Here is a 72,089-nt window from a genome sequence, read left to right on the forward strand (position 1 = left end):
GTGAACAGAAAACGCTTCAATGGATAGTTTTTGTATTATGGTTGTTCCTTGTTCACGAAATCTTTTGCTTAATATTGGTAAAAATGACTGCAACAAAATTATGACCAACTTAACATTTCACGTAAAAGCTGCAAAGTCTCTATAATAAATACATATCCCGCATGCCTACTTAGCTAGCTAAATCTGTGTCTGAAACACTGCCAACAACCACAACCTTACTCTTGGCGGGTTTTCGCCTGGGCTTGCGACTACGTCTAAACACATCTGCCAGACGAGCAACACTACTTACAAAAAACCATCGTTCTATTACAAAGATTAAAATTGTTACACTAATCAAACATCCGGCCAAAACGAACACCGTTGGCAACGCTCCATTCAGAGTAGCAATATTGGTTAGAATAATATTTGTGGATTGATCCATTACAATGGCTGGGGTGCGATTAAAGTTTTTCCCGTTAAGCTCCTCATTTTCAGCATGATTCCAAATACCTGTCGCCACTACACTCTTAAAACCTCTAACAACCCGAGATTGAAATGGAAACTGGAATGAAATGCCACTCGGATAAACTTGAATCTCTTGGTCACTAACGAAGAATTTTGTGCGTGGGTATTTTCTCGCTAGAAAATTATATTCCATTTCAAGCTCAGAAGATTTCGCTATGAACACTGTCTTCCCACATTGCACTACTTCTCGCTCAATTATTCCTTGGAGCGAAATGTAGTCAGTGATATAACTGAAACCACTAGGATAGAAGTAAATCTCAGCATCAAATAAATTTAAGTCCTTGAATATTTCTGTCTTCGGGTTAAAGTTGAAAGATAAAATATAATCTTGTGCCAACTTGACCAAAACAGACAAAAATTCTGGTATAGTCTGCCTGTACTGGTGGTGTTGTATCTTGGATAACAGCTTGTAACACGTATTTTGACCATGAAGGCGATCAAAGTGATTAGGTCCGGAACTATGGTCGATCATCCACATGGAATTGGCCTTTTTCCACAATTCTACGCGAATGAAGTCCTGATATTGCTGTTCTTCAGAATCGGACAAACCCATTGTATCGGCAGACTTAAATTGATTGTTTTTAAATTTATTTTGGCAGACCAAATCCTCGAAATTCTCTGGATGGGATAGTTGGCGTGGCGAATTTAATTCTGAGATCATAATGCCGTTATAACCGTTTGTAAGAATCACGGACATGATGCTCCAAATTCCTATCAAGATTCGGAAAAATGTTGCCCTCTCAATTTTGCTAGACAAGAATCCCGTTTCTTCGAAAAGCGAGGCCAGTACGAACAACCAAGCAGAGAATGGTTGCTTCTCTTCTGGGCGATGAAAATTGTGAACTAAAGTCATTATTGCAATAATTGTGCAAATCGATATGCCTAAAACTACCCACAATTCTGTCTGGTATGGTGAGAGGTAGAAATCGAACGAAATGTAGGGTTCGGCGTGACACGTTAAAAACTTATATCCCTCGACATGTGTGAAAATTAGTTCCACATTCTTACCCCAATGATCTAACATACCTAAACCTGGCGGACTTGCGGAATTAAATATAATCTGGACGTGTCTATGGCATCGACAGTCGAATGCATCTCTGTGTGATAGAGTTACATTAGTTTTGGATAGGATATCCATGGCTAACTGAAAAGGAGAATTTTTTGAGACCAATTCCAACCCAACAATGTTTCCCGTGGTGACCTTTACGTCGTGCTTTAGATTGTCGATAACGCACCATTCTTCCCACTGCAATTCCAGTTTTTTGACTGTAGAAAGATAATTTTCTACGTTTAAGTATTTTTGCGGCAGACATCTCATTCTTTCTCCGGACGACCAAAGTTCATGATAGGCCCTAACTAATGGTGAAAAACACATCTCAAAATTTTTTCCTGCTTGCTCTACAACGACAAGCACCTGATAGTACAACGTTGTAAATATGTGCATAGGCAAATTTCGCAGGAAGTCGGGCTTGGGCCCGGTTGTGACAAGGGTAATAACTGCGTTTGTATTACGAATGACTTCATATGTATTACCCTCATGCGAAAACAGTGTATAGTAGAAGTGAAAATTTATAGCAAAGTCAAGCCAGTGATTGATTTGATTTTTGACTGAATTTTTGTCTTCAGCGCTAAACAAAATAAACACTAATTGGCACCTAGCTACCCGGCAATTTAAGATATTAAGTGCTGGGAGATTATCTAGATTCATCCCTTCCTGTAGTAATACCCAGTCATATCTTGGCATAGAGATTGTTGTGAACACTAAATTCAATTCGCGCAAGGAAAATTGATTGTGGTAATTCTTGGAATGTATAATTTCCACGTCACAATCACTTATATTTGATAGTAAATCCGGGAATAATGCCAATGGCAATGGATCTGCCCTAACATAGTGCATGCTGTATGCGAAAAAAATGAATAAACTGAAGGTGTAAAATGGCAGAGTCTTGGAATTCATTGTAAATATGTACTCTAAGCGTCCAGACCTATTTTATGTTTGAAGCACACAACGTGAAAATAATATCGAATCTGAATTAATTAGTGTGTTTAACTCATTTTGAAAAAGTGGTCACAATTGTCTAAGTTAAATAAATACATCCTGCAATTTCTACAAGGAACAATTTTTGCAATATTCGAAGTCCATAGTTCAATTGCGCCTTAGTTATGTAGATAATGTCAGCATTCACCAGTTTTTGTATTTAAAAGGGTTGAAACAAATAAATTATAAAATTAGGTATTATTAAGTTAACTTATGGTATAGTTCTTAAACTTTGAGCAGCACATAACTGACCCTTACATGCAGCCAAGCACTTCTCAAGGATTCGGAGAATACTTGAGAGAATACCATCGATGACTTTGGAGAATACCATTACATTACTGTAATGACGCCCGATGTAGTTTTGCACACGCTCTGCTTTGCCCTTGATATGTACTTTGGTTTCATTACTTACCAACCAATACTAATGATTTATAGGTACATATATTTGATTAAATTTTAAGGTAAAAGCTCCACAAAACCAGGGCCGTAGCGAAGATTCGTTTAAAATAGTGCCCCGTTGTACAAACATTTGTCATTCAATGTAGTGTACGGAATGAAGACAAAAAGGAGACGCCTTTTTCACATGCGAAGCTTATTGCAGGCTGCATGAATTATTATCTTACACACCGTAAATTTGTAGTGCTTTGATAATTTTAATAAGAGACAGCCCGCCACGAGATTTGTATTAAAGGAAGTCTGGTAAATATTTAAAAAATTTAATCATAATCCACACCGAACGAGTAGCTCCATAATTTTATTTGTAGGGTCGTTACGGCACTTGAACTTTTACATATGTATGTAAGCAGAGCCGTACCGCGAAATTGTCAGGCCTGGTATGAGCTTAAGTGCCGGGCCCTTTCATAAGTTCAATATTTTCGATACTATGTTATCGCTTTCGCCCCAGAATACTAGGGCATTATGGAACGAAGCAGATAATATTCTACGAGTATTCAGAGCACATTATTTTTCATGGGAAAATGGTGACATTTACTTGCGCTCTTAACTCAGCCATATTTTTGAAAACATTGGCGGGACGGAGAAAAATCAATTACATGAACCTAAGTTGCACAAATATTCGAATATGACATACTTTTCGCTACTTCCCAACGCTTCCCAAACCCTTTGCGATTAAATACTTTTCTATCCATTTTAAAAATTTGAAAAAGTGCCAGACTCATTTGGAATTGGCGAAGATGCAGGTCCCAAAACTCAATTCCTTTTAGTTCTTAGAACACTTATTGTATTATTTCTTGAATTCAGGTACATATTCAAAAACATACAGTATGGTGAAAAGCCAACGGTTTAGCTGAAAATACTTTTAGAATTGTACCAAGCGGTAAGAATAAAAAATAAATAATTGTCAGCATTTGGGCCTGAAGCAGTCAGACTATCAATTCGATGACGCCAGCGGTCTAACTCCGATTTTAACAAAACCACGATAATTATGGAACTTCAGACAAGTACTTAATAGAAAACGTGTTTCAGGATTTTTCATAATGCTCAGTTTAAACGAAATTATAAAGGGATCCGTGAGAGACAATTTCCATTTTGACCGTGACATTTTCTCGCGAGGGAGAAAAATACAGATTCTGGCTTACGAATTCCATCATAAATAATTTCGTTTTAAAATGCGTGGGCATAAACTGGTTTAATCGGATTTTGACGCGACCACCTTTAAATTACTCACACATTGAAACAACCCGACCCGTAATTTACGTTTTCCTGAATGTTCGTGTTTTCGGGTGTGACAGAATTTTTCAATACATTTTCAGCTCATTCAGGATTTTTCAAAGTTGTTAAGCTTGAATTTAACGCTATTTTAAAAGTGGAAGAACGTAGTTGCTCAAAATTGCTTCCATAAATTTACAAAAACTGTCTTTCCAAAAACTTTTAACGTTCAAAATTTGTATACAATTTCGGGATTTTGAAAATATGCTCCAGACCAGAAAATCCGAAAAACTCAAAGTTTTTTTAAATGTAGAATTTTTTTGAACTCAATATAATTCTGTGCAAAAATGTTATTTCATTTTTTAAATAGGGTCAAAATTTAAAAAGTTTCATCACTTTGAAAAATCCAAATTTGGCTGAAAATGAAGTCAGCCTATTTCCTTGTGTGGGCAATAGAGGTGAGCTGGATCGTCATTTTTTGAGATCCAATCCGTCCAAATCCATTTCACCCAAAAAATTTGTAACTTACATAATGTAAGAGATGATAATGTAGTTAATTTTTAAAAGTGCTGATTCAGTATTACTCCTATGGTACAAATTAATACGTATTCTTAGTACCTATGTATGCATCCAAATAAAAAGTATGTTTTCATTTCAACCCATCACGTGAAAACAACCGATGAAATATGAACAAGAAGTTTGGAAAACTCTTAATAAACCGTAGTCACGTTACAAGTAGCTCACCCTGTCATAATGCAACTGAATTAATTGAAATGAATTAAATGAGCAAAATAGATCATAACTCTTATATATTCTTGCCACCAATGGTGCAATATAAACTGAAAAATATATATTAATTTAGAAAATGGACCTGGTCCATTTTAATTAGCCAGTACCGTACCAACCGTGGTATATGGTGGTACGAAATACCAGGCCCGGGGCCTGCAAGGGCCCGGGCCAGGTCGCTACCTTTACACTAGATATAATGGACTTTTTTGAGTATTGAAGATTTTACAAAAAAAATATTCCACGCAAATAAATTTGCTTACATCTAACACTAAACTGCTAGATCTTATTTGTTGTTCATGTTCAATTATTTTTGTATGAATTTCATTGGCTTCCACTTTTGTATGAATTTAGAGCTAACGTATCTACAATTTTTAATTTTAATATTTGGCTTTCGAATTTTAATTAAATGTTAAATCATGATTTTAGCTGAAACTTCATTCAGAAATTAAGCTAAAAAAGAAATTAGGTTCAAGAAAACCTAAAAGTATGGGTCGACTTATTTCTGAGCTTGAGCAATTTAAAACTTGTGACTTGTAGGGTAAAAATCGGAGAGGATCACTTCATGGCTACCAATTTTTAGTTACAATTTCGACATATGCAATGCTACACATTATACTTATTTTGTGAGATTGTGGGGAATTCTGTGTATGAAAAGAGTTACTATCTACATTATTACCTAATTTCTTGAAACCGAAAACATGCGAACTTTGCAAAAATTCAACGTGAATAAAGCAAAGATGCTTTTTGGCAACTCAAATGTTCCTTGATAAGGGGCAAATTTAACTTAACCCAGGGACAAACTTAGGTAAATATGAACTTAGGACCCTTAACTTACAATACGATGGCGCCAGCGGTCTCACTCCGATTTTAACAAAACCACGACAAGTATGGAGCCTTTGACAAATAATAGAAAACGTGTTTCAGGACTTTTCATAATGCTCAGTTTAAACAAAATTATAAGTTTTGTATTGTATTGCTTTATTTCACCACTCTTTCGGGCCAAGCGGCCCATAGAGTACGACAAGAAAATTTTACATCATTTAACAGTAAAACGGTTACATCAAACTTCAATTTTTCGAAAACAACAGATATTACGACCTTGGATTCATGGAAATGACTAACCAATTCGACAGGTTTTAGCATTCTGTTCAAGTTACATAGCAAGATGATTACCAGTACAGTTTACATGACAAGTTTCATACAGTAAACGAAATTATAAAGGAATCCGTGAGAGAGAATTTCCATTTTGACCGTGACATTTTCTCGCGAGGGAGAAAATACAGATTCTGGCTTACGAATTCTATCATAATTTCGTTTTAAAATGCGTGGGCATGAACTGGTTTCCTCGGATTTTGACGGGACCAATCTTAAATTGCTCACTAGAGGTGACCTGGATATCCATTTTTTTGGATAATGCATGGCCCGATCCAATCCAACTGGATTTGGATGGATTGGATCCGAAAAATTTTGGGCCAAATGGATTTCGATGAATTGGATAAATTTCGTCACCATAAAGAATATCAGGAAGTGTTCTTTTTAACACTCCGATCTCATCCTAACACTAAATGGCCCATACTTTTGTTGCATGGCACACACTGTGACACATATACAGTCCAATCAGATTTATCCCGAACACTAACCATGAGTTTATATATATAATTCTTTGGATAATCCATGCCCTGATCCGATCAAACTGGATTTGGATGGATTGGATCTGAAATTTTTTGGGCCAAATGGATTTGGATAGATTGGATCTGAAATTTTTTGGGCCAAATGGATTTGGATGGATTGGATCCGAAATTTTTTGGGTGAAATGGATTTGGACGGATTGGATCTCAAAAAATGACGATCCAGCTCACCTCTATTGCCCACACAAGGAAATAGGCTGACTTCATTTTCAGCCAAATTTGGATTTTTCAAAGTGATGAAACTTTTTAAATTTTGACCCTATTTAAAAAATGAAATAACATTTTTGCACAGAATTATATTGAGTTCAAAAAAATTCTACATTTAAAAAAACTTTGAGTTTTTCGGATTTTCTGGTCTGGAGCATATTTTCAAAATCCCGAAATTGTATACAAATTTTGAACGTTAAAAGTTTTTGGAAAGACAGTTTTTGTAAATTTATGGAAGCAATTTTGAGCAACTACGTTCTTCCACTTTTAAAATAGCGTTAAATTCAAGCTTAACAACTTTGAAAAATCCTGAATGAGCTGAAAATGTATTGAAAAATTCTGTCACACCCGAAAACACGAACATTCAGGAAAACGTAAATTACGGGTCGGGTTGTTTCAATGTGTGAGTAATTTAAAGGTGGTCGCGTCAAAATCCGATTAAACCAGTTTATGCCCACGCATTTTAAAACGAAATTATTTATGATGGAATTCGTAAGCCAGAATCTGTATTTTTCTCCCTCGCGAGAAAATGTCACGGTCAAAATGGAAATTGTCTCTCACGGATCCCTTTATAATTTCGTTTAAACTGAGCATTATGAAAAATCCTGAAACACGTTTTCTATTAAGTACTTGTCTGAAGTTCCATAATTATCGTGGTTTTGTTAAAATCGGAGTTAGACCGCTGGCGTCATCGAATTGATAGTCTGACTGCTTCAGGCCCAAATGCTGACAATTATTTATTTTTTATTCTTACCGCTTGGTACAATTCTAAAAGTATTTTCAGCTAAACCGTTGGCTTTTCACCATACTGTATGTTTTTGAATATGTACCTGAATTCAAGAAATAATACAATAAGTGTTCTAAGAACTAAAAGGAATTGAGTTTTGGGACCTGCATCTTCGCCAATTCCAAATGAGTCTGGCACTTTTTCAAATTTTTAAAATGGATAGAAAAGTATTTAATCGCAAAGGGTTTGGGAAGCGTTGGGAAGTAGCGAAAAGTATGTCATATTCGAATATTTGTGCAACTTAGGTTCATGTAATTGATTTTTCTCCGTCCCGCCAATGTTTTCAAAAATATGGCTGAGTTAAGAGCGCAAGTAAATGTCACCATTTTCCCATGAAAAATAATGTGCTCTGAATACTCGTAGAATATTATCTGCTTCGTTCCATAATGCCCTAGTATTCTGGGGCGAAAGCGATAACATAGTATCGAAAATATTGAACTTATGAAAGGGCCCGGCACTTAAGCTCATACCAGGCCTGACAATTTCGCGGTACGGCTCTGCTTACATACATATGTAAAAGTTCAAGTGCCGTAACGACCCTACAAATAAAATTATGGAGCTACTCGTTCGGTGTGGATTATGATTAAATTTTTTAAATATTTACCAGACTTCCTTTAATACAAATCTCGTGGCGGGCTGTCTCTTATTAAAATTATCAAAGCACTACAAATTTACGGTGTGTAAGATAATAATTCATGCAGCCTGCAATAAGCTTCGCATGTGAAAAAGGCGTCTCCTTTTTGTCTTCATTCCGTACACTACATTGAATGACAAATGTTTGTACAACGGGGCACTATTTTAAACGAATCTTCGCTACGGCCCTGGTTTTGTGGAGCTTTTACCTTAAAATTTAATCAAATATATGTACCTATAAATCATTAGTATTGGTTGGTAAGTAATGAAACCAAAGTACATATCAAGGGCAAAGCAGAGCGTGTGCAAAACTACATCGGGCGTCATTACAGTAATGTAATGGTATTCTCCAAAGTCATCGATGGTATTCTCTCAAGTATTCTCCGAATCCTTGAGAAGTGCTTGGCTGCATGTAAGGGTCAGTTATGTGCTGCTCAAAGTTTAAGAACTATACCATAAGTTAACTTAATAATACCTAATTTTATAATTTATTTGTTTCAACCCTTTTAAATACAAAAACTGGTGAATGCTGACATTATCTACATAACTAAGGCGCAATTGAACTATGGACTTCGAATATTGCAAAAATTGTTCCTTGTAGAAATTGCAGGATGTATTTATTTAACTTAGACAATTGTGACCACTTTTTCAAAATGAGTTAAACACACTAATTAATTCAGATTCGATATTATTTTCACGTTGTGTGCTTCAAACATAAAATAGGTCTGGACGCTTAGAGTACATATTTACAATGAATTCCAAGACTCTGCCATTTTACACCTTCAGTTTATTCATTTTTTTCGCATACAGCATGCACTATGTTAGGGCAGATCCATTGCCATTGGCATTATTCCCGGATTTACTATCAAATATAAGTGATTGTGACGTGGAAATTATACATTCCAAGAATTACCACAATCAATTTTCCTTGCGCGAATTGAATTTAGTGTTCACAACAATCTCTATGCCAAGATATGACTGGGTATTACTACAGGAAGGGATGAATCTAGATAATCTCCCAGCACTTAATATCTTAAATTGCCGGGTAGCTAGGTGCCAATTAGTGTTTATTTTGTTTAGCGCTGAAGACAAAAATTCAGTCAAAAATCAAATCAATCACTGGCTTGACTTTGCTATAAATTTTCACTTCTACTATACACTGTTTTCGCATGAGGGTAATACATATGAAGTCATTCGTAATACAAACGCAGTTATTACCCTTGTCACAACCGGGCCCAAGCCCGACTTCCTGCGAAATTTGCCTATGCACATATTTACAACGTTGTACTATCAGGTGCTTGTCGTTGTAGAGCAAGCAGGAAAAAATTTTGAGATGTGTTTTTCACCATTAGTTAGGGCCTATCATGAACTTTGGTCGTCCGGAGAAAGAATGAGATGTCTGCCGCAAAAATACTTAAACGTAGAAAATTATCTTTCTACAGTCAAAAAACTGGAATTGCAGTGGGAAGAATGGTGCGTTATCGACAATCTAAAGCACGACGTAAAGGTCACCACGGGAAACATTGTTGGGTTGGAATTGGTCTCAAAAAATTCTCCTTTTCAGTTAGCCATGGATATCCTATCCAAAACTAATGTAACTCTATCACACAGAGATGCATTCGACTGTCGATGCCATAGACACGTCCAGATTATATTTAATTCCGCAAGTCCGCCAGGTTTAGGTATGTTAGATCATTGGGGTAAGAATGTGGAACTAATTTTCACACATGTCGAGGGATATAAGTTTTTAACGTGTCACGCCGAACCCTACATTTCGTTCGATTTCTACCTCTCACCATACCAGACAGAATTGTGGGTAGTTTTAGGCATATCGATTTGCACAATTATTGCAATAATGACTTTAGTTCACAATTTTCATCGCCCAGAAGAGAAGCAACCATTCTCTGCTTGGTTGTTCGTACTGGCCTCGCTTTTCGAAGAAACGGGATTCTTGTCTAGCAAAATTGAGAGGGCAACATTTTTCCGAATCTTGATAGGAATTTGGAGCATCATGTCCGTGATTCTTACAAACGGTTATAACGGCATTATGATCTCAGAATTAAATTGTAATTAGCATCAAAATAGATGTAATAATGCTTTTGATTTAACTTTGGACCAAAGGTACTGAATAGCCGCAAGTAAAAAAATATATATTTTAGCGTCAATAGTGCTGAATTAGCCCACAAAATATGTTGAAAATTGTCACACATTTTCGCACCATTGATGCAAAATAATCGAAGTGAATAGATATATCAAAACCAGATAATTATGCACCTGTGGTGTATAATAAGGCGACAAAAGAAATATCCAATTTTGACAGAATTTTGATTAGTTATTTGCATCAAAGGTGCAGAATAAGCAGACAAAGGAGATACGTAGTTGCGATACAAATTAGTACCAACAGTGGAAAATAAGCGATGAAAATAGATACATAACTTTAACCTAATATCGACTCTTAGCTCGCTCCCCAAAAAATGCGGTGTCAAGATTGTTACTGCCAGTTATTCTGTACTTTTGGTTCGTTTGAGCATGGATTGTCCCTATTGTTTTGTACCATACAAACAAACAACCAAGATACGTGATTTTAGTAGAACTATGCATCAATGGTGGAAAGTAAGCGGAAAAAAATTGTTAGCCAATTTTGACATAGATTATTGCATACCAATTGTGCTACTAATTTGGGTTAAAATGGTTTTGGGACTTATTAATTAGCATCAATTGATGCAAAAAACTCGTTAACAGACGGACGGACAGACGGACAAGAGGAATTCAATAGCTCTCATGCTACGCAGGGCGAGCTAATAAATAAATCAAAATTATGGGTACATTCTAATACAGAAATCCTACAGCTACAAAATATTTTTCATACTTAAATGCATAGTTTTGGTAATTGTGTACATATGTATTACGAACAATTATGCATCGGGTGAACATGTGTAAGATGCGCTCGACTAGCAGACGAAATTTTAGTTAGCGTTATTATGAAGAGATTATGAAGTATTTAAATCATTTATGTAAAATTAATTCGACAAACAGACTAGACTTTTGTATGATTTGTTCAGTGATGAATAAATTGCTTCATTCTTGCTTCTATGCTTGTTTTGCTTTTAAACCTTGATGTCTCAATTTACCCCGTAATCTAGACATCTCCATGCGTGTTTGGTAAAATTAAGCTTGTATTGTTTCAAAAATTCAATAATATTTAGATTCTCGAAGATAGGTTTAGAATTTTTTTTCCTCTGAGAAAATAGAAATAGACTTAATATTAACGCATCTTTCCTTACTGTCGTAATAATATTATACATTTATGTACGTCAATTAAGGTTCAAAACACCCTAGTATCCCGCAGCCTAACTTCTATATTAAAAGTAGTGAAATCGTATTATCTACCGCATGCATACCACGCGCCAGCTCATTATTTTTGGTCGCTGTAAAAAACGTAAAACTCCTAAAGCTTACCGGAATTTCGATGGGTTTGATCGGTTTCGCCATTTTTAAATGCAACCGCCTCTCCCTGCTCGTCTCAATTTTATTCAATACACGCCAATCGGTAAGAATATCAAGTGCGTTTTTCGAATCATGATGAATCCCAGAAATCATTCCCCACCCAAATTTAATTACCATTGCGGAACTGAAGTATACAACCCATCCAAACAGAATCAAAATTCCCGGCAATTTCCGGTTCAGCCTGATTAACACGTAACTTTGCGAAGTCAAGATCACGTTGCATCCCATCACACCGAACAGATTGGTATTTCTAACTATCGGTAAGGCCACAATGTAACATACACTCTCAATAATTTAGAAGGAAAATTATTACCAGTTTTACTACCCTGACAAGGTAACAACCTCTGTCTCTCATTAGGTAATAAATTTGTCACCAAAATTGTCAACATTGGAGGTGACAAACAGTATATCCTATCCAGAAATAATTTATTTCCTTCGTGGAAATAATTTCGTCTCCAAAATCATTTCCTATAGGTGACAATTTGTCACCTTAAAGCCAAGCGCAAACTTTAGTCACTAAAGTTTAGTGGCAGTTAAGTTTTCTCTCACAAACGTTTCGCTCTCGCACCTGGCAGAATAACGAAAATTGTTCGAGTTTTTGCATCTTACCAGAAGAAAAATTACTTATTAGAGGTTAAAATTATGGATTACTCTACATTTCAGGTAAATAATTTTAATTCATAGTTCATATGATGCTTATGCTGTAATTTTATTGTTTTTTGTCCTATAAATATTTACACTAAAACAAGTTTTTTCTAGATCCGGATGCGCAAATTTTGTTCTAAGATGAATACGGCGCAGATTGAGATGACGATATTTTCCCAATTTTACTGGAACAACATTCGATCTCTAACGTTGCGTGCTCCACGGAACTGGAAGATGTTGTTATGGTAAGATAAAACTCCATTTAAAGTAATAGTAAATAAGTTTAATTTCTCTTTGAGTGTGATTTATACAGTTGACGCTTCATCACGTGACATTTTTTATTTTATTTGATTTACAGATAACAGGCAAATCTTCAGCAAAATAACAAACTCGAGAGCCAGCTAGTATGTACGAGAATCAATTTTCACTAACATGATAAGTAATATAAATATGTAGATATATATATATATGTAAGCATGCACAATTTAAGTTTTATATTTACGTGTAGGGATGTATGTAATATGTGGAGACGTGTGAAGAAATTTGATCTCTAACCAAATCGTATTTAAATAAATAAATACATATTTTAGAAACTATATTTGCTTCCCCCGGGTTCTAATCTATCTATTACCACAAGGAGATAAATATATGCGTAAGACGGATATAACTTATCACCCATATTATCACTACATGTAGGTAAATTATTTCCATTCAGAGACACAAGTTACCTCCATGTTGTATACATTCTGTCATCGGGAGTAACAAATTATATCCAAACAGGTGATAATACTGTTTACCTCCGTTCGGGAGACAAAACACATTTGTCAACCGGCGGAGGTATATTATCACCATACGGTAGAGTTGCATAGTACCTACACGAGGAGACGATTTTGGTGGCAATTTTGCTGAGAGTGTATCTGAAGATATTTATACCAACGGATTAATACTTTTACATCGGACCGTTTACTAATTCGCGTGAGAAAAAGTGAAATAATTGTGAGTATGGTTCTGACGCTGTGAAAAATAAAGATAAGTATGGAAACTCCAAAGGCCATCATTTGCGTCAGGTGATACCCGACAATTAGGTTGATTCCGTAGGAGGTTAAAAATTCCTAGAATTTGGCAAAACTTGTCATTCTTCCTGTGTTGAGGAGGGGATGAACAACGCTCCGAAAAATGTAAGAAGTAACATCAAATTCGTAATACATCACGATAAGGAGACCTAAAGGATTAAATACGTATAAAGCCTGTAAGTATGAGGACAGGAGGATGGATACGATTCGGATTTGGGAGCTTTTAAGCAGGTCAGAAGAAGAAAGTCCGGACTGAATTTCGAACTCTGAAAGTTTAGAAGAAATTTTGTTTTTAGACACACATAACTTATGAATCCAGTGAAATCGAATGAATGAATGATTTATTCCATAAAAGTTTTTTATGTATGGATGAATAATTTTGCTTTCACACAAATTTTTGGAATGAAAGAGTAGTTTTTAGTTTTCAAAGTTTTGAATGAATAAATAATTTCGATTTTTTAAATTTAGGATTAAATGAGTATAAAATACATGTTTTTTAACCTTAAAATGGATGAATTTTAAATGAATAAATAGTAATTTTCACGCAAGCATGGTGCGTATTAAGACCAGGAACAATGTAATCTTACTTACCATTTCTCGCGTGCCGATCAAACTCAATGGTTTGCTCCCATAGTTGCAGATACAAGTCGCCCTTATCCAGGATAACAATCAAGTGTCCGTAGAAAGACAAGGCGCCCATCACAATGAGGCAAATCCAGACCCAGAACCGCAGATCACCTAATAGTTGATCGTCTTCCGTATGAAGACAGTAAATTGACACGGCGGAGAACGTAACAATACAAACACTGATGAGGGAGGGAATGAATTTTAAAATGGGATATTTCATTGCGACTTTTTCATAGTGAAGGATTCCTTTACGATAGACAAACTGATAAGCAAGTTTGTAGCGAAATGTGTAGTGAGTCCCGTATAAATGTTGCACGAGTCGGCACACTTCAAGGGGTGTAGTTGCTTTCCAAGGGAAATTCATGGACGAAATTTGTTGAGCAGTTTGAAGGAAATGTGTCAAAATCTTCCAATTGATGTCTCCAGAAGGTACGTTTTTCTAATTTGGCCAAATTCTGTTCTTTGAGTGTGGATTGATTAAAAACGTTGTTAGAGTGAGTATTTAGTTATCTCCCAATGGTCAGGTTGGACAGAGACATTTGCATCCAAGGAGGATAAAACGCTAGAATGTAAATGCTGGAAATTTCGACTTTGTTTTCTGAACAAAATTCGTTCTATGAAAGAAAAAAGAATAAGAACTAGATACGCTTTATTACATACGTACGTGGTGAGTAAAGTAACGTTTTATGCCAATAAGTCGAATAACTTGAGTGTATTTTTCAACTTGGCGTGTGACCAATCCTTAACTGAAGGTAAGACTTCCAACAAATAGACATTGACTGCTTACGTGACAAAAATAGCTATGCATGAAATAAATTCGATAGTTGACCTTTATATGAAGCCCGTATTAGATTACCTTTTCAAAAGAAAGTTTTAGAAAGCATTAGTTAATTATTAATGCAAATTAAATAATCCTTGAGCATTTGAATATAAGCCTTGTATGCTCCTAAGAATGAAATTTGGTCACGGATACTTAGTGGCCATCCACAAATTATTTCATAAAAATTCGCCATTTTCTGAACCCCCTTTTCCCATTTAACATGTGTCATAAAGGTACAAAATCATGGTCTTGTACCACCCCCTCTCATGTGACATAATTTATGGAAGCTCCCTTATTTATTATGCATTGTATTCTAGCCTTAAGCCTGACCGATGGAATACATATGTATTTATCATTTATTTATTGTGCCTATAATTCTTAAAATTTTGCTCAATACTTTGCCTGGTGAAGTCTATATTAAGATAAATATCAACTTTAAAAAGGAAAAAAGGGCATGAAAAATTGAAATATTACTTAAGAGAAATTTTCCAATTTTGCTTGCCATAAGATATTTTATGCCGGATGTTGGTTGTCTTGGCGAAAGGGTGTAACAAGAGAATTACTTATAATTCTCTTCTTGAATTAAGGATTTTTTCGTCAAGGGTAGAAAGAGAATATAAAACATGTAAGGTAAAATAATACTTTGAAAATAAGCTTAACATTTCCAAAAAATAGTTCGAGTTGATTAGTAATTCGTAAAGCTCTGAGAGGAGCCCTGGCTGTTTGGCTTGGGGGTGAGAACCGGTGGCTTTCGACACTCGGAAGGTCTATGGTTCGATCCCTCATATCTCGGCAGCTGGGGCAGCCCTCCCTGGGTGCCAGTTACACACATTGTAGCTGGACACTCAGTAGAGTGGACTGAGCATGCTGCCTTTCCGTGGCAGTATTCGCGTCCATACATTAAGATTGAATAGGCAGTGGTGGGTAGAGGATAGGCGGAGTGGGACTGGCCCCGTAAGTGCAGGGGTGAGTGGTGGTGCTTACGGCAAGCCGGCGTCTCTTCCTGTCTTACTATCCTTAAATGGTTTCTCGATCCCCATATCTCATCAATAGATATGGGGATTATAACTGAGCAACTAGATAGCCACTGTCATACGGTGTAAGTAAGAGGATATGCAATAGATCTGATGGATGATCTGAGCATTGGGCTCCTCCAACAAGAGGAGCCCTCCTCCCAAAATACATACAAAGCTCTGAGAGGGTCAAGTTAATCAAATCCAGACGGGTTTTATAGCACGAGAGATATTCTGTAAAAGCGTATCATGTGTTCACGACATGATTCCGCTAGTAAACAAAATATAAATAATGTCTAAATTAGTCGCAATTGAACACAAAAGCCATTGCATACAAGCTTTATAACGTTTTAATAGATAGCACGAATAATAAAAGCAAGGGTTCAAGGCACCAAACAGTATGTGCTACGAAGAATTGCCTGTCTCAGAAATAATAATCGATATTTCTGATATGGAGAACTTTAATTTGTTACCCAACTGTAAATGAACCTTCTTTTAAAAACAATTCACAATATCTACTTTATCGTCATAAAAAACTTACAAAACATTGCATGAGTGATTCGGAAATTGGAGATCTTTCTTTCTTATTTCAAAGATCAAAAGTGCGCAAAGAAATAAACAAATTCATCCAGTTGAATGTACCAGCTTATATCTAAATATTTGCACGCATGCATAACTGAACATATCTATTTATACTCGAGTCAAACTGAAAGCATGAAAATCGAGTAAACGTGCTCACTAATTTCGAAAAGTATTTATTATCACTGTAAAGTTTCAATAGTCATAGCTTTTTATTGCGTGTATAGAATGTTAAAATTTCATGCAGAGTTGTGCGGACTCATCGAAGTAACCTCCTGGTGGACATTCCATATGAGCCAGATACCAATATTCACAAGAACAAGTTGGGTCAGAATCAAAGAGGCATTGATAAAAGTAAGTGCTGCGTAGAATTATTGGATTTATTGTTAGATACATACTTTCTTAAGGACAAGAAATGTAAAAGAATTACATGTCCTCTGGATCCGCAAACTCTGGTAGATAAGGGGGATCCCCTGTCCCGATGCAAGAATCATTGGTGAAAGCAGCCAAACTATTCATTCTTCCCACTTGCTTTGTCAAACTGTCATCTACGAAAATTGTGCCCACCACAAACCTAAATTAACATAGTGATAGAATGAATGTGGTTATTCAGACTTCAAAATGTGGAATAAGACAGGAAAACTTACGAAAAATGCACTCTTGCGAATTAGTTGGAAGCCCATTTTGCTTTCTGTGATTCGTTTCACTTCCAGCAAAGTACTGAAGGCAAAGATCGGAAACTTTCGTAATATATAGATGAAACATTTCATATACATTTATTGGTAGGATAAATGTAATGCAATGGTCAGATTGACGTATGAAAGAGATCCGAGTTATGTAATTCGTGCATTATGACCATTGGTATTCCTGGAAAGATTAACTTGGTATGAGCGTTATGGGACGGTTTTGAACTGGTATTCGTCAGAGGTATTAGTTCATCACGGGTAAGTATAGATATATGCGCATATATTGTGTAATGTGCATATATTGTGTATTGTGCATATATTGTGTATTGTGTATATAATTATATTGCGCGATGACAGATCAACGCCGCATATTTCTCAGAATAATCCCTCAATAATAATGATATCTATGTAGGATTATCCTAGCAAAAATTGATTGGTTCAATTATTTATATAATGCGAAATAGAAAAACACCGACAAGTACGGTGACGGAAGAAACCAAGCTTTTATCTTATTTGTGAGCTAATCGGTTTATTAATTTTGTGAAGTATTTACAATTAGAGTATGAGTTTGGATTATGCACAACTGACTGAAATATTATAAGAACTATGTTTTTCCTACATACACACTTAAAAGTAATGTTACCCTTTTGAAATGCAAATTTAATATTAAGTACGTAAACTACCTAAAATCCAGATAGTTTGAGTAAGACAAACCCGAGCTTCATCCATGTAGAGGTGTCGCCGCGTTTCTACTACATACCATTAATTATGTACTTACTATATTACAATCGCAATTACTTGATTACATAATACATTATTACTGCATTACAAATACGTAGTAAAAATATATCTACATACTTTAATCTTTAGTTACCTCGATAAAGTTATTTATCGATAATATCATATCTACGTACATAAATATTTAATAAATTGTGAACATCCTAGCAACCCTTAATCGGATTTTTCCAATTGCTTCGTAGCAAATTAAGACTCCATGAATAACCGCGTGAATATATACAGCATACCTTCCTCTCTAAAGAGGATCCACTAACGAGTTGGACTGACGAAATAAAATGCTCAGAACTTTTTACACAGTTAATGCAATTTCCAAAAAGTTTCATATGTTGACTACCAAAGGGTTTGGATTGCCATAAAGTTCAAATTTTCATGATTCAATTCCGCTGTCTGCTACAGATTGCAGTTTCTTCTTCCGATTTCGCGTTAAATTCCGCTGTCTGCTACAGATTGCAGTTTCTTCTTCCGATTTCGCGTTAAATTCCGCCCATAGACTGCACCTACTTTCAAGGTGATTTTCTTCCATCTGTTCTTAAATTTTCGTAAGGTGTCTGGCGTTTCTGAAAGCTTAGAATATTTAAACTTAGTCAGCGCTCAGAATTTCTCAATTGGTCGCAGTTGAGGAAAATTTAGTGGGTTTCCATTTTTTGGCACAAATTCAATTTTTTTCAGATGTCGGTACTGAGTGGCCTTTTTGGCGTCATGGGACCTTGCGAGGTCAGGCCAAAACAAAACTTTATTTTTTTATGATCTTTAGTAATAGAAGATTCCAATCGCCCTTTAATGCATGATTTAAGATAAATTAACCCCCTGGTTTACAGTGCCCTCCAAAATAACGGGATCGAAAACATGACCAGTGCTAGACATGCGTTGCCAAATTCTTCATTGTTTTGTGAATGGGTCTTTCTTTTGGACTTTGCCTTCATATTTTACTTCACAGGGGTTGGGACTATGGAAAAAATGCGTTCCTGGAAGATTTGAAAGCTCGGCTGTGACCTGGGGCTCATTGTCCATGATGACCACTTTTCCCCGGATCTTCTTTAACAATTTATTCCAGCACGCATGAATCCTTTCCTGTGGTGTTGGTTTGTAATTTGGTGCTGTTTTTTTCTGCCCTGGCTATAATCCCTAATTTACTTTGATTTTGCACAGATAGCTTTTTGAAATCTCGACCTTACTTGCGGCGCCAGCCGTTGTCGTTGATGGATGATTTTTGAAGATTTTTTTATCCGATTTTTGACTTTTGTCGTCGCTAGCTTTGCAGGTCGACCAGTGGGGACTTCATTGGATTCCTCGTACTTTTTTATGTAAGAGTTGACATTTGAATGAGGAATACCTTCTTGCTTGAAAAAGTGCCAAGTGATTTTATATTCATAGTTTGTTCGATTTTTGTTAAACTCAATCACTTTTTTTTCAACTCTGACCTTTCAACCCAAGTTTTTCTAGTCTTAGGAGGGGAGCTTGCGAGGTTGATAATAACAGATCCTGATGCCCTTTGGATATGTGGTAGGGTCCCATGAGTGTACTAAAACCCTGAAGTGGTTTGACTCCATGGCCACATTTGCGCCCGCCACACCCACTCAAAAATGCCCAAAAAACGCTTTCACACCAGTTTTCACTCACTCAAATCCACGCCAAAAATCCAATTTTACTCAGATTTTGCAATTTCTTTCACCATTACACTCCCAGATAGTTGCTTTCTTCAATCCAATATCAAACTCAATATTTTCGAAATTTTTAGTATTTTTAAAATTTAAAATTCTGAATGAGCATTGTTGTAGTAATCAACAACGCAAATTATCCCTGCGAAATAATCATCAGCAAAATTGAGTTTGATATTGGATTGAAGAAAGCAACTATCTGGGAGTGTAATGGTGAAAGAAATTTCAAAATCCGAGTAAAATTGAATTTTTGGCGAGGTTTTGAGTGAGTGAAAACTGGAGTGAAAGCGTTTTTTGGGTATTTTTGAGTGGGTGTGGCGGGCGCAAATGTGGCCATGGAGTTAAACCACTTCAGGGTTTTAGTACACTCATAGGACCCTACCACATATCCAAAGGGCATCAGGATCTGTTATTATCAACCTCGCAAGCTCCCCTCCTTAGCCATGACTGAATAATTGATGACATATATCAATGGAAAGCTTATAACTTGGTCTATTCAAAAATAATTCTTTCGAAATTTAATTTCGCTGTGTTCCCGCCTAGCGCGCTTTTTACGGGGCAGTAAAAAACCTTAGTGGATGCTCTTTAATTATTTATTCCTGGAAAGATTAACTTGATATGAGCGTTTTGGGATGGTTTTGGATCGGTATTATTTCATCCCGAGTCACTACGTGCACATATATTGTGTAATATACATATGTATATGTATATTGCACGATGACAGATCCACGCCGCACATTTCTCAGAATAATCCCTCTGTGGGATCTGCTCGAGATTTCCACTGGGATCACGACCTACCTAACTACCCGTTAGCTAGCGATCACCGATTTTGACTGTGTCGGGCAAGAACTGTAACAACTCAGATCTGGTTGGGACCAATTTTATTTTGTTCACCACAAAAAATAAGCATATCCGTGTTTTTTCATTTTTCATAATGCACTAATTTGAGCGCGAGGCGCGAATTTTAAACCATTTTTCAGCCAAAACCTCGCTTTTTAAAAATTCCGTAAATTTTCAAATTTTAGCGCGAATCAAAAAATTCGGAAAAACGTCTCTTCAGAATGATTTACCTGACTTATAAAAATTCTACATGTAATATTTTTTTTTAATTAAAAAATTTGAAAGATTTAGCAATTTTAAGAAGTTTAAAAAAATTCTAAAATTCAAATTTTAAGACAATTGGAGTTTTTACAAGTCAGACAAGTAAACTATTCTGAAGAGAAATGTTTTCGAATTTTTGGATTCACTGTAAACTTCGAAAATTTACAGAATTTTTAAGAAACCGAGGTTTAGACTGGAAAACAGTTTAAAATTCGCGCCTAGCATCCAAATTAGGAAAAATGCAAAAATATGGATATGCTATTTTTTTTGTGGTCAACAAAATAAAATTAGTTTCATTGTGATCTGGGTTTTACACCTGAAAGACTTGCATTGTGAGTGTAAGATATTCTAAGAACAATTTTATCCTATGCACACTTTTAAACCTAATCTTACCCTTTTGAAATGTAAATTTACTATTGGGTAAACTACGCAAAATCCTACGTAATTTGATAAAGACCAAACCCAGCAATATACTATACAGGTGTCGCCGCCTTTCCACTGCCGCTAATTAAAGTATGTATGTATTTACTACATTACAATTGCAATTACAAAACATTTACAATATTACTGCATTATGTACAAATATGTACGTTGTAAAATTAGACCTACTTTAATTTGTAGTTACTTCGATAAACTTATTTATAGATTATACCATATCTACGTAAATCGTATTTAATTAATAGTGTTAATATTAGCATCCCAATCACGCTTAATCAAATTTTTGCAGTTTTCCAATTATTTTGTACCAAATTAAGACTCCGTGTATAACCCCGTGCATTTATATGTACAGCATGCCTTCCTTTCTACATTAGAAGCAATGAAATCGTATTATCTACAGCATACATTCCGAATATCAGCTCATTACTTTTCTTCGCATAGAAAAACGTGTAACTCCCCAACCCCACCGGAAGTTCAATGGGCCTCATCGATTTCAAAATTTTTGAATGCAACCGCCTCTCTCTAATCGTCCCAATTCGACTCAGCACGCCCCATTGCACTAAAATCTTTAGGCAGTATTTCGTGTTACTGTGAATCCCAGAAATCATTCCCCACCCAAACTTAATAACCATGGCTACAAGAAGGTAACCAACCCAACCACCCGCAATCAGTATTCCTTGCAGTTCATGGTTCAATCGAATTAATGCATAACTCACCGAAGTCAATGTTACATTGCATCCAATCACCCCAAACAATATTGCATTTCTCTGCATCGGTGCTGCTATATAGTTACCGATCTGAAAGCATTTAAACCAACGAATTAACACGTTCAGATTGTACAAGTTTCGCGTTCGTGTGAGGAAAAGTGGCGCAATTTTTAGCATTGTTTGGATACAGTTAAGAATAAAGATCACGACGCAAAATCCGAAGCCAATCATTTGGGCGATGTGATACCCGACAACTAGATTGATCACGTAGCAGGTTGGAAATTGTAGTGATCTTGGAAAATTTATCACCCAACTTGTAATGATGGGATAAATCAGGTTCCGAAATATGTAAGAAGTACAATCGAGTTCTAGGTACATTACGAGTAGAAGACCGATCGGATTAAATATGTATGAACCCAGTAGAAATGAAGACAATAAGAAAGAAATAATCGGAATCTGATAGCTTTTAAGTAGGTCGGAGGAACGAAGTCCAGACTGTATTTTGAATTCTGAAAGTTTAAATGAAATTTAGTAATAGATTTTATTTTATTGCTTGACCACCCATGTCGACACACCTGTTCTCACTCATTCATGGGCAGAGAATGAGTGAATGAAAAATTTTGTTTTTAAATTTTAGGAGGACTATGTATTAAATAAATGATTTCGTTTCAAATTTGAAACTCAATGAAATCAAAATTGAATGAGGCAATGTTTTTCGAACAGGTGTGCCTGTAAGCCTAACATGGATCGTAGGTCACATGGTAAACTTTGTGATTTTACCTTTTCTCAGATGCCAATCAAACACTACGACTTGCTCCCATAATTGGATAGACTCGTCATTCTTATCCAGCATAACCATCAAGTATCCGTAAATAGACAAGATGCCTACGACAATCAGACAAATCCAGACCCAGAAGCGCAGATCATTCAATAGGTGACCTTCGTCCATGTGAAGGCAGTAAATTGCCGCTGCACTGACTACCACAATTCCCAGACTGATGAATGGGGGAACAAGTTTTAAAACTGAATATTTCAATGCGACTTTTTCCACTTGAAGGATCCCCTTCCGATAGTCAAGCTGGTAAGGGAGTTTATATTGGAATGGGTAATGTGTTACATATAAGAATTGAGCCAGTCGGCACACTCCGAGGGGCGTGGTTGCTTTCCAAAGGAAATCCATTTATGAAACTATCCAGTGATAGCTGGGAAAAAAATGTGTTGTACAAGCAATAAAGCATTTCACGTCAGCCGTCGATAGAATATGGTCATGTAAACCAACGATATTTTGACGAACTTTGTAGACATCTGTAAGGTAATTTTTTTACTACTAACATACTTATGATTTTGCTGTTACCATTATGTACCATTGTAGTTTGTATCCGCTTAAGCCCATGACATATTTATTTCCACCATCCGGAGAAGCCAAGCAGAAATGCTCACAGATGATGATAGTCTGGTGATAAAATTTGCTGGACTTTACGAAGATAAGAGATATTTTTTTTGTTCCTAGATTAATCTTCGTAAAGTTACGGACTTATGAAGGCTGACGTCAAATGCCTCAACATTTATTTTACTGGGGAAGCATGAATGGATCATGAATAAGTACGTGAAAGTTTTCAACACTTGCTTTAACAGGGAAGTGGAATGCATCACGAATATGGCTTAGCACGCTTTGGACAAGGTTATGAAAAAAGCTCGAAGATTACTGAGAAGAAATTACTTACAACAATTTTGCATGTTTTGTGTCCACTTTACGTTGCTGAAGATTGTAGAACTACTAACAAATAGATATTGATTGTTTGCCAGCCAAACATAGTTTCGAAATAAATTCGATGGGCGACCACCTTCATTTTAGAATCCTTATTAATTTTCCTTCCCCAAAGTATGTAAGTTCGGGGAAGGTTTAATTAAATATTAAACCAGGCAGATAAAATAATAAAATAATGCTTTCAACATTTAAAAATATGATTTGTGTCTGAATGTTAGATATGATCATGTAGACTTGATTATTATTGATTACGCCTCTACCAGTGCTGCTTAATACTTTCTTGGCAGGGCCTAAATTAAAATTGTATTGACTTTAAGAAAGATGGAGTAGAACAAATATTGATTGATTTTGTATAACTATTAGTCTACCTTATGGAAGATAATTTTTTTCTAGAAAGGTTTGATTAGCTATTAAACGAAATGCAATTTAAACAAGACAAATAAAGTGGTGCTTTCTACATACATTTGAAAATACGAGTTGTAAATAAATATCGGACTAAAAATTATTTTTGATCAAGTACGCTCGATTAATGTGCATTGCGTAGATACTTAATTGTCAAAATGTTGCTTAATACATACTTCGTTTGGTTGAGTCTAACTTAAAGTGAACTTTAACCTTGATAAGAAAGAAGGAGCAGCATAACGATTTATTTTATATACCTTACTGATTTGTCTTTCTTACCAAATAGCAATTTATTTTTTAAATTTTTTCACAACTAATATTTTAAGACATTAACCACTTCTCCCCTATAACGACTATGTGGCGTATTTGACCTTTACGCCGAGTACGACCATGTGGCGTAAGTTCCCTTGGCACCGGAATACGACGATGTGTCGTATTGACCCTTGACAACGGATACGACTATGTGGCGTATTTTCCGTTCACACCGGCCTACGACTATGTGTCGTATCCGGAAAAAATTAGGTCATTGCCTCTCCAAGCAAAGTAAAGTAAGAGTTATGAGTCAACAACCCGCCCTTTAGGTGGGAAGATAAATTGTCTCTTAGGAAATAATATTAGAAATGGATGCAAAATAAATTTATAGCCAAGTGGCTATATCTAGCCAACACGCCGAGTTGTGAAAACTGTTTTTTGCAAGGAAATTTCGACACCGATTTATTTCAACAACGCTTTACGATATGATTAGAGAAATTGTTTTGCTCGCATGTAGCACAAACGGGCGTTTTGGGCGAGAAAACTAAAAGTTTGATGAATTGCATCATTGCATGGATTTAATTATATATCACAAATAATCTTGCCGGTAGGGTAAACTAATTCAAAATTAATGATTACGTATCGGGTGCCGCTGAAATATCTTTTGGGCGGGAAAATTAAAAATTGAGAGATTGCCAGGAATTAGTAGAATTTAATTTTCCCGCTTAAAATTGATTTCTATTCACCAGATGCGCCATAGTCTATTTTCGAGCAATTTCCTCTCACGGGATAATTATTCATTGTCATTGCTGTGTTTTTAAAGTCATTATAAGGATTTTTGGTTTTCCCGCCCAAAATCGGCTCCTAAGGCGCTTTAGGCGCTATAATCAATACTTGCAAGTTTACGTACTAATCTGCAAGTATTACTGCATGCTTGTCTAACTTTTCATGCAATTACAATCATTTTTAAAATTCGGCGTGTTGGCTATTTTCGGCTATAAACATTGGTGTCTCGCCACAACTCAAAAATGCAAATTACAACTCAAAATCCCTTCTTGAAAGGTTATTCACATTAGACATGCACCGAGTACCGAAAAAGTCGACTCGGCCGAGCACCGAGTACTCGGTTATATTTTTGCCGAGTACTCGTTTCTGCTCGCTTGCCGAGCACCGAGCAAAACTCGGCAATCGAGTACCGAGCAAGGCTCGGCCACCGAGAAAATTGTCAAAAAGATCATTAAAAAACATTGTTTACAGAATATTTAATTACCAGTACCTTTATTTTGAGAACTGGTGGACGGAATCACGTGAAGCTACTGGTTCTTCTTCCCGTTCCAACATTTCGATTAAAGTTGATTACCTGATAGAATTAACAAATTTCATTGGTGTATTTTTCAAGTAAGTATGACGTTGATTGCAAAAATCACATGATGGATAATTTGAACTTCTCGGTGTAAGTACCGGGTAAAGTGGTATTGGATGCATATAAAAATTTAAGAAATACTCGGCCGAGCACTCAAAAATACTCGGCCGAGTAGTGAGAAGACGGCCAAAACCTGCCGAGTACTCGGCAGCGCCGAGTACTCGGTGCATGTCTAATTCACATCAATTTTCATAAAAAAGTGTCCAGAATAATTCCGGTGGGAACACCATTTTTTAATTCATGGCCCAGGAATTAACGTCATGCAATAGATAAAAATTTCGGGCTCAAGGGAGGTAAAAATTCGCGGTTACTAGGGGTGAATGGTATGAAAATACTCGTCTCCTAGGGTTGAAGTGGTTAATCTTGCTAATTAAATAAGGTTTTAAAAATACGTTAACTTTTTAGCTTGTCCATATGCCTTTGATATGATATGATATGGTTTGATATGCCTGACCATGGCCATGGTCAGGCAAACTGACCTTCATTGCATATAATGTAAATAGGTCTTTCATATATGCAAAACGCAGATCTCGGTTGGACCAACTTTATTTTGTTCACCACAAAAACTAAGCAAACCCGTATCTTTGCATTTATCATAATGCGCTAATTTTCAACTGTTTATGTCGCCAAAACCTCCGTTTTGAAAAATTCTGGAAAATTTCAAATTTCAGTACGAATCAAAAAAGGTTCAAAACATCTTTCATTAGAATGACTTATCTGACCAATACTAAAAGTCTCATTGCCCTGATAGTATGTTGCTTCACCACATTTTTTACCGTTTAGAATAAATATTACGAAAGAAAACGTCCAAGAGTTTAGACATTTTTATAACAAAAGTATATGTAATTTTGTAGACAATTTTACAATACTTTTGAACATCCACTTTTGTAAGCTGTCAAACCCCGAAGTAAACAGTTATCAGATACCAAGTCTTAGCCAGTTCTACATGACACAAAGTATGCAGGATTTCACGAAAATTCTATTCGTTCCAACTGTTTTATTAAACTTTTGTTTTAACAATAAAATTACTATCTGATGCGTATGGCTGTCTTCTAAAAGTAAATTTACAAAGTACCAATTCCGCGAATTTATTTCTTCTTCAAGGCCAACAACATTCTAAAAATTCCCCTCACAATCCCCTGTATAAATTTAATCACCGTCTTCTTCGTAATCCGCATCATTCCCTGACAATTAAAGTCGATTGGTTTACAACTCTTCCTAAATTTGGCCATGTATCGCACCTCGTCCCGCATCCAACCCGCCTCAACCCCTCCCCTTTTCCAAGACTGGATGCACTCTCTCGACTTGCGATCCACATTCGCCGCGCAGGACAGCATCACCGCCCACGACAGGACGGCGAAAGGAACACAAACCATTATAATAAAGGAGGAAATCCTGTCGCCGCCTTTCCCACTCCCGCCAATCACAATGCACCCCGAGGATATCGCCAGCTGGCCGAAGACGCCTTGTATCGCGGGCAAATAGTTGCCAAAAACTAGCGAGATTTCCTTCATAATAAGTTGTAGAGCTCGATACTCAACAGCAATTTCGGCGGGATGGTGGCGCAGTTCTGTCGAGCACTTGATTCCGCGGGTAGTTGGCCGAAGTTCGTGCCGGATTAGGGGCAAGATGAGCAGGATTAATCCAGCGTATGCTTGGAACACAGTTTTCGCCAGGAATGCGTAATGAGCCAAGCCAAAAAAGGCTATGGGCGGGTAGATGTGAAAAATGAAGAGGAAAGGGTAGCTATTTCGCGGGTAGACATTCGGGAAGTGGACAGGATGTCGGGGAAAAATGAGAAAGTGGCAGGAGATAAGGAAGGGGAGAATGTTGATGATAAAGTTGGCGGGTCGAGTTATTTTAAGGAAGGCCTGGTTGAAGTGGAGCGTTATGGGTGAGGTGGCACTCAAATTGTAGCGGGCTGTGGAAAGAAATCAAAATTTACAAATTTTTTAAATATTTGTCAGCACTATGGATTTCTTTTAAAACCCTGGACAACGAATATTTATTAAGGATAAAGTTCAGATTTTGAAACTTTTTGAATAAGGAGATCCCAAATTTAAGATACCCTCAAAGAGTTGGCACTCTTCTAAGCCTGACTCGGGCTATATCAAGTAGTGCTGTTCACGAGCTGGCTCGGATCATAAGATTAACATTGGCTCGGCTCGAGTACAACGAGCCGAGTCAATGTTAATCTTATGACCCGAGCCAGCTCGTGAACAGCACTAATCAAGTCCGCACTGTAGGTTTTTAACATTGGTCAGTATAGGGAAAATTCCAGAATTTGTGAAGAAAAATATCCAAAAAAGTCCACTTTTTACCATCGAGTTTTCCACAAAATACCAAAGAAGCACTCACATTTTGAGAAAATTTGAGAAATTTGCATATTTTCAAATACGTGATATGGCGTACTTGGTCCTCAAGATTTTATGTATTGATTCGTTTTTTGAGAATTTATTATTTGACTAATTTTGCGTAAATAAACAGTAACTCTTATGTTGCACTATGACGCAAAACGGGGTATCCATTTTGGTTTAATTGGCAAGAAAGTGAAAATGGGTCGGGTAGCATATAATGGGGGGCAGATCATCACGGGTAGCATATAATGGGTAGCATTCCATGGGTAGCTTTTAATGGGGGGCAAAGATCCGCACACCTCTAAGGATAATCTGTTTGCTAAACTCACTGCCAATCAAGTAAATAGCACAAAATTTGAAAATAAACTATCAAAAACGAAAAATTGATTAAAATGTGCTGATCTTAGGAATTTTGTCTGATAAAACATTATGTTTTACCATAATTTAGGATCGTATTTGTTTGAAATTAGCAACAATTTGCTCAAATACAACGTCTTTTAATTGATCAGATGTTGATAGATATTTTATACGATCTTTTACCAAAGAAGTTCCTTCCATACAAGATTCCACAGCTCCAAGACCGCGCGAGATCCTCAGATTGAAAAGAAAAGAGGCAACCCCCTATCGAAAATGCGGTCAAGGCGTAGAACACGACCTGCAAGAAGTTGAAGATTCCGACGTCACTCTTTCTGAAATTCATCATATGTCCAAAAGTGACCAAAGTTATGAAGCAAAATAAGATATGGACCACGACAGCGTTAGCCTGGTGCCACTGAGAAACGTAAAGCTTGCCCCGTTTGTCATCCCAGATAAGCGGATAACTGAAAAAATTACCGATTTTTACCGTTACACTAAATTTCTGGACGAATAATTCCGTCAACATTTTTTGCGTTTTGGTTGTGAAATGATATCCGCTTATTATGCAGCGATCTTCATGGCCTGGTAAAGAAATCGATTTTATCGTTTATGTAAAGCCTGGTATAAGTTATTCATGAAAAAGTCGTCCGAAGTTGGGCGAAATTCAAATGGAGTGAAATGGCAGAGCTAAAAGACTTAAAAATTTACATACTGAATTATGCATGTATTTATTCTTGCCTTGATCAAAGGATTAATCTTATAAAGCAGCAACAATTCTTTCGATGTTAGTTATCATCGATTTTATTATTGTTTTGCACATCAGGTCTGTGATAACTTGTGATATGCAAATGAGCACGTTGTATTTATCTTACGTATTTGCGATCCAGAATTTTTTGAAAATTTCGCCACGGACGTAAACATTCAGGAAAACGAAAAAGTACAGATGGGCTTATTTTTTATCGTGAAGAATTTAAAGTTATGTAGTCCGGTCCACATTGGTCTGAAACACCTTACACCTCTGAATTGTTAGGAATTTTTTCACATCCAAAAGTTTAGCAAAAACGGTAAAAAGAAAGTTAAGTAACATTTTGAGCCGTTGATTTAAAAAAAACTTCCACTGGTACACTGGTAGTGAAATTTAGTAATTCCATTGAAGAAATAATTTAATTCAGAGCGAGGAACGTGTGTTTTCACATGAAAAATCCGTCCTGAATAATAGGCTTAATCACGTAAATGTTAACAAGATCATTCCCTGTCTTGCTAATGATTAACGACAATAAATATTAATATAAATGCATTTAAGTTTATGCTGAAACACATAATTTACTTAATTTTATTGTTTCTTTATTCTCATCCAATTTAATCAAAAATTAATTTGTCCAATTTGTATATGACAAGGTTTCATTATTTTAAATATTCATAATCAGCGCATAATAATTTTCTATATCTCGTTCCACACTGACGAATATTTTTTCGTCCCACCCAAGTTTTCTGGAAGTTGATCTTTTGCAAAGTGAGAGTAGACCGCTTTGCCCCATTCCTCCTTATTCGCGCCAATTACCTTCAACGAATTCAGAGTACTTTTTGACAGGATGGGATTGATTAGGGAAAGAACAATTTGAAAAATTGAAGGGGCTGAAAAAAATGTGCTTAAGGTGTTAAATTAATTAATTTTGCTTAAAGGACTAGAAATACGTATTTAATTTTTTTCGACCATTTATTGTACAGTTAGCGAGACCTATTGTACAGTAAGCGAAATATTTACTAGCTAAAATAAATTTAATGCCGGGTCGCATCAAATTTAAATGATATCAAGAAAAAAGTAGGAGACTGTGCAGAAAGCACGTGATCGCTTTGAAGAGGGGTGGTATCGTTCCAATGTTAATTATAACAAGGGACAAATAGGTTACAGACGGGGTTTAGATGTCAAATTTCCCCGAAAATGGACAAAAAGCTTTATGTACGGCCTCCAGCTGCCTGAATATTCCACAGTCTGTAGTAAATTTGTAATCAAAGTTTTATGTAGACTCTTACTTCGCGTAACAAACTTTTACCATGGGGGTGGAGCTAAATACTTGTACTTATGGTTGGTATTTTATAATTACACCCTTTTTGTACTTATTAGAAACATTTTTTCTTAATTCAGAGTTTAACGCTCAGACCATTGTTACTATCAGTAAAAATAGAATTCTAGAGATTGCTTTTACTTACAATTCACAACGAATAGTTTGTCACTTCCTCCCGGATAGCGGGACTCGAGAATGAGTGCGAGTTCGGTGTAAAAACGGAGGCACTGGATACAGAGGTGCTGCTGACGAGAGAGCTTATCCATGTCCGCGATAACGTTCCACTGGGTTCCGTTCGTCTTGCCGAGTTTGTGATATTCGATGGATTTCTGGTGAACGTCATCAAATGCTTTAAAGAACCAGCGGATCACGCGGTTCAGCCGGCCCTGGACTGCGGCCCCGCGAAGGTCCCACTCCGCAAAGGCAAAGACAAATGCTAAAGATGAGATTTGGGGGAACCATCATTCAAACGTAAATATTGTCTTAAAATCCATCGTTTACAAAAATAAGCCACAATATTCATTCATTACTCGTTTATGCAAAGTGTGGAAATTAATAGATAAATATTTATGCATTTTTATTTTTTCTATGAATTTTATCTCAACTTTCCCCTATTAGTTCAATTTCTCAAGATACCACATATTTATTTAGGCTTTAGGGTGAAAAATTAATATTACTTGAAATTTTTCATTCCCTCTTACTGAATGAATGTGAAATGAAGACATGAATTTACCCAATATTAATTTGTTTCACAAATTTTGAAAAAAATCCTCTCCCAATTATGCATGAATTTAGTGAATAATGAATGAATAATGTATTCAATTCTCTAAATGAATTGTGGTAACACGAGTTTTTTAATGGCGGAATTGGTCCCAATAAATTGCTTCAACTTCTATATTGAAAAAGTTAAAAACTCTGCTTACCTGGCTGTCCAAGCTTATCGACGCCGTCCGTGTGGAGGGGAAAGTCTTTCTCAATATTTGTCCAGTCCTCGTTATGAATGTCTTTCATGTTGTTCTCCTCCCACCAGTCGACAGTCTGTAGGGAAACGAATTTAATTTATGATTGCAAAATATTTGGTAGCAATTATTAAGTTTCCGAAGAAAACTCAAAAAGCCTTGAGTCATTTTTTTGCATTGCTTTTCTTTATATTTTATTTGATTTATTTAAAGATTTGTTTGCTAGTATTCCTGACTATTTAATTATGTGGTTCCTAATATGAAAATCCCGTACAGAATTCTGAAAAATTTCTGCATAATCATGTTTGCAGGATTACTTGGTCCTGCACAAGTCTCTTCTTGCAAAGTTTTCCTCCAGAAAATGTGCTAAACTTAGTGTCCAAATTGTTATTCGTGGCACATGTAATTAAGCTCATACCTCTTGTAGCATACTCTTAGCTCGTTGAACGTCCCATTGTCGAGCTAAAACATAAAGATAATTTAAACAATCTTTGAACGACAGCATCGATGTTTTTCGCCCGACCCAGAGCTTATGTACCCGTGTTGTGTGTCTGTTATTGATAACTCTTGTAAAATTTACCCTGCCAATTTCAAATTATGCACCTAATAAGAAAATGACAAGTTAAGGGTCAAGGTTGAAAAGAACTCGATCAAAAAAGAAAAACTTTTTCTCAGGATTTGTACAACTTGACCTAAACGATTTGAGCTGCAAAATTGTATGTCGTTTAAATACGGTCTCAAATCTTTGGTCGGGCTCAGCTTGTCTTATTAACATATTTAAAATTGCCTTAACCTCTTAGATACCGAACCAGATTCAATTCCTGTTGCATCCACTCAGCCGGGAAGGAAATTTTGGAAACGGCGTCTTTAAACTGAAATTCGTATTGAATTGGGTAACGTTTAGACACGTTTTCCAAAAATGATTTACAAAATACTGGAATGTATTACCTGGTCCAATTTTTGTTTCTCTGCTTTAGTCAGGCTCAAATTTTCACGAGAAAAAGTTGTCCCAACCAGTGAAACAATTATAATTACAGTATAAAGCAATTTCGTGTCACCCATTTTGTTAAAACGGCTGAATATTCAAAATCTAAAAAATTATTTGTCAGTGATGGGAAATTAAAAAAAACGGTGGCCTGATTGAGAACTTGCAACGCTTTTATTGTAACCCTTGTTCAGGAGTGAGGACTGGAGGACATAATCCGACTAAAGGTGAAAATCCTCTCTTTTTATATGGACTTGCATTTTTATGAAAAGTGACATAAACTGGATCAACTTTTGTTTAACATGCACGTTGTGCTGGTCAGGTTTAGGTAGTTTTATTACTTTTGATGCAGAACTTTAAGTGAAAGGATTTAATGCAGAGGCGTTCCTTGGATTGGGACGGCCTGGAGCACACATTGAATCCGGCCTTTTCAAAACTTGTGTAAAATATCTAGTCACTACAACATTGTATGTACATATGTATCTATCATATGTAGCTTCAAAGTGCGTCGTCAAATTAGGTGACATCTAGGCTCTAGATCTTTCAAACCACGGAGTAAATTTTGCATGAAAAAAATGTTCTGCTCATTTTTATTTCTTTCTCAATGATCGTAGTTATCATTTGTAACGCAGTATTGAAACCTCAAAAAACGGTACCGAGGGAGGTCCATAGTTTAACATTTGCAGGAGTATGTATATGTATGGCTAACAACAGTAAGATGCATTAATTCTGGAACCATATAGGTGCAGATGTTATGGTCGTGGTGCGGGAGGAATAATTCAGTGATTCAAATAAAAGTCGAAAAAAGTTGCAGAGTCCGACATTGCATTAGACTTACAAGGGACACTCATGACCTGTCGTTTGAGTCCAGGGTACCCATTATGTTTTTTAGAATCTACTAGGACCCCAGATGAAGGATTCATTCATATTTCCGTGTAAAACTCATATTTGGCGCCATGGCGTGGCGCCAAACTTCAAAATTTGCATTTTCGACCAGTTTCAAACCCCCATAACTTTTGCAGTTTATGTCGGATTTTCAAAATTTTATGCTTAAAATGATCACAAAAGTCGAAATTTTTGAGAAAAAAATATAAAATTTATAATTTTTGAAATATTTTTAGCATTTTTTTCGACGTACCCCCGTTTGTAAGAAAATTACGAAATTTTGCGAAAAGTTAAAAGTGATAATTTTGGAAAAAATTTCATTGGATACGAAAGTTGAACTCCTTGTCATGATTTTTGCCAAAAATTTTGAAAATCCGTCCAGGTTTTCAAAAGTTATGGCGGTTTCAAAAATAAAAACATGCAAATTTGGCGAATTTGGCGCCACGCCATGGCGCCAAATATGAGTTTTACACGGAAATATGAATGAATCCTTCATCTGGGGTCCTAGTAGATTCTAAAAAACATAGTGGGTACCCTGGACTCAAACGACAGGTCGTGAGTGTCCCTTGTTAGACTTACAGTGCGATGACGCCGGCGGTCTCGCTCCGATTTTAATGGAACTTCGATACTTATCTAGCCTTACCTAGTAGGGCCAATTGTTATGACCAATGAATAAATTAATGTAGGGAACCCACTTGATGGAATTTTGGAAAACTAATGATACCACGAGAAAGCCCATTAAATTCCATTCAATATATACTAACTGGTTTTCAAAATGTTCTCCTTTTGAAGCTACAAGAGCCCGAAGTCTTTGTATCCACAGCTCACTCGCAGTACGCACTCATTTCAAGGCATATTGGTTTCATTTCTAACCGATAGATTTTTTCTCGGATTTCAAACTTGTGTGGGGCTTAGCACATGTATTTATCTTCAGTTTGGATCACGTGTTATATTCCAGAAGTTTGAGGTTCGGCGGCAGTGAATTTTATTTTCGGTCCAAAATGGAGTCAGAAATTTTGGAATTTTACTTCATTTTTACTATTTTGGCCTTATCAGAAGGTCTTGAGTCCTGCTCGAATATCTAGCAGCTATTTTTTAATAGAGTGTGGTCTAGTGGTTGTTCCATTCGCTCGATAACTTCAAAAAATACTTTTTGACAAGAAATTTCACCCCCAGAGGGAGAAAATTCACTTTTTTGACCAAATCCAATCTACGCCGAATAAAAAAATCACAGAATCTGGATGGTGTGTCCGATGAATATTTTAAATAATTTTATGATTAATATGGACTGGTGGGGTGTCGACAAAGTGCTTTTGCTAATTTCATATGGCTTCAATTGTGAAAGTTTACTTATCTTTGAAAAATACTTATTTCCATTTTTAAAGCGCGTACCGCACGATCAGTGCCCGCCTTTCAAGGGTACTATTTTTACTTGGCGTGAAGTTAGCAAGTGTTTCTTTTTACATCTTAAAGACATAGGTCCAAGGTCGAGTTTAGGGGCCAGGGACGTAGTTTTACTTGGACCGTTCATTTGTAGGGAAATTTTTCTTAGGATCCGGCATGAATTCAGCCGAATTCAGATTTATTTATTTATTTATTCAGATTTAAACCGATCGAGATTTATTTTCAAATCACGGAGTTCAATTCTCTCTCATTTCTTGAAATTAAATTTTTCATGAGATTAGGAGTTCGTGGAGGTAGGTCTGAAATTGTAATTCTCTATGTTGTATGATGCATAAAAGTTCTCATGAGCTAAAGGTCTATCCCCGTAAGAGCATATTCGGGTTTAAAATTGTTAATTTGTTGGCTAGAACCATCCGGCCCATCAAATGAAGCACGTCTGCCTTACGTTTTCCCACACTTAATATGCATTTATCTTGTGGCGTGTGAAAGGACAGTTATATCTAGTGTAGAGGGCGTGCCGGTACGGCCCTTCGGGCCGTCCGGCCTGGAGCCAGCGCTCCACCTAGAAGCATCGTCGGTACGGGCCTGATTTAATGTCTCGGAGCGAAACACACCCAATTTTTTATTTACATACGAAAGGTTTTCTAAATTGCATTCAATTTTGATGATATCATCAATGGGATTGAATAAATTATTCATTTATTGTCCCATAAAATCATGAATCATGAGTGAATAGTTTCTGCAATTTTTTTAATGGATAAATATTTAATAGGTAGTAGTTATTCATTTCATTTTCGTAAAGAATAAATGAATAATTTTGTTAATTATGCTGGGTTTAATACATGGGGTAAACTGAGAAGTAAGGGGAATATGAGATAAAATGAATACCAAATAAATACTTATTTTCAAGTTTCGAATGAATGAACAAGAAATGAATAATCTTTTCCAATCTTTGAATTGAATTAGCAATACGATGGTGTGAATATTAACCCTCTAATTTGGTTGAAATTTAAAATTATGTGGTCCAAGTCAATAGAACCAAAGTTTCTTGATGCACTTTGTGCGAATTTGTCAACATATTTGAGGTTATAGTTGAAACATTAACGATCTTTCCCATTGAAGGATGGGAATTTCTTCCTCCGTTTGGCAAAAGTAGCCCATTTTTCAACTTTGACCTCAAATATTTTGACAAGCTTTGACAATCGCACAAGCTGCTTCAGGAAGCGTGGGTTGTATTGACTTGGACCACATAATTTTAAAATTTCAGCCAAATCGGGGGGTTACACTTCGCACTATCGCCTTGTAAGTTGTATTTAAATGAGATATATTTTTTGTAAGAAATTTGTGTCTCACATTTATTTTATCGAATAGTTGGTCTGCATTATACAGATATATACATATATATTCATCATAGCTGGTTTTTCAACTCATTGAAGAAACAAATAAAATCTTAACTTGCACGCCCTGCAAGCATGTTTCCATCTGAAAAGGTGTATCCACAAGTTTACACTTTTTTATAAAATGTGTCATAAACCGAAGTTGACACAAGTTGCACATTGTGTTGGTCAGGTTCAGGTACTTTTATTGTATCTAAAAAGCTTAAATTTTCGCATGAAGCTCTCAAACAAAATATTCCCCTTTTGGGAAGATTGGTGACAACCGAAATTTCTGAAAAACATTTGTCAGCAGGTTTATATAAATAAGTAGGTAATAAAACTGAGCATGGGTTAAGACAATCTATTTATTGAATGTTTTCAAGGCATATATTTTTAGAAAATTTCAGATCTGAAAGTGGTTCAGATTTATGCAATATGTATTGGTCAGATTTGCGTAGGTAGGTTTATTTAGAACTACATACATATGTACATACTATGAGATTTGTCGTAAATTATGTTTGTAAATGTGGCTAATTTATTTATTGGGCGTGCGATTACGTAACTATTTGCAAAAGAATAAACTACGCATAAAATGATTTTCAGTGGTTGTGGACTTGGTGATATTTATTTCTCTCGAGAGAGGATGAAACTCATGTGTGAAAAAGTGGTGGACATTTGTGTCCCAATAAAGAGGCAGCTTGAGACGCAGTATTTGGTGGTCTGACTACATATACGTTTATTCCCTCCTTCCACTTTGCTGTCCAAAAACCCAATAATCTACTTTACAATGTCAACCTTTTCATATCGTTTTCTCTCTCCCCCACTACTTAAGGATCTATGTACATACGTGTACCATCTAACATAATGCTGCCTTTGCACTCTCTCACGCTTCTGCATGGGTCAAGAGTCAAGCATAATAAATTTTAATGGTTGGCTGGAACTTTGTTGCTGGCTGGTCGAAACTGGACACTTTTCACCAGATCTTGGTCTCTGGTTGAGATGAGATGCTGACACTCTCTTTGCTTAAATCTCTTGCTGTACCACCAGCAAGGCGTGGGACGAGTAACATCTAATAACAATTCTTAACCATTAACTAAAAATAGTTCATGCATACACACAAAACAATAAAACTCATGTAAGTAATGAGAAAATAAAATGTTTCGGAATAAAAAATTTTTGGAGTTTACATAATCGAATTTACAATTTGCTTTTCAAGATGAAAATTTACGACTTAAATTATGTCACTAAGTTTTAGCTACTTACATGGGAAACACAAACTGAGAGGCTGTTCAGAAAATAAAAACCCATGGACATTTTTACACTTCATAAATTTTAACATAAGCTGATCTGTCATTTGTCAAGTCTCCACTTATTATTGCTGGTCAGGGTTGCACGAGAAAACACAAACTGCTTACACTAGACAGAAAAAATGAAAAATCGTGACCCGAGTTAACCCTCCTTACATACAACTTACAAATTATCTGATATTTTTATCGCCTGCCCGGAGAACGAGACACGTAAATTCTAAACTAGTATTTAGTTACGACCCCTTAATTATGTTACAATTGGAACGGAGGAAAGAGGAGACTTTTCATCTCTTGACTCGATACTTTACTTATGGGCAGCTGCATTCGCCTGTGGGTTGAACACGGATTGGCCTGTTATAAGAGAAGAAAGGAGGCACACAGTTATTGGATAACATTTCAAGCTTTTTTATGTGCAACTTCCGCGTAATCCTTGCATCTTGCACGACAGAGTGAACTCCTGGAAACCTTTGTCAGGCAACAATGCCATAGCTAGCGCTTTCAAACCATATGCTTGGTTATTTCTGTCTCTATAAAAATTTGTCAAATCTTCGTATCGATGTGCTTCTTGGCAAACTAATAAACTCTTGAGGTCTCCATCGACACTCTGTCCTACCAATGTATTATTTTTCAAACATTTGCAAAAGAGATGCTGAATGAAGCCTAAATCATAACCACCACTTAACATAGCTGGTGTTATTCCATTCAAAGACTCATGATATTGGCACACCTGGTCTTCAGGCCAATTAATGACTGCATACAAAATTATGATCCCTTTTTCATCGACGAGACAGACTTGTGCTGCAGCCTGAAAATGCACATTTGCATTTGTCATTCGTCGCTCCCATCTAAATCTTGTCTCCTGGTCCATTCTGTCCACTGGAACGATGCTGTTCTCTAGTAGAGGGTTGATTTGACGTCTCAGGCTGACTTTCTCCACATCCAAATATATGTAACCGCCGTTGGGGATTCTGTCCTCCCTGAAGATTAATGAGCATCTCTGCCACGACATGGTGGATAAGGCCTTAGGTATAAGAATTTCGTCACTTTCTTCCTCCTCTTCTTGATGAATCTCCTGCTTTCTTTTCTTGCATAATTTTGAGCGAATCTTTTGAGTTTGTCGCCTCCAGTATCTCTGCACTGTTGCCATATCCTCGAGTGTCATTTGATAAATTAATTGGCATGCAAATGTGACTTGGTCCACCCGTTGCGTCTCCTCCCAAGCGATCTGTAGCGGCGCCAGGGCCATCCCACCGCGTAAATTTACAATACAATTTATTATTATGCTTTCTCCTCTTCCACATGTACATCGGGATTACCAGCCTATACTGCCGGCGGTATTATTCCTCGATCACAGTTTCAGTTTAGAGAATGTATGACCTAGTTCTACTGATAATTAATTGTGCTCCTGCTACTTATGTACAATATGCATGTGTAAGTATTTTTATAGTTATGTTGAGTGCAAGCTACATATATGATACAAGTTATATCAGTTATCCTTATTCCTTGCATCCGGTGTGTTTCCAGTGTACCAAGCTATACTTTAGCCGGTATTTTACTTGCCACGCACTGTCTGCTCGGATTTATGATTCTGTACAATTTTCCTCGCCTTATGTTCGCTAAATAGATAGCTCTTTTACCTAAGTTCAAAATCTCAATATGCGCTATTTATATGGGTGAATTTGGCGATTTATTTACAAACTTTTGCAGATTCTATTGCTCATCCTCCTCTCACTATGCATTTGAGCACGCAGCATGCAATTGTAAGAAGAAGTGTAATGACTGCTAGTAGACCTAGGATAATGCACAGCCGGACGGATTGTTCATGAGATAATGCATCCAACCTTGGACTGAATTCACTGGGGCCTATTTGCACGTCTCCTAAACACTGCACTGTGCCCGAGACAAGAGAGAGACTCAAAAACTTCAGAACAAGAGAGATGAATGGTTGGGGACGTGAACCTGCACTTTTGCTATTGAATGTGACATCGAACCTTTTTGTTGTGTTCATCTTTCCATTTATGATGGCTGGGTGATCGTGTTTGTCAACATATAATTGCAGGAAACTATCACGGGACAATTTTGAGTTGGATTGAGATTTTGCTTGAGTAGATAGGTTCGGTGTGACTTGACTATTTCCGGGCGCAGGGTAATCTTCATCGTGAAAGTGGTCATAGCGATTCCAATATTGTGAGAAATTTCGCATTCTTGTTTGAAATTCTTTTATATCGTTTGTATCTTCTTCAGTCTGGCCAAATGCGAGGGGCAGTCCAAAAATTAAGAGGACGACGATGATGTATAATGGGTATTGGGGGCAGCAGATTTCCGGTACCGTCTTATTTCTCACCGCTCCATAAGCCATGAATAGGAGTGTAAATAATAGGACAATGAAAAATAAGTACTCGACCGTCGTGAGTGGTTTGGGTGTCTTATTTAAATTGTGTGTTCCGTTTTTCGGTGTTTGGAATTTTGTGTGGTTTCTCTGCTGGTTGCGTGATCGGCTGTAGCTTCTCGCTTCAGTGTGTATAAAGGTGATGGAAACCACGAGAAAAAAAGATGAATAATTTTTGCCCCATGATGGAGAACTGTCTTGGCTACGTTGTGTGAGTTTGATGGATGAGAGAATAATGGCTTATCTTTCAGCTTCACTTTATGAATTTGTGGGGGAGGGAGGTTTCGCATTATTTACATTTTTGGGATTAATAGGTGTCAATTGCTGAAGTAGCATTTGGGGCAGCAGAAACCAACTCTCGTCTGACTTGGCAAATTTATCAATGCAGTGCTGTCAAGATCAAATTGTTGCATCCCAAGACAGTTCATAAACGCTTGCTTTCGTTCTTTTATTCTTGCTGACCTTCGCCACTCGCTGGGTGGTGGGTTAAACTGCATGTGTGCATTTTCAGTCGTGTTGGACTTCGAAATTGTTGACGTCAAGACCGGTGACATTTTTAGCGCTGACTCTTCTTTTTGTTCTTTCTTCTGTTTGTCCAATCTTTTTCGTCGGTATTATCATGGGCGAAGACGTCCCAAAATTCGGTCAAGATGTCAATCAATTCTTCTTTATCCTTCGGGTCGGCGTCAGGGTTGATGTCAAAATATTTGGTGTCGAAAGGCTCCTTGGTCTTAGGTATTTTCCCATCGCTAGTTCCCATTCCTGCGATACTCATAAGTTTAGATTCGATTGCCTCTTTACATGGTCTCCCCAATCCCAGGACTGTACCTCTGAATAAGGTCAAGATGCGTGGACTTAAGTTCCAAATCGAAACGAACAAATGCTTCTTATCCATTATTCCGGGGCGAAGTTTGATTCCATATTTAAGTTCCGTGACCAAGGATGGTTGAAAATATATGTCGTCGCCTTGTACTTTTCTCCCCAAGTTGACTGGCACGACCACACAACTATTAGGTTCAATACACAGAGTGCTTTTAATTTTCACCGTTGAAATTTCTGGCACATCTTCGGTTTCGTCAACTCGGATAGTATTCAAGAAGTTATTAGCTCCTTCCGCACCGCTTCGTCTGTCTTTTACTGGTTTGTGACGAGTGTTGGTGTCACAATTTCTACTTCTTTGTTGAGTTTTCTCGCTTGCTCTGCTTGTTTTCTGTATACTCCGCGTCCTCTCTTTATAACCACTCGTGCTCGGTACTCCACTTCTCTTTCTCTCTCTTTCTCCTTCATTCGCAATCGTTTGCTTTCCCCTTTCTCTCTCTTCTCCTTCATTCGCAATCGTTTGCTTTCCCCTTTCTCTCTCTTCTCCTTCATTCGCAATCGTTTGCTTTCCCCTTTCTCTCTCTTCTCCTTCATTCGCAATCGTTTGCTTTCCCCTTTCTCTCTCTTCTCCTTCATTCGCAATCGTTTGCTTTCCCCTTTCTCTCTCTTCTCCTTCATTCGCAATCGTTTGCTTTTCACTCACTTTCTCTTCTATGAGATCAGGAGAACTGCCTCTCACCCTTTGGCTACTACGGCCCCGAAGATGGTCACCTCGACCCACGGGTATGGTACTTATAGTCCAACCCCGCTCCCCTGCCGACCAGTCTAGCGGTTGATCAGGCCGTTCGAGCTGATGGTAGGTCAGAGCCCTAAGTGGACAGTCTCCTTCACTCCCTCCTTCCTCTCTCCTTCTCCTTGTACCGTTCGCAGTTCTAGTCTCTCGATTATCTACACTTCGGTCTGCAGACCGTGGTCGAATCGTTTGACCACCTTCTGGCACCTCGTCGCGACTGTAAGAGAAATCCACTTTCTCAGATCCCCTCAACTCCACGGTCTTCTCATCGTAATCAATTTTTACAGGGGAGAAATGACTCAATACATCATTTCCTACGATGAATAATCCTTTGGGTAAATCTCGAGAAACGAGTACATTCAGTTCAAACTTAATTCTTCCGAACTCCATTTGAATTCGTGTGGCTCCAAGCAATTTAATTTCTTCTTGGTTGGCGGCTGATAACCGGTACTCCTTATCGGGTTTGAAAATTTCTTCCGTTTTTACAAGGCTATATTCTATACATGAGACTCCTGCACCAGGGTCGATGAGACAAGGAACTTCTCTTCCATTAACCAGATTAACTACGTAGATTTGTTGGCAGAGACCAAGATTATATACAATTATTGAGGTGGTTGGGGTGTCATCTTCAGGGCAGGAGGGCCCCCTCAATTCCCCTGCTCCCTCTCGTTTCCCGAGTTCAGGATTGGAGTGGTGCCTGGAAGAGCTCTTCTTGTTTGATTATTAGCAGGGGATCTCCCTCTATCTCCTCCCCTTGAGTCTTGTTGATGCCACCTATCATTGCGGTAGTTGCCTTGTTGTGGTTGCTGCGGGACTCTTGACAAGTACGCACCCCCGCCCTCGCGGTAGCATTCCCGCCGATAATGTCCGAATCGGTGACAATTATAACATTCAATGGTCTTGCGATCTTGCGATCCGTATTGTTGTGGCCTCCTTGACTGTTGGTTATCTTGATTTCGTGGTTGTGTTTGTCGTTGTCGTTCTGGATAACTTTGCAAGCTATTGATCTTCGCTTCAATTTGTTCCATCTTTTGCAGCATTTTCTTCATCGGCTCAGTGGTCGGTTCTGATTCCTCTTGAATTGCTGGGAGGTGACGTGCCAGTCGCAAGTTGACATCTTCTGAGTCCATGTCCAGAATCGCGGCCAGCGTGGATTTTCTCTTGCCCCCAACCTCTGCCTCTCGGGTGAGCAGAATGTCTCTACGTCGTCGGTCGAACATCACCAGTGCATCCTTGAGTGCCTTTAAACTTGCAAATTTCTTGTAGCGAAAATACTCTTGGTAGTGGGGTTGCATATGATCAACTATGAGGGTCATTAGTGAATCTTCATCCAATAGCATCCCACTTTGTGCATGTAAGTTAGTAATCCGGTAGAAGAAAGTTGCTCCTGTTTCGTTGGAACTTTCGTGTGGTAATAAACTGATTGACACGGTCCGGTACAAATTCCTTCTCGAAGAGGCGGCGTAGTTGTGGCCACTTCAGCTCCAGCCAGCCATTGGATTGCACGCCACAATCGTTAAAGCAAAATTGTGACTTTAGATCGCGCTCCGCTATTTCCAGTCAGTTGGCTGCTGCACCCGTAAGATACCGGGGAAATGTGTCCACCTTCGCCTGGTCAGTGTAGTTCGCAACCATTTTCTCATATTCTCTGATGAACTTGGAGGCATTGGATTCGAGCATCCCATCAAACTCCCTTATATCGCGCTGTTGAAGGACTGAATGCATCATCAGTCCCGTTGTGTTCATCCCCATGCCAAAAAATGGTGAGGCTGCTGTCATAGCCCCTGTCCTGCGGCGGTGGTGTGTTCTCACACTATCGTCATCTATCTCCTCTTCCTCGTCATCATTTCTGACAACTGCGCCATATGACATCTTCCTCCGTTTTACCACGGTGTCCTTTCTTATCGGTGTGTTCTGCCTCTTGATGTTGGGGGTCTCCGTCATCATCTCCTCGAATTCTTTTTGCATGGTCTGTTGGTCTATTAGGTGTTCTTGCAATGTACGTTGTATGAGGTGTGCGTATTCTTCCTTCTGTTCCTTATAAAGCCCAAGAATCATTATATCATCCTCCAGATTTCTTGTCTCCTCATCCGAACACTGGATTAACTTCAGGCCTTCTTCCTTGTATTTTTCTCTCTCTCTTTCGCCTGTTGCTCTTAATATCTGTATGGCATTGTATCTAATCCTGGACCTCTTCCACGCTGGAAAGGAAATGCCGACAGGAGTAGTTTCCACTCCATGTAAACTTTCCTCGTCTCCATCCGGGTCTTGTCCATTTTGCATATTTATTTGATCGGTTGTTGATGGTGGTGGTAGAGTCCGGACGGTGGGAGATGGTGGTCTTGGCTCCGTGTCTTCTTCACCAGGCATGTTTTTGGTGAATCTCACACGCCGTCTTGTGACGTACTTGCCTTCTTGTGTATTTGGAAATCTCGATGTGTGGGGTGTGGAGGTGTTCTGGGGACGAAATCTGGGATCAGGTTGAAAAGGGGTCTCTTGTGGGGTCGGGGTGGGGTAACTCATTCGCGAACCAATTTTTGAGTCTGTCTCTCTGTGCCTCCACTATTTAGATTAGATGAGAGTAGATGAAATGAAATGTCTCTACTAATGATGATGCACACTGCTAAGATCGTTCTCCTTTCTCTCAACTTGTCTCACTTTGTCTCAAGATGCCTCGCTCATTTTATAATACACGACTAGCATAATGCATATAGTGTGCAAAAGGATGCATAACGTGTGCAAGATAATTCAGCAAAATTCTATCATGATTTTATGATCTCATCCCCTTCTTTCTGCTATGAATAATGAGGTGGTACGCACTAGATGCTTGCACAAATTATCTATATTGCTCTTATCTTTCTTCCTACTATCTTTTTCTTGCTCCCGATCAGGAGGTTGTGTGGCTAAAAGTCTAACATGATGTGATGTACCCGTCAATCAATAAGGCTCATCTCTCGATTGAGACGTTGGCTTCGCACGATCTTTCCACTGGTCCTTTTGGCAACTCCAGGAAAGGCTCGTACGTCGTCTGGAAATTGGAGTGGTGGTGGTGGTGGAAAGTCGGGCCGCAAATCTCACTAATTTTTCACAATTGCTGGAAAAGTCACTCTTCTCTTGGTTCTCGTATTATCAGTTCACTTTCTCTCGTCTTTTGTTCGTGGCAATAACACTCCACACTTTCACTATTGTGCATAGGATTCCTCAATTTCTCTCAAAATATTTTCAGCCAAGGCGAGCAGCAGCACCAATCTAGCTTTTAAATCCGCCATTTCTACTTTTAATGCTTCGACCCGCTTTGCGGTTTCTTCTATTTGGCTTAACGAAGGCATTTTTATTGACCACACAAATCTTAATGAATGACTTACAGTTTTAAGGTCTTTGTTTATTCCTTTCTGGGACACGGTAAAGTTCACCAATTTCACAGTTCTCGTTCTTGCTCACATCAAAAGTTCACAGTTTCTCCAGTTTAAAAACAGAATAAAATAATCGCGAATTTGCACTATACTTTGCTCCTTTCCAAATATAAGGTCTTACCGCAGAGTTGGTGTTAACTTTCACTCTGTCCAGATATCACTCAGTTCTTTCACTCGATTTTCACTCAGTTCTTTCGCTCGCTGACTTACTTCTTCTGCAGCGATCTCGCCGCTGACACCATATGAGATTTGTCGTAAATTATGTTTGTAAATGTGGCTAATTTATTTATTGGGCGTGCGATTACGTAACTATTTGCAAAAGAATAAACTACGCATAAAATGATTTTCAGTGGTTGTGGACTTGGTGATATTTATTTCTCTCGAGAGAGGATGAAACTCATGTGTGAAAAAGTGGTGGACATTTGTGTCCCAATAAAGAGGCAGCTTGAGACGCAGTATTTGGTGGTCTGACTACATATACGTTTATTCCCTCCTTCCACTTTGCTGTCCAAAAACCCAATAATCTACTTTACAATGTCAACCTTTTCATATCGTTTTCTCTCTCCCCCACTACTTAAGGATCTATGTACATACGTGTATCTTACAATCTAACATAATGCTGCCTTTGCACTCTCTCACGCTTCTGCATGGGTCAAGAGTCAAGCATAATAAATTTTAATGGTTGGCTGGAACTTTGTTGCTGGCTGGTCGAAACTGGACACTTTTCACCAGATCCTGGTCTCTGGTTGAGATGAGATGCTGACAATACGTAAATTGCGTGCTTACATATGTATGTACACTCTTAGCAAAACGGTATTGAATAATCACCAAACGGGGAGCCCACATGACTTAACCAAATTGTGATAATATTTACCCCACATTGTGATAAATCTTCCCCACAATGTGTAAACGTAACACTGAATAGTGAGGATTTAACACATTGTGGGGAAGACTTATCACAATGTGGGGTAAATATTATCACAATTTGGTTAAGTCATGTGGGCTCGGGGGCTCCCCGTTTGCTGATGATTCAATACCGTTTTGCTAAGAGTGTATGGATGCAAATGTAATCAAAGAAACCGTTAAGAATACATTTAGATTTGTTTAATGCCAGTGCCCAGTGGCCGCGGAAGATAATTTAGATCGTGGGGACATACTTAATTTTCAATCTCAAGAAATTTTGTGAAAAAAAGTTTTTTAAATACGAAACTTTCAATCAAAAAATTAAGAATATGTAGGAACATGAAAACCTAACTGATTGTCCCAAACAATTGCGTAATTGAATAACACTAGTCATGAATTTATTCACTTTTATTAAAATTATGCCCTTTAAATTATTTGTGCCGCACAATACCGTGGGGACAAATGCACGGCATGTTCCCACTTAAAAATTTCTTGGGAGACATTGTCCCTTGGTCGCCACGCTTCCGTGGCCACTGGCAGTGCCTGTGAATTTTAGGCATTTGTGAATTCATTCGTGATGAAGGACGTCAGTCTGCATCAAGGAATGTCGGCCTGTGCCTGTCGTCTTTATCGTGTCTGTGTCGTACTATGGGGCCATTCATAAATATATTACATCCTCAAAAATTTAAATTTTCGGGTTTAGCACCCACATACCTAACGGATACATTAATGGATAATTAATTTTAACGCAGGAACGACAGGAAGACCAGAAGCATCTACCCAATAGAATGATAGTGTAATATATGGACGTTCCCTATCTATGTACATTGAGAATTATATGAAACTCAAATACCTAATGTCTTGTGAAGAAACTATCATTATGGGTATTCACGTCAACTTCGTTAAAGCCGTAAACGTCGCTTCGCAACATATCTTCGCAACTTTGCGATGTTTGCGAAGAGTTGCGATGCGACAACCAACCAGATTGCTTTACTTTTTTACGAAACATACAAAGCAAAAAAGCATTTATTATCGTCGTAAACTATTTTTCACAAACTCGTCGTCAAGCAAAATTTTTTATTTCTCCTCATTTTTGGAAATGTTGCCAGACAACCTTACACTTTTCCGTCGAATGAATTATTTTTTGTAAATAATAAATTTACGCATTTTCATTTAAAATAAGGCGTTCACGACACCAATTTCGCAAACATTGCAAAGTTGCGAAGGTGTATTGCGAAGCGAAGTTTTTTATCGACGTGAATACCCACATTAATTCAGTGTCAAAGTTCTTTGTAAAAATCGTGAAAAACATGCTCCCTTATTTGGGGGCGATAAAAACTTGATTTCATTCTTCAGCTTTAAGTATTTTGGTAAGGTAATTTTCTAGTCTGCACATTCCACAATGCTATGAGTCGTAATGTACCCATTAATCCATCTGCTCATTTTTTTCTGCTAAGATTAGCCGGCTTCGTCTGAATTTTACAAATTCGATAAACAATCCCTGATCCGAGCATGACTAATAAGGTGAGAAACGTCTGCAGCAGCTTTTCACGATATTCAACCAGGAATACCAGCAACGCAATAGACATAACAATGGAACACAATATGAAACCAGGCATCAATAATTTAACGGAGACAGGTTGTGACTCGTGAAACGTTACGGGGTCCCTCAAATTACCAAATGCTTGTTGAACGGCCTCAAAATATTTATTTCCTTCCTTAAGTTCGCTTTTGCCACGAAGTGCCAAACTTTGTAGACCCACCTTTGACCATAACCGCGTCAAGCCTGCGTGCAACATATATCCCAATTCTTTCGAAAAGTAACGTGTCAACAGGTTTTTCCTTCCTACCATGTACTGCGTCATCGCGAAAGGAGAGCTGTCTTTATTACGGACTACTTGACGATTTCCCATCAGCTTAAGTTTGCTCTCAATCGTTACTACGTGATGAGTAAAAACAAAAACAACAACCATGCAGTGAGTCATTGTTAAATTTCCGAGACTTAAAGTTTTCAACAAAGTTTTCTTCCCATTGCCATACCCAATCTTTTCCTTAAGCTTCATTATGAGCTTACTCAACTCAGATTCTGACTCACTAATTGCTAACAATTGCGGCATAACATAATCCGCCAAAATGGATTTAGCCGACCTACTTTTATAGTCGTATACAATATCCATCGACACAATTGGAATATCCCAGTTTACAAGGTCGTATACCCCACCTGGTGGCCTTGTAGGTTTTAGAACCGCCAGGTTGGAATACATTGAGCCCTGGTATAAATTTTGCATTAGAATAAAATACCCAAACAACCACAAAGTAAGGAGAACCAAAACAGCTGTTCCAGTCCGATACGGCTTTCCTTTACTTTCGCCAACCTGTCCAAGAAGGAGGCATGTCACTACTACCATTTTATTTAAAGCACGTTCGGCACCGTCTAAATAGCTCGCACGGTTTAAGCCTTCCGTGTCCACCAGGGTCAAAACCCCCGCTCCAAAACTAACTATGAATATAAGGCAAGTCCAACTTCCCACGTCCAACGGGGACAACAAACTAACAATTGCACGAGCTAGTGAGGGAGGGTTACTTATAGTTATGAAATTAATCGATGCAAAGATAACTTGATGAATATAATAATCTGATTGATGTCTGGTTCCGTCTGAATATCCAAAAATGCCAAAACTCTCATCAGAATAAGCTTGCAGCTGCCCGTTGTATTCCATAAGTGTCAAGTTATACTTTTCCGCAACTGCAGAAACTTCACAAATGTTACTACCTTGAAGATTAACAAATCCGGTATGGTCTAAACCGCACTTGCCATCTGCTGAACTCAACACATACACAAAATACTGGTGCATATTGGAATTACTGGCATCCCATGCCTCACGGATGGTTAACCAGGAAACTGTTCTAAGATACGTAAAAACGAGCGGCCTACAAGTCAAGCAGGGAATAAAGAAGGTTGTGCTGTCATAACTCTCAAAAAGAACTAAGTTTATGGTTCCTAAAATATGGACATGTCGTCTGAGACATGCGGCGTCCGGGTTAGGCGAAGTCTGAGCGAAAATGTATTCTTGTCGAAATATGTTCTTAGCCGTTTTGATTAAGATCTCGCACTTTTTGGAAACCGACGCACTATCTTTACCTACCGATAAGTACATAGGCAGGATGGTGACTTTACGCCGTGCCGATTTCACTGCACGGCCATACATCTCCATAGATTTATTTCCAGTTGGATATCTCAGCTTAGGCGCTGTTCGACATAAAACGATGATCCGCAGAGGAGTATTTGAATTAGCGTCTGTAACTGTTCTATAATGAGGGAAGTCACAGTGGACACCAAACTCTGGGGTGAATATGAGGGTGAGATCAGAGTCAAAAAACAGACCATTCCAAATACTCCAGGACGTTGCGTAGCATGGGAAAAATATATTACCCGCTAATAAGAGAATACTCCAAAAGTACATTTTGCTACTTATACTCTCCACTGTTAGGCGTAAATGAGCAGGATAATCCCCAACCGATTAGGTGAATTGATGGCCTTTGAGAACGAAATTAAGATTCGTTCTCAATTTTGTATTTTGAGGGTATATTGGAGTTAACTACATAAGTGGTCTTCTAACGGCAATTAAAAATTACAGACTTAAATAAATTTATAGACTAATCTGGATTACGGTTTGATACGGCCGGATTGCAACAAAAATTACTCTGTACTTCACAGTCCTGAGTAAATTCGAAATAAATTATATTTAGTTACGATGTTTAAGTAATAAATTTGTCCAAATACTCACTAATTCACTGTGGCACGCACCATCGCATTTCCATGCTTAAAGGAATCCCAAAATTCCCGTTATGAAACAAATTATGCCATAAATAATCTTCACCGAATAATTAAATTAACGACAGACACGAATATTCAAGTTTTTGAACTTTTTTTGAACTTTTGAACTGTTTTTGAATAATGGAATTAGGAATTTTTCTCTTGGACGCTACGTGAAGAATAAAGTGCACACATTTGTTAGACACGACTAATGCCTAATTTTTGTAGCAAGAGCTGCTATATATATCTGTATAAGAACATAAATACTTACTTACTCCCACATCCCGCACGCAATTTGCTTCATACTTTCTTACTTATACTTCTGAGACTTATTGGACTTAAATATACTTATATGTAGGACTGTACCATTCTGGTGACCAATTATGTATAAGTAACCAACACTTTACATTGCATTGTTTCGGGTACTGAAGCTAACTATAAGTTGTTTACCAATTTTATAAAGGAAGTTTCCTACACAAGCAGGCAATTTAATACACCATTGGCATCCTGTGTGGATCAATTTGACTAATTGCGTAATATGCACAAAAAAGTTTTCTAACATACTTGATATACACTTATATAAACATACGAAAAAATACATTAACAGTTTTACCCTTTAGCAAAAAAATATTTTTTTACTTGCTTTTTTTAAGCTTGCCAAGATTTTGGAAGGTTTAGTAACTGACAGAATTTTATGTGCATGTCGTACAATGTATAATTACGTGCACGATACTATGTACAGCTTGATTTAGGTTTCAAAATTATAATTATGCCCTAAAAATACAAAATTAGTTTGCGCTGTAGGAACGTCGGAAATTCGATTTTGTTCAACAAAGAACGATCCAACCACTAGGAAATTCAGAGAAACACGGCAACATTATGTTTGCCATTAGAGCGACAAAAAATCCAGATATGCACATGATATGATGCAAACACTGCTTACAAGACTGGTGGAAAATAATTCAAATGATGGCAGTTATGAACACTTCTGAACGTCTTAGAATATGTACATAGTGGGGTCATAAGTTCTCGTGAATGCATTTCCGGTAATAAATCCCAAAGTATTAGAGCTATCTGTTCGAAATTTTTATGGATTAACAAGGTATTAATATTGTTTAGAAATCATAACTTCTTTGTCAAGATTTCGTCCACGGGCAATTAGACAAGACATAACTCGTGACGGCCACAGGTTGATCGTGGTACGCGCCAATTTTCGTGCAAAAAGTATTTCAGACTTTTCACCGTTGGCAAAAAATTTAATAGAAAAAAAGGCCAGATATTTGTTGTACAGAAGCCTGACATCCGTTTAAGTATGCGGAAGTCAATACGAAGTCATCACCGTGGTGTGCATGGGAGCAAGTTGGCTGGAGAAATGAAATCTCTGTTTTTTACCGCAAGGGGTACAAGTTGAAGCCAAGAATTATTTTCAGAGTGTCCTAAAGCCAAACGTTAATAACCTGAACCCTGGACCCTCCGAAAATCGACATTGGACCTTTCAACAAGACCCTGTTCCTGCGCAAGGTGCAAAATTGTCCAAAACTGGCTTCAGACGAATTTTCATGACTTTTTTTCATCCGTAGAACGGTGCTCAGTATCTGCAGACCTTAATCCCCTAAATTATGACTGGTGGTGAAAATTATAGGTACAAGTATGCTCTAAATTTCACCCAAGTGTGGAAAGGCTGAGGTCGCACTTACTGAAGATCTGGCGCTTTTCCCAGGAAATCCGTGCGTGCCGCGATCGAGCAGTTTTCGCCACGACTTATGTCTTGTGTACAAGCCCGTGGAGGAAATTGTGAAAACGAAGTTATGATTTCTAAACAAGATTAATACCTTGTACATCCACAAAAATTTCTATCAGATAGCTCTAATACTTTGGGCTTTATCACCGGAAATGCATTCACGGGAACTTATGGTCGGACTATGTATTGGTAGTTAAAGATAGTTTGCAATTTTGATATTTTATCTATCAATGGGAAAACTTGCTTGTTTACTCCCACGTCATGTACTCTATATGGAGGTGCTTCACGTTAATCCACAAACGATTAACTACATACTTATCTGAATCAGCCATATTTTAACTCAATGCAATAATACAATGTATTTACAAAAATATGCAATAAGGGTGATCAACTATGTGTAACTCAGTCCTTTAAGTTTCGTGGATTCGGTTTAATTGGTAAATTTACCCGAATTTGTAAATTTTAAATTGGCAAATTTCCCTAGTTTGCAACGATAATTTGGTGTGATTATGGTAATAGCATCCTTTGCGAAAATTTAATTGGAAAGTAAAATACTAACTATTTATATGGTTACCTCGCATATTTCTTTAAAAGGCTCTCCTTTTTATTCTACGTTATACATACATACTACAGTCAATAAAACAAGTATTCGTAACCCCGACATAGGGTTCAGGACGGAAGCGATACCTTTAACATACGTTAATTTATGTTCATGTAAATTTGAACAAATATCACTAATCGCATCTATGTAGGTTTAGATTCGGTAATCATTTCAAAGTTAAATCCGCCAGAAGCAGCACTGTTACTCACATTTCTCCCAAATGTGAATTTTCAACATCGAAAAAGTTTTCGTACACTTAAAATTTATAATTCCTCCTGGTTCCTGTTTGGGTAAAGTTACTCAAATGCTCAATTTCATGCTACCAGGAAACTCAATGCCTATGCACGAAAAAAGTTTAACAGGTGAAATGATAGGGATGACATTTGGTTTTTGATTTTTCCTGAAACATCTATAGCGAACGGAACAGGAGTTGATGTTAAATATATTATGATGCAGCATAGGTTGTTGGGTCTACATGCAAAATTTCGCAGCCCTAGGACAAAGTTTACAATTTCACATGACTCCGTGCAAAAGTAGATTAGAGGGCGTGCCTACCAAAACAAGTGACAGCAGAACGGAGCTCAGGTCCAGTACATGCATACCAATATGTATAATTTATTTGAGCTTTACCATTACATTTACAAAAGTGCATAACATTTTTGTAAATTTACAAATATGGTTATGATCCTGCAAATATGGGTAATTCTTCATCAAAACCAGTATCGTATTTATGTATTTATTATAGCTCGAGTAAAGGCAATCAGGAAATAGCATACGTTGGTTTACAAAAAGAATATATGTAGCAATTTCCCAATCGAATTTTGCATATCTATAATACTTCTATATTATCTGTTGATTCTATGATTTAGCTTTTATTCCAACTAATATCCTCAATGTACCCCTCGTAACTCCTTGGATATATTTCAACACCGTCAATTTCCCAATTCTTAACATCCCAGGGAATCCAATGTACAGTGGAGTGGAGGTACAGTGGAGCGACAGGACTTTTTAAACTTTCCCATATATTTAATTTCCGCCTTGCTATTGCCTGGTAATTGCTTCCAAGACTTCAAAATCTTTATCGAGTTGTTACTAAACCACGCCCCAAAAGATACGAAGCCTAACCACCATGCTTGCACCATGACAGAGACGAATATTAGACAACCTTTCGACGAACTATGCATATCTCCCCATTGCGTGATTAGGGAATAATTTACTACAAGGGCAAACTGACCAACTAAAAATTGCATGGGTATTAGAAGATAACCACAGTTTTCTAGGAAATATTGATGCCAAACCTCTACAGATCTGTACGCAAGACTGAGATTTTGTACTTCTTCAAACCTTAAGGGTTCATCGGATCTTAAATCAGATTTGATTATTGGATGCAGACAAATTACATAAATTAAGACACTAATCACCATAAAGAAAAATATTACACAGACTCTCCTCGCTAGTTGGGAAAACCAATATCCTATAAGAAGATAAGCCACCCAACCCTGCCAGTTGGGCGGTAGGGCCTCATAAGGCATCTGTGCCGTCAACGGGGTAACGAGATAAACCAACATTATGCAAACCCAACCCAGGCTGGTTGCAATGGTGGGCAGGTGAAAGATGTGGGTCGTGTAGTTATTAAATTTTCTCACGTGCTGGTGGTGCTACCTGCCTGTAAGAAATTTTACTCACTTAGAAATAACTAGACAGTAGTTTTTTACTTTTTTAACGTTGGATTAGGTGACTCATCGCCTGTGACGTCACAGGTCTGAAAATCTGAACGTTTTTACGCATATCTCCGTTCTGGGAATTTATTTTAAAATTCCGTCTGATGCATTTGTAGACTAGGTCAGTACCAATTTATTAAAAATATGACTCTAGATTTTGACAGGTTTTGATAGAGGAGACCCTATTTTTCTGAAAACCTTCACTCTTTTTGGGTCTCCTCCTTCAAAACTTGTCAAAATCTGGGGTGTATATTTTTAATAAATTGGTACTGACCTGGTCTACAAATGGATCTTACGGAATTTTAAAATACATAAATTTCCAGAAGGGAGAAATGCGTAAAAATGTTCAGGTTTTCAGACCTGTGACGTCACAGGTGATGAATCACCTAATCCAACGTTAAATTCGACTCACTTTGATATTCGCTTATGAAACGGAAGGTGCAATTCATAAATGCAGCAAAATCGCTTTCGTATATTGCAGTGGGTATCCAAATTAAGCAGTTGAGGGTGATGGCATAGGCAGTAGAGAGACAGAAGTTTAAGGCGTCAACTTCACCCGACAACAAGATGGATTTGATGTGGCAATAAAATGTGAATGTTGGGTGGACAACAAATTTAGATCTTGTCCGGTGTACGTCTTTTTTCGCAAGGAACAGCTTTTTCGTCTTTCTATTGAAATGGAAAGGGATGCAACCTACCTTTCGACAAAATTTTATAGTGCGAAAGTAATATTGGAAAAAGTTTTCGTTTAACATTTCTGTTTTTTTTGTTTCTTTTCAAAAATTTAATAACGATAATGTAAAAATCGAAAAAATACTGGTGTCTTGGATCGATTTGTCTCATTCCTAAATACGTGGGACCAGCTTCACCTGTGTCACCCTATTTCAATTACTTAGCTAAATTTAGGGTTTCCTCCGGAGGCCGAGTAAATTGGAAATTTATCTTGATCATCTGCATATGAATTTATTACTTGTTTTCATAATTGTATGGTTCATGTTGAGACTGAAATTTTCAATAGCGTTTATTTTCTGGTAATGGTGGTATACAGTTTTTGCTTAGTACTGACGGTAAAGTTTGAGAATACTGTGAAGCTATAATTTTACCGTAAAACTGGTACTTACTTCATTTTTGTTTAGCAAAAGTCAATTTTATGTCCATTAGAGTTCATCTCGCAAATACGTGCACCAAGTACGTATATTTACCAACAAAATCGTTAGAAGACAGACGGACGGGCGGACGGACAGGGGGAATTTATGTAATAGCTCCCGTACAACGCAGGGTGAGCTAATAATTGGTACCGTTGGTGTTATCTTCTAGCAGCGAGGACTATACATTTGTGCCGACAGGGTAGGATCTACATACATAAGCACTGCCTCAAACCACTGCCAGCGACCACGTTTAAATGACAACTAGAATAGTTGGACGGACGAACAGACGGACAAAGTTATCGCATAAAGTAGCTGAAGTTACTTAACAAGTACTACACTTTAGTTAAGGATGCCCTAAGATATCGTGTTGGAGACAATTCGCAAATTTTTGAATTAAACTTTCCAATTTAGGGGGAGGACTGGATAGAGGAGTTGGGTGGAGATACGGTGGAGGATTTGGCGGTATACAACAACCCGATCACAAATTTTCTTCCATGAACTATAAAACTTTTACGTATTGCCGTCGACTATCATTTCGCTGGGCTTATTCGTTAGTACTATCTGCATGTTCTACTTACACAGGATTACTACAATTAATCCATCTCTAAAAATAATTTGCTTAAATCATAACATTGTACATATTTATTTGCTTGGATTATTAAAAACCGAAATATGTATTTGTGTCAAAACTGTTAAAAGTCGATTTATGTATGTCATTTAGAATTAAGATTGTCATTCGACTTGAATGAAATATCCGGCAATTAATAAAAGGTTGACCAATTTATAATACAGATAAGCAGGTTAACAGAGAAATTACTAGAGTTTTCACACGTTTACATACATCTACCTGTTATGCGAAATTACCCTCGTTAATTTTAACGACCAAAATAATTGGGCCAATTTTATGCAGGAAATTTGTTCAAATTTTTACAGGTATGCATACCTGCCTGTCTTATCAAACTCGTGGACCAGTATGGAAACCATGGTATCTTGCGTTTTTAAAAATTTATACAATTTTTTCTACCAATAAGTTCACCATGAGTTTTAAATATTAACAGGGAAACGCCCCACATTCATTCACTCTGGACGACTATCTAATTAACAACATTCCACTCTATATCCTCATAATTTTATCCTTGCTGACTCTTCAGGTCAGCGTTCTTCGCATGCTAGGTCGGCGATTCGTCTCAAAAACTGGACTCCGTCTCTGGTGGGGGGACATTAATTCGCCCGAAAATTCACAACATATCACCGATTGGTACACGCTTACGAACATGCTGCACGGCCTCATGTTCTTTTATTTGACATATTTTCTCCCTAACCCTCCGGTGACCGTCAGCTGTAATTTTCTTATCGCACTATTGACCGAGGTGGTGTGGGAGATCATTGAAAATACGAAATGTGTGATTGATCGGTATAGAACAGGGACGTAGCAGGAATATGAAGGGGATTCTGTAATAAATTCGTTTTTCGATACGGTCGCCATGTCGACAGGGTTCTGGCTGGCGTTTGCCATACCATGGTGGGCCACGGTGATCTTGGCGGTGGTGGAAGAGATCGTTCTGGCCATTGCAATACGGGACAATTTGGTGTTAAATATGGTACAAATTGTGTTCCGGTTGAGGTGCATTTCGAATTGGCAAGAGAGCCGGAAGAAGAAGGCGATAAGTGCGGCGGTAGGGGAGACTGACAGGACAATGAGGGAGGAAGATAGAGCATAATTGATTCGGTTAGATTAATATGGTTAGAATTAATGTCGCATAACAAATTTAAATAAATTATAATACTTTTAACACAATTTTATGTAGGTATATAAAACATGTCTAGACGAGTTAAAGAAATAGAATAGTATGAATATTAGTATATTATGGGCCATAATATATGGCGTTTTGAGTATAAACTGACGGCATCCTTCGCATATCTCACCTATCTAGAAAACTGGCAAAATTTTGCGCGATTTTGCAAAATTTTTTCTGCAAAAATGTAATTTTTCTCCGGAAATTTACTCAACAAATGATAATGCTATTGTTAAATTAGTTGCAAATATCTGTAGTTGTCGTGAGTACGCCCATTGTTTATTCCGAGTCCCTGATGAATGGGATTGCGACGTCACTTTAATACACTATTGGACTTAGATAAGTGTTTATTTGTTTTATCTATTGCTAATATACGCAAACATTAGTTATACCTTCATATCGCATTATAATATACGTGCATTTAATCTCTATATCAGAAACAGTTTTTCCAAGAATTTGTAGCTTTATAATTATTTGTAGTATATATGTAAAATAAAGTGAGGTGTAATGCCCATTTTTATGCATACGGAATTCGATATTGGCAATATTTAGAAACGTCTTTGGCTCATGAATGCTACTGCAGTATTGTCCATATCTTATTAACGTGATATGTACAATTAAATATTTGAGTGATATCTGGTATATAAGTGCGTATATTAAGTTTGCATGTACATATGAGGGATCCGAACCCATCACAGTCAACATACAGAACTTTCCTGCTTTCGGCTAGATATTAATAGTATTGAATAAGTCCAGCAGGGGAAGCTTAGCGACCTCGCAATTGAATTTCAAAGTCCGCTTATGAATTTTATAACACGTAAAGATATGTACATTTGAATTCCGTCAATACTTCGAGTCACACACACCCCCACATTTTTAACCATTTTTCCAACCCATTGCACCACCTTGGTCAAAAAATCACTGGCAGTTGCCTTCACTGTCTCAAAAATCTTAACAATTTCCGCCCTCATCTCGACCACAAAGCTGATCGCGGCCGCCCACAAAACTGCCGCACAAATGGCAAACGCATACTTCAGCGCTTCCAAACAGACTAGAGCATACTCATCAAATTCTGGCTGAAACTGAATAGCGCTGTTTATTTGGGCGTGATACTTTTTAAACATTTCATCCCCATATTTCCTCATGCTCCTTAGTCTACGTGCTGACCAGAATAAACGCCGCCATTCCTCAATCAACCCTGATTCCACGAGTATAGGTTGAGTAGAACCCGGGAGATATGAAGTTTCTGTACCCATGTATTACACTCGTCGTTTGAAAACCGGTGTCACTCCGTCCATCGATGACAAACCGTTCACCCAGAAATTTAATCGGCTCCATGCACAATTCTAAATCGTCTGCGTCATCCATCATTATGAAGGTTTCACGAGTCTCAAAATTTCCTTGGAGAGGCCGTGAATTTGAAATTTTTCGAATAATATCTTCAACCAAAGCCTCCACGTGGCGGTGGCTGATAAACGTGAGTCGATCATGTAAGGAATCGAGTGACTTTTGATATGCCGAATTTGCCGATATCGCCGCCTTCAATTCGGGTATAATGATATCCTTCAGTGTCGAGAGGAGTGTGATTATAGATGCCGATCCAACGAGGTACTTCCCGGACGAACTTGTCGTTAACACGGGAATTCTGGAGGATAGCAGCTCTTCCATAGTTCGAGGTACTTTGGGCAACTCAGGAACTGCCAGAAAAGAAAACATTGCTCCCTGGTATAAATTTTCCATCAGAATGTAACACCCAATCAACCAAACGGTCGAGATAATCCGTCTATTGGCAAATATCTTTGTGCCATCACAATTTCCCGTTCGCCCAAAAAGCATAGCGACAACTTCAAAAAGGTCTTTGGAAATATATTCTATCAAAGAAGATCGATAACTGCATCCCGCTTCAGAAACCGAAATCGGAACTAAACTTGAAATTGCTAGGGACGAAAGGACTATCAGTATCCACGTGGCTGTGTCAAATGGTAGCAGAAATGTTGCAAAGTCAGTCGCCACGGAAGGAAATACGGTAACGACGGAAAATTTGAATTTGTCAAAATTTACGCCATACAGATAGAATCTATTTTTTAATAAATTCTGCGTCGTTCTTTTAGTCAGAATAGTGCTGAAGGTTATACTTCCGACCAATTTTCGGTAAACTGTTTTGTTAATTACACTCCAGTGCGAATAAGTGAAATTAAATTTCTCTCTGAGGACGGACAAGGTGCAAAAATTGGAGGAATTTATGGTATAGAAACGTCTTAAGGATGGGCCACACTGACCCTCCTGCTGGATACTTATTGAACCAATTTCTTGCACAATTTTCCCTCGAAGATTCAAATTTTGGTTGTCCCAGGCTACATCAATTTGACGCAGGGTGAAGGCCAGAGTTAATTTTTGCTCGAGTAGTTGGCCACCTTGACAAGGTAAACATGCGATAAATATGGAAGAAGGGTGGCGAAGGCTGAATAAGATTAATTTTGAAGGGGCCTTTCCTTTAACGTAACGCTCGTAAATGTCTGTGTCACGTGGATTGTCGACATGTGCGAATATATAATGGGCCACAGGAGATCGTCGCAAAATCACCCAGAGGAGATAACTGGGTTTGACCAGTTTTCCCGATTCGACCAGATCCACGAAGACGAGGAGGGTTCGAGATCTGTGGAAATGTGGGATCGAGGTAACATCCAAGTCAAGAGGATTCTTTGAAGATCGATTAAGAACAAATGCACTGATTAATTTTGGCGTATAATTGTTATGGAAGGTCATGACCTCGTGTAACACGGGGGAGACTTGAGACACATTAGTCTTTGTGAGGAAGTGGAGGTCACCACCACGAAATATATTATTGAAGTGCCATACAGCTTGGGTTGATGGGTACAATAGGGTGATGACGAGAATTATGTGATATATCATTTTGACAAGTTAAGGTAAGGTTTCAATCTTGTGTAAACGGCTTACAATGAAATTAATATTGGAATAAAACAAAAAAATATACGAGTGGTAAAATTGTTTTACTGAGGAGTTATGAATACCTGAATGTTCCTTAGGACCCAGTCTGCATAATAATGTATGTAGCATAAGTCCGAGTTACCTAAAGCTTCTAAGTTCATACTTTAACTTAATAACTGGATTTAAACTTTTCCACCGGCGAATAAAATTCTGCTCTGGAATTACCTTTAATTTGTTATCGACAAACCTACTAAAACTCCAGTATTTCATAAAATTCAGAAATTACTTAGCAGCCTATAACTTTGATACATTAATTCAACTTTAATAAAACCGATCGAAACAAACAATGATTGTCAAACATATACATAAAACATATATGTATGTAGGTATATACATACATAGTTACATACATTTGTTCATTTTGAAACGATGCCATGAGTAGCCACGAAAACAGATTAATATCATGCTTATGTGTTTAGGAGACAACCTACAAAGTATTGTACACCATTGGTTAGTTTCAGCATACTGGCCAGTGTTTCTCCTGTTAAATATCACCTGTGCGAAATTAGTGCATGAAAATGTTTTTAAACGTTTACATAATAACAAACTAATAACTAAAAATGGTAACGGTTTTTTCAACATTTTTTAGAGCAATGTCTATTATGATTGCCTTAACCTACAAATATTTAATGGCGTGGACTCTTGCACGTGTATGCATAGCTAGTTGCATAACTCACTAGCACGGTAATTTCAACCGAACAATTAGTTAGGACAGAAATGAAAACTAATCGCTGTGTGACCCAGTTCTCAATTAGTTAAAGTAATTAACAACGTGACTTGAATTACAATTATACAACTAATTAATTTGTTCATATAATCCTAAATTTCGATTCACAATTTATATGCTCTGATTACTTCTCCCCAAATTACAAAATTTAAAGCATTTGAGTTTAATAAAAAAAATTAATTGCAGATAATATGGGTCATTTGGTCAATTTTGAAATTATAGTTCTCTTGGATATTATAAATTTAAATGTTAGTGTACAACGGAAATGCTTTCACTTCCGTTTAAAAAATTGGCATTTTTGTGCGATGCAATTTACGGGCGTTCCCTCTGCCAGATTGACTGGCACAACTACATATATATTTTCGGGATGATAAACCTCAATGGCTCCCCTGTAGATTTCATCCCTTATCAATCACACCCTAGGAGTATCTCACCCCCGTGAGATTTTGACAAATTTTCAAGGTCAAAGTGAATGTAAATATGCGATATGTTTCTGAATTATGTAGTTGGGGGTGTAAAATAGATTCTTGCTCAATAATTAATAACATTTGTGGCATAACAGAATCCGCCAGAACGGATTTAGTCTGCCTGGCTTTATAGTCATATTCAATATCCGTGATCTGTAAACCCCAACCTACACTCAAAATAAGGTAGTAATGAATCATTACCATGCGGAATGACTATGTGTCTCTACCACGTCGGTTACGATTTGTCCTAGAAATGGTAATAATAAGTTCAGGGAAATTCAAATTTAATACATAATGGTATTCACTTCCTTAATATTTGGTAATGAATTTGAATTTCCCTGAACTTATTATTACCATTTCTAGGACAAATCGTAACCGACGTGGTAGAGACACATAGTGATTCCCCATGGTAATGATTCATTACTACCTTATTTTGAGTGTACCATTTACATACAGATAACAAATATCAATTTTGCAATATTGGGATTTGTCACCGGGCGGGTGTACCTACATAGTTATGCAGCCACGGATTCCGAGTGACATATATACATAAAGTAGGAAATCAAATGAACTCTAGGATTTAGCGAGAATTATTTTGCCACCTTTTTTTAAATCTATTCTTTAAAGACTAAAATGACAACATGCTAAAACTGATTTTTCACAAAAAATTAATAAGCCTAATCCAATAATTTATTTCTTCTTCAGTGCCAATAACATTCTAAAAATGCCTCTCACAATCCCCTGTACAAATTTTATCACCGTCTTCTTCGTAATCCGCATCATTCCTTGACAATTGAAGTCGATTGGTTTACAACTTTTCCTAAATTTGGCCATGTACCGCACCTCGTCCCGCGACCAACCCGCCTCAATCCCGCCCCTCTTCCAAGACTGGATGCACTCTCTCGACTTTATATCCAAATTCGCCGCGCAGGACAGCATCACCGCCCACGACAGGACGGCGAAGGGAACACAAACAATTATGAGGACGGAGGTAAATGTTTCGCCACCTTTCCCACTCCCGCCAATCACAGTGTACCCCGAGGTTACGGCTAACTGGCCGAAGACACTTTGTATGGCGGGCAAATAATTGCCAAATACTAGCGAGATTTCCTTCATGATTAGTTGCAAGGCTCGGTAAACAAGAGCAATATCGGCGGGATGGTGGCGTAATTTTGTGGAACATTTGTTTCCGTGGGTTGTAGGCCGAAGTTGGTCCTGAATTAGGGGCAAGATGAGCATAATGAACCCGATGGCCCCTTGGAACAAAGTTTTCGCCAGGTATGCGTAGTTAACCAGGCCAAAAATTGCTATGGGCGGGTAGGCGAGAAATGTCAGAAAGAATGGGTAACTATTGGGCGGGTAGATATTCGGGAAGTGGACTGGGTGTCGGGGGAAGATGAACATGTGGGACGAAATAATGAAGGGGAGCATGTTAATTATAAAATTAACGGGTCGGTTTATTTTAAGGAAGGCCTGGTTGAAGTGGAGGGTTGCTGGAGAAGTAGGAGTCAAATTATAGCGGGCTGTGGAAAGAAATTAAATTCAAATGGATTAAAACTAGTAATGTAACTTTTTTTAAGATGCCTCAGGATTGTGTAACGAGTTATATAAAAAACAAGCTAAGAATCAGTTGGCCCAAATCATTCCGTCAAATTTGAATGTCAAAAAAATATTGGGGGCCACCACGAGCGGTATGATTGTCGCCTCGTGCAAGGAAAAGGATAGAGAATTTAATAAACCGTAGTAACGTTAGAAGTAGCTCGTCCTGTAATACTTCGGCGACAACATTAGTTGGTACATAAACTTCTGCACCAATGGTGCAAAATAAATCGACAAAAATGCATGATTTTGATGTAATTTTACACCGGTGGTAGAAAATAAGCGGACAAAAAAGATGCATAATTTCCGAGGGGTTTTGCACCAATGGTGGAGGATAAGCGGGGAAAATATACCCAGAAATTTGACATGATTTCGACTTTTTTAGCCCCCTTTCGTGGGGATGTATTTCTTTGGTTTACTCTGCACTTTTGGTGCGTATTGAATCAATTCTCCCAATTGTTTGGCACCATTTTGTGGTATCGCTTGTTCGATAGGATTTGTGCTATTAATTTCCTAAAAATTGGACATGGGCCTATTTAATTAGCATCAATTGATGCAAAAAACTCATTAGCAGACAGACGGACAGACAGACAGATAGACGGACAGGAGGAATTCAATAGCTCTACGCAGGACGAGCTAATAAAGGATATAACTCTTAAACATCTCTTAAAATAGTCCATTCACCGGAATGATAAGCGCAATGTGATTGTTAATTTTGGGCTTGATTTTTTGATATAACTGGTTAGCTAGAAACAGGTCTCATTGTAAGAAATCCTATGCCGGTCAAACCTATGAGAGTCATACTATGACTGTACATACGCCAAAATCATCAAATCAGCACGTTTATGTATATCATTTCTCGGCTCTAAGAATGTATTACGACATTCTGGACCAAAAATTTTTAGAACAGATCGTTGTAAGTCTCTATTAAATACTATGTAAAAATATGTAGTCCAGAATTTGATATTTTTATAATTAGATTATAATTAATTATAACTTTAATTAATTTTTTAGAAATTTAAAATTAAAAAAAACGAAAAATGATTACAGTGGTGCGGATCTTGGCAATTTTTTGTGATGAATCATCGTGTTCAACGGAAACTTCGTTTCGTGTTGGTTTGAAATTTGCAGTTATTTTGGCAAACATACATAAAGTATGTATTTAAATTGACCGGAAATTAATCTCTTACCTCGGAAGGTCCTCCCATACAAGATTCCACATCTCCAAACCCGCGCAACATCCTCCGATTGAAAAGAATAGATGCAACCCCCAATCGAAAATGCAATCAGGGCGTAGAACACGACATGCAATAAGTTAAATATGCCGACATCACCCTTCCTGTAATGAACCAGATTTCCCAAAGTGACCTAAGTTATGAAACAGAACAATATATGGACCACGACGGCGTTGGCATGGTGCCACTGAGAGACGCAGAGCTTGCCCCGTTTGTCATCCCAGATTAGCGGATAGCTAAACAAATTTCCCTTTTTTACGGTTTCCCTAAATTTCTGGACGAATAATTCCGTCAGCATGTTTGGAATTTTGCTTGTAAGACAATATTCATTTCGTATTTATCGATATTCATAGCCTGGTAAGTAAATTGAGTTTATCGTTTATGCAAAGACTAGGATACGTTATTCATGAAAAAGTTGGAAATAATTGGCCGAAATTGAAATGCGGCGGACATATGGAACGGCAAAATGTCAACGGTTCATCTATCTATTTAAATATTGATCAACTTTCACAAACTTTCTACTTTACCATATGTAAGAGCCATAGCATGTGACAGGCTTCTTATAAATGATTTAAATAGATGAGTTTGGTTGCTAAAATATGGGACTAAGAATTTATATAGTTAATCATGGATTTATTCTTACTTTGATATAAGGTTTAATCTAATAAAGCTGGAAAGCTGGAAAAAGTTTGCCATCAAAATTTGCAATTATCGAATTTATATTTTCTTTTAAGGTTCAGAATGGTAATGATTTGTGAAACGTAAATAATCAAGTTGGGCTTGAATATTTGTAATCCATTTTTTTCTTTATTCAAGTAAATAATATTTTACCTAAATATTAATGCTTTATACTCGGCTAAGACAACCCAGCATGTATATTATGTATATACGAGCATCCTGCATGTTTCATTGTCTACAGGTTATAACTGGATTCAAAGCATGGCGTTGGCTAACTCAGGAAATTGGAGAACCCAATACATAGTTCTTATCGTGTTGACTGTCTCAAACATGCTCAAGAACGTCAATCACTTAAGCAACATTAGTAGTAAACTATTCTCGCACAAAATCATAAAACACAGCATATGAATTACTTTTCAACAGGTGACTGTACGCACGCACTTTACAACTGCCTCCACGAATATATTTATATTTCGATTATTAATTCCCAAATAGTGTTCCTATAATATAATTTGCATTATTCTGACTCTTCGATGGCAGGTGTGTAATGTTGAAGCGAAAGTCTTACTAAAATTAAACGTGTAGCTCCAAAAAATTAAGAAATGTTTCTGAAAATTTTTATTCAGTAAATACTCTTCGTGCTCTAACCTTGCATATTTAATTCTACGAAGCTACTGTGTATTCGTATACCAAATATTCTACCACACAAAACAGTGCTTGTGAATTGTGATATTTTATTGTAGTTTTTTTTTATCTTGAAACGAATAATTAAAAATTGTTCAAAATGCCTACCATTCACAGTCCAACTAAAAAGGCTCAAGAGGACGTTGTGATTACATTGCCAGTGTTAGAACAATCTATTTCAAAAATTGTTGCTGAAACAATGGAAGCAAAGTTTTCGACGCTCAGTTTCGATTTTTTAGCAAAAATTAGTGGTATTGTCGACAAATGTGCCCTTCTGGAACAGCGACAAGATAAAATAGAGGAAAGGATTGATACTGTTGCTAGTGATCTACAATGTGAAATTACGGCAGTAAGAGAGGAAATCAAAGAGCAATCTAGAAGAATGCATAAAATTATGAACATCGTGTTAATGGGTGTTCCTGAAACGTGTGATGGAATAAAGACGGCAGAGAATATTATGAAGGTCATCCTCCCTTCATGGAAAGGACCAATTCCAGATGTCCGCGTTGGGGATCCTAATCGCCCGAATAAATCGCATCCTCGGCCACTTCGTATAACATGTAGTTCAGCACAAGATAAGGCGACTGCTCTAAAAAACTGTATACTGCTTAAGGGGAGGGACGAGTTCAAGACTATATCGGTTAGGAGGGACCTCACTAAACAGCAACAACAAGAATGGAAAACTCAAGCAGCAAACAGAATGAGTCGCATGACGACTCGTAGCCACACGTCGTCAAAGCGAAAACGGGTCGAAAACGGATCGCCTTCTCCCTCGAATGATGATGGCATAATGGACACCAGTCATGGCGCCGATGGAGGAAACTGACTACACATGAGGAAAGGTTTAATCAATATTGGTCATCAGAATGTACGCTCATACAATAACAAATATCCTTTGGTTTTAAATTTATTATGTACTTATAAATTAGATATTCTTTGCCTCACCGAGACATGGTTTAAGGAAGATTGTGAATACTGTACACTACCTGGTTATAAAATGCATAGACAAGACAGATTCTCAAGAGGAGGAGGAGTAGCAATAATTACTAAAGCTGGTTTTAAGGTCAGAAATATTGGTAAATTGAATATAGATTGGCTTGATAATAGTTGTCTTGAGTACTTAGTTCTTAAAATACAAATAAGTCACCGGCGATCTTTCATTGTTTGTACTGTTTATAAGCCCATGTCATGTCTGAACGATTTAAAGAATTTTGAATCAATGTTGGTCTACTTGAATGCTCTTCCAAACAAAGTGTTCGTACTTGGAGATTTGAATGTAAATATGTTAAAGAGTTATTGTGAATCAAAGCGGACTTTCTCACTTTTATCACGACAAAATTTTACTCAAATTGTTAATACACCAACGAGAGGGGATAGTCTAATTGACATAATTATTGTAAAAAATGATCAGAAAACAGATGTGAAGCAAGTTCAAGTTACTGATTTAGGGATTTCTGATCATTGTTTCTGCTGTTGTGTTGCCCAAACTAATGTAAACATTCCACTCTCAAATTTAATACAACGTCGTAATTTTAAAAATATTAATTATGAAATGTTTGTCCCTCAAATTGTTAGCACATTAGGAAATATGAGTCATGATGGAAATGCAAATATGAAATGTTGTCAATTAATTAATACTGTTCTTTCCTCTTTTGATAGACATGCTCCAAAGGAATTTGTTAAATCTACAAAAGATCTGAAGGTCAAGTTTGTTTCAGCACACACCAAGCAACTTATCACTCAGCGTAACCTCTATTTTAATTTATGGAAAACATCACTTGCCGTATACAACTTGCGTGAGTATAAATTGTTAAACAAATTGATTAAAAAGTCTCTTCAACATGACATGTTTAATCATACGCAACACATGGTCAATAAAAGTTGTCCGTGGGAAACTTTAAAGACATTTGGCCTAAGTTTTGGTAAAAATCAAGGTGACATTAGTGACAAGGTTAGTCTAGATGAGGTTAACAAATTTTTTGTGAATATGGGGTTTGCGGATGGTGTGACGCCCTTTGACACAATATGTAATGGTAGTATGCATGATGTTGACAAGTCGGGCAAATTTTATGTAGACAATGTTACAATGTCAGAACTACTTGGGGCGTGGAAGCAGTTGAAACATAAAGATTCGAAATCTCCTGATACAGTAGGAATATCAAAACAAATGTTAAAATTAATTGTACCCATTCCAGTTGTGCGTGAATCAATCTTGTCTATGTTTAATGCATCATTTTCTTCTGGAATTGTCCCTACCCAATTAAAATGTTCTAAAATGATAATTTTACCAAAAATTTGTAATGCCTCTAAACCTGATGAATTCAGACCAATTTCCCTTAACCCAAATTTGTTGCTTTGGATGGAAAAAATTTATAGTAATAGGCTGGATAAATGTATAAATGACAATAACATAATTAATAAAAATCAATTTGGTTTAAGGAAGCACCACAGCACAGAACACATGATCATCGGCCTAACTGATTTTATACGACGAAATGTCGACAAGGGTATGGTCTGTGCTGTGGTGTCGACAGATTTCCAGAAGGCATTTGAATCAATTCCTAGAGCGTTACTTTTAGACAAATTATGTAAACTTTATAATATTTCGCCTCATTGGTTAAAGAGTTACTTGTCTGATCGTGAACAATTTGTATCCACGCCCATGTCCAACTCCAAAATATTGAAAACTTTGGCTGGTGTGCCGGCTGGTAGTGTAATTGGTCCAAAATTGTTTATTCTATTCTTGAATGACATGGGAAAAGGTCTCAAAAATGGTAACCTTGCTTGTTTTGCAGACGATTCATATGTGTATTTCTTTGGTTATGCTAATAATCTCCAATTACTTCAAGATATTATAAATTCTGATATGCTATATATGGTACAATATGTGAAGGATAATGGTATGTCAATGCATAAGGATAAGACCAAGTTATTATTAATTGGTAGCAAAAATAATGTTAATCTGTCACAAAATTTTAATATTACTGTCAATAATATCGTAATCATCCCCACTGATAGGCTGAAATGCGTTGGTATGCGTTGGTACTAGATAGTAACTTAAATTTTGAACATCATATAAATTATATTGCCAAACGTGCTTATTATAGAATAAGATGCTTGTACGCCGTGAAGCAGTATTTTACTACCTCCTCTTTGACCACTATTGGTGTTGCTACTGTTTTGTCTATCCTAAGCTATATGTCATGTATTTGGAGTGTCACATGCGCAAAGAATTTACGTATTATAGACAATGTTATTCGGTGTTTGGCCAGACTAGTGCTAAAATTTAAAAAATTTGATCCAATTGCAGATTTCATCAAATGTGACCTGAAATGGCTGTTTCCTCGTGATATGGGTGAATTTAAGACGCTTTGTGTTATGTACAAATTACTAAAATTTAATATGGTACCATTTTTTAACGATTATTTTGTACGTGCAAATTGTATTCATGAACATAACACTAGATTATGCAATAATTTTAGGAGCACTGTAAAGCCTAAGACGGAGTTTGTTAAAAAATCCTTCCACTTTAGGGCTATTGGTTTATGGAATGACTTACCGCAAAATCTTAAGGCTGAACAATCTTATAATACGTTCAAAACTAAACTAAAAAACTATATGTTACTTAAAAGTATCTGAGTTACCCGTTCTACTGACTATATAGTTTCACCTGAATTTTCCTACAAACTTGTTTTATGAATTTTTATGTAATTGATTTTTGATATGATTTTATGACTATAATTAAGACATTCATGTATTTCCTGAACTACAGGGTATGAATGATCTTCTTTAAAATGTATTACTACATATTGTGATGTGAATAAACTATTATTATTATTATTATTAATTACAAGAACAGTAGCATGCATTTGCAAATAAATTATTACTGAAGTTTGACAGAAATCTATCCCGTGATCTGCATCTGTGATCTGTATGCGAAGCTTAAACGAACTTATGATAGAATTCGAAAGAGAGAATCTGTATTTTCTCCCTCGCGAGAAAATTTTCAAAAAAAATGTAAAAATGGAAATTCTTGCTCACGGATTCCGTCATAATTTCGCTTAGGTTGGGTATTACGAAAAATCCTGAAAGACGTGTTTCATTATTTATCAAAGGCTACACAATTATCGTGGTTTCGTGAAAATAGGGCTGGCATTATCGCACTGTTACATAGTCCCAAGCGTCGTGCAGTGGCTACGAAAGGGTGAAGACAGAGGTACAATGTCCCCACAGTTCTTCACACAGGTCTCCAGATGTCCACACTTGGGTCGTGAGAACATTATGAGAAACCTTCACATTGCTTAAGTCATTTATCATTTTCAGAAAAAAAGGATGATATTGCACAACAATTGCTAGTAAAAAGTTCGTCGTACGGAAAAAAAATACTTCACTAATCACCATCAGATAAAGTCCGTTTGACGTAGGGCTTTCCATACTCACACAGCTGCATTAAACCCTGTTTCTCATTAGCGAAGCAAATTACATGTGTATTTGGAACGCATAAACTTTGGAGGAAAGCAAAGCACCATATTTCATGGTAAGATTTTTGTGACTAGCTTGCGTAAGGATTAATGTACACCTACATACATATGTAGTTTATAAAATAGTGTGTATTTTTTGTTTAATGAGAACATAAAAAGGCATCATTAAATATAATTATTTACTTTATCAAACCTGCATTACATGAACAAACCTTGTTACACATACGTACAGGAACAGAGATATTGACCAGTTTTTGCTGAAAATCACCTGACTGGGATAATATAAACTCCATAACGGATATAATAAACTTTCGGAAACGGAGTGCCAAAGGTACTGGGTTGGTTTGGTTAGAGATTTAAACATATTGGAGATGCTAAGTTAGTGCTGAAATTTCCTACAAAGTGACGCCCAATATGAAAAACTAACAATGCACATGTCAGACATGTTTCGCACGGATCTTGTTGAAACCAGCACTAAAATATCAAGGAACTAAACACAAAGAATAGTTAGTATGCCATTTGAGCACTTCTGAAGAATTCGTGACATGGCGAAGGTTTTAAGTTGGAGAAAAGGCGTATTTTCACCATGTGAAACTATACGGCCGCTTTTTGATTTTCTCCTGCGCTTCTCTTCGTCAGGTCATCCGTTTTCACTCAAAACTTAATTAATTAATTTCCTAACCAAGTTCTCATCCGATTTTTTATATGTGGCTTTTACACAATTTTTTAACCTTTTTAATATTTAAAATAAAAATTAAGTTGTTATCATTGGATTTTTTTTAAGAATTAGTTCAGATTTCAGAATAGTGGATTCGATTTTCCTTTTTTCACATTGCATATTTATATTTGTAAACTTATTAGGCCAGAAAAAAACAAATATACCAAGTTCCCTATGTGTGATAAGGGACAACATTACACAAAGTCATACGATTTTTGTAATCAAAATCTTTAAAGACACGCCAAGGGAAATAAATAGAAACATCGAATCCATTATTCTGAAACAATTTTGAAAAATAATATCCACTTATAAGTTAGTTGAATCCATTTTAAATATTAAAAAGTGCTCAAAAATTATGTAAAAGCCAAATATAAAAAATCGGATGAGAACTTGGTTAGGAAATTAATTAATTCAATTTTGAGTGAAAACGGATGACCTGGCGAAGCGAAGTGCAGGAGAAAATCGGAAAGCGGAGAGGTGAACTCCATATAGTTTCGCATGGTGAAAATACGCATTTGCGCCAACTTAAAACGTTCGCAATTTCGCGAATTCTGCACAAGTGCTCAAATTTCATACTAACTATTGTTTGTGTTTAGTTCCCTGAGATTTTAGTGCTAGTTTCAACAAGATCCGTGCGAAACATGCCTGACATGTGCATTGTAAGTTAAATTAATGTTCCGTTACACCTCATCGTTGAGTGGTTCGATTGACCCCGTTATCGAGCTCGACCAGCAATGGAACCTTTTTCAAGGTACACCGGGATTTTCTAGCGAGTTGTGTAAAAAAAATTCGAGACAAAAATTAAGAGCCACATGACCCTTATCATTCTGTTGAATGATCCCTTAGAACAAAAATATTGTGGGGCAAAGTCGCCTTGTTTTGGAGGAAAAAGCGTTAGAAAATTAGCTCGAAAATTGAATATATATCCTCCATGGGGCTATTCGATGGAAAGATAAGGGTCATGTGATTCCTAATTTTTGGCTTAATTTTTTGCTGTAACTCTCTGGAAAATCCAGGTGGAGCTTGAAAAAAGCCTCCATGGTTACAGCTAAAAATTAAAAGAACGCCGGCGAAGATGACGTTTGATTACATTTGTTGAGTGCATCTTGCGAACGGACGGACGGACAAAAACATAACAAGAACTCTTCGCTAACAAGCTACATAATTATGAATAATTGGTGGTAAATTACAACCAATTATTATCGATTACAACTTTTAATCGGTCTGTAATGATATATCTGTTGTCAGGCAGTTTTTTATGAGAATGTATTTTTCCTCAACATTTTATGCAAACCAGATCAAGTCAGATGCAGCCTTATGTATAAATACCATTAAATGGCTATGATATGAGGGCAGTTGAGATTTGACCGTCGACTTTATTCCATTTTGCAACATAAATAAATTAACTACAGATTGCTCTTGGTATGTACGTTAATATAATTTTTAAATATTACATTCTCTGTCACATTAATTTTCATCGAGGGAAATTAAATTTGCCCAAAATATGTAAATAGGTAATAACCTAATTTAATTTTACAAAGAGGGTTTTCATTACGTTTTACTACCATAAGTAGAAGGTTTACATTTTTATAATCCCAGATACTTGTTTGAACTTTTTTGAAATTTTGAGTTTTTTCGAATAATTCATCAGCAGTAGAATGTCCAAACTTCAAAAAAGTTGAGATGGATCAGTGCAGCAAGTTTAGCATTGGGCGCGCCTTAAAAGGGGTGTGGCGGGGGCAAACGGGGCCATGCAATAAAACCTCTTCAGGGGTTTAGTAGACTCAAGGGGTACTCATATGTAAATATGCAATGGGTATCAAGATCTGAGGATAACATGTAG

At 37.2% G+C, this 72,089-nt stretch overlaps 1 protein-coding gene and 1 long non-coding RNA gene across 4 annotated transcripts; both read right to left on the reverse strand.

Annotated features, from left to right (window-relative positions):
• Positions 1–16,738: 16,738 nt before the first annotated feature.
• Positions 16,739–17,353, reverse strand: LOC110855089. The gene is made up of 3 exons (XR_002548419.2): positions 17,226–17,353; positions 17,009–17,152; positions 16,739–16,939 (listed from the first exon to the last, which is right to left on the reverse strand). It is a non-coding gene; the product is annotated as an uncharacterized LOC110855089 (long non-coding RNA).
• A 12,503-nt stretch (positions 17,354–29,856) lies between these two features.
• LOC110855157 (CRAL-TRIO domain-containing protein T23G5.2) lies at positions 29,857–32,750 on the reverse strand. Of its 3 annotated transcripts, none has more exons than XM_035855787.1 (6): positions 32,499–32,750; positions 32,344–32,422; positions 31,969–32,012; positions 31,515–31,629; positions 30,737–31,027; positions 29,857–30,160 (listed from the first exon to the last, which is right to left on the reverse strand). In XM_035855787.1, the coding sequence occupies exons 1-6, from the start codon at positions 32,610–32,612 to the stop codon at positions 29,967–29,969; spliced, it is 837 nt and encodes a 278-aa protein (XP_035711680.1). In that variant the 5' UTR covers positions 32,613–32,750; the 3' UTR covers positions 29,857–29,966. The 3 variants fall into 3 exon arrangements, with proteins under 3 accessions (XP_035711680.1, XP_035711682.1, XP_035711681.1); XM_035855789.1 differs by having other exon boundaries at positions 29,943–30,086; positions 32,499–32,747; XM_035855788.1 differs by lacking the exon at positions 29,857–30,160 and adding an exon at positions 30,220–30,518 and having other exon boundaries at positions 32,499–32,749.
• Positions 32,751–72,089: the final 39,339 nt, after the last annotated feature.

The sequence above is a fragment of the Folsomia candida genome, unplaced genomic scaffold, assembly GCF_002217175.1.
Source record: "Folsomia candida strain VU population unplaced genomic scaffold, ASM221717v1 Fcan01_Sc011, whole genome shotgun sequence".
NCBI lineage: Eukaryota > Metazoa > Arthropoda > Collembola > Entomobryomorpha > Isotomidae > Folsomia > Folsomia candida.

Excerpts from the sequence above, each read along its gene's own strand:
- LOC110855157 (XM_035855787.1), bottom strand. The coding sequence starts at position 32,612 with ATGGGTGACACGAAATTGCTTTATACTGTAATTATAATTGTTTCACTG. Across the intron at positions 31,630-31,968 it reads CTAAGAGTATGCTACAAGAG|ACTGTCGACTGGTGGGAGGA; the intron begins GTATGAGCTTAA and ends GTTTCCCTACAG. Across the intron at positions 31,028-31,514 it reads CGATAAGCTTGGACAGCCAG|CATTTGTCTTTGCCTTTGCG; the intron begins GTAAGCAGAGTT and ends TCTCATCTTTAG.